Below are 72,089 nucleotides of genomic sequence, written 5' to 3'. Positions count from 1 at the left end.
TTTTCCGTTTCGTAATACCCACTCACTGGAAGGGGGTATTTACATTACGAATAATCGTCACCTAGTTACATAGTTCACTACAATTCAAACGATAAATTAAATATATCCAAACACTCAATATTTTCCCCTATTAAGATAAACACAAAATTTGCGATTGAAAATCAGAAGCACTAATTGTACGATCCAAAATCACACTTTCGAGTCGATTGAGAATACAAATTCTTTTTAGAATGAAATCTGTCAACTTTGTTTCCCGATAATATTATCTTCTCTCTATGAAATTACAAGTTTTGATTCTCAAAATTATTAACCCATTAGTTTATCATATGATCAGTTTATGATTAGAATTTTGAAAACCGTCCTATCAACTACACAGTGAGCGTATGGTCCAACAGTAGTATCTTTCCAATAACACAAGGTGTATAGTTCGAATTTGTCTCAAACTTGCATAAAAATGACCAATCTCAATCTACGGTTTGAATAGATATGTGTTGTGTGCTATTTACGTCGACAGATATAAGCAGTATATAACACTGATCGAAGTTGGAATGCCTAACAGCAGAAGATTGAGATGATCAAATAGGAGAGAACAGAAACAGAGCGATTGGCATAAAAATGAAGGAACAACAAAGTCTGAGACAGTTAATGGACATTTTGCAAATGAAGTATTGGACGTATGTTATTGACATTTTACGAAATAACTCTGTAATTTTATGTTCAAATATACTTGATCGTTCCCACTTGTCCTCTCCTTCACTACAGATACCTGTCTAAAATCCATCCATGTAGGTGACTGCTTACCAGATTATGTATCTTCATTAAACAATGGACATATTTCACTATTTGAAGTTAGTTAAGGAATCATTGTAAATTAGATGATGAACATTTTAGTAAAGTCTAATAATAAATAATAGTACAATTCAGGATGGTCTTTTAGACTTGTAAAGTAGAATTTATCCTCCATTGCACAAACTATCGGCTATCTGGATACAGTAGCTCTGTGGATAACACTTCAAATGTATGAAGCAAGAGATACTGGATTTGAATACCAGTACTAATATCAATGCTAGGATGTTAGTATATTCCCCTGACGAGTTTCAAATAAGAAGAATCAAGTGTCCTACATTCTTATATTAGGCATTAGTGAACTATACCTAAAAACTTTTGACCTAATGACATAATCATAGCATCCCTGTCAAGATACATATCAAAAGAGATTGATCAATTATACTGATGAATGTCAACAACAGGATAAATCAAACACAATTCATTAACTATCAAGTTATAAATACAATGAACAACCTATATAACTTGTCTCTTATTCTAGCTAATCAAAAGATAGTTGATAATGAACAGTTACACACTAACAAAGTTTATATACATCCATATTAGTTTCGATGTACACTGTTTACATTGTGTTAATTATCCTCTATAATATATTCTCTCTCTATATATATATTTAAAGAGGGGATATAAAAAATGAGGAAACTTGTGACAGATGTTTCAATTAACCAAATTTAAATTATAATTAGATATGTTTCAATTAGATTTCATTTCTACTTCCTTATCTATTTTCATTATTATAACAAAGAGAGAGAGAGAGACCGGGAGAGACGGAGACGGAAACAGAGAATGAGAGAGAAAGAGAGAAAGAGAGAGGGGGAGGAACAATTCAGTTACATGAATTAAAAATGTTACCCATTAAAAACCAACAACAAAAACAGAAGAAACCTCAGATTCATGAAATATCATATTTCGATATATTATAATTAAATGTGACATTTATTGTTAAAATAAAGATTTAGGTGTTAGAGTTAGATGAAAATGAACAATTTCACTGTAAATGAATTATAATATCAACAGGCTACCTATCATAGATGACATAATGTCATTAATCAATCTAACATGATACACTACTAACTCAATATGAGTTAGTGAGTTAATATATAAGATAATGATGAGATAAGTAAAAACAAAAATGAAACATCATTCAAAATAAAAAAAATGACCCTTAATGTGGTTTCGTCACTGTTGAGTGATTGCAATGACTGTAATGCATATAGTTAACAGAGTTCATTATTATGCAATTTTATGTATAATGATCAGTATGGAATTGTAGAGATTGTCAGTTTTAGGTTGTTTAGTTTTAATAGAGATCATGTTAGACTACTATTGAAAACCTGTAAACAATGGAAGACCGTTTCGTCCTGGTGTAGGACTCCTCGGCGGTGCACAGTGCGAAACGGGAGGTTTCGGGTTCGAATCTCACGTCTATTACTAGGATGAAACGGTCGTCCAATGCTTTCAGGTTTTCAATGGTTATTTAACATTGACCAGTTCATGATTTCAACTAAACGTTGTAGAAATTGTACAATTTAAATAAAGGTCATGAACCAATCAAAATTAGATAAGCATTGAAAAACCTGAAAGCATTTTATGGCTGCTTCATTTGGATACTAAACTGTTCAACATTGTGTATCCATGACCTCACCATGTGGACTCGAAATCAGAATCTTCCATTCCCTGAGTACATACTTAGCCTCCAGAACAATGTACCACTATCCAGTAGTGTAAACATCTAACTTTAATCAATCCACTACATTGCAATAAATTTTAAGCAAAGATGGATGGTGGCTAGCAATCGAATCCAGGATGCATGTTTCGACCTACTTAGTACTCGTTACCTAAATGTACCTGTACCCAAGAGTTGTTATTCACCCTGAAACTCAAACCCAGTACAATTCGCTTCAAACTCCACCGCATTATCTGCTTAGTTACTGAATCCTGATAACCATTGGCTCGTGCAACCCATCTTTGCTTATGATGCTTGTGAATTAAAGCAATGTCGAGGCAATCCATGCAGAATATACAAATGCCAATAAGAGACTGATCAATTTCAGTCCTAATCATTAATGGAAATATCCAAATAAACAATACAGCATGAATAAACATTTTAAAAAAAAGTGTTAATGATGAATCCATGTTAGAATTAATTGCATACAATTGAATGCTCTAACAGATAAAGCTTTCTATTCTATAGTAACTGCCTGTTTTCTTATTACATTATCTTATATCTATTGATAGATATCTATATATATTCAATATACATAGGTCCTGGGTTCGAATCTCGCGAGTGCGGGATCGTGGATGCGCACTGTCACTAAGGAGTCCCACAATAGGACGAAACAGCCATCTAGTGTTTCCAGATTTTCTACGGTGGTCTAACTTCAATTGACTCATGATTTCAAGTATATATAACAATATACATATTGTTCAAAATGAAATATGACTAAGTATATACTTGTTTATTAGCGTTTGTATTTTATTGAGAGGTAAATATATATCACCGACAATAATACTAATAACAACAATGACATATTGACAATAGAATGTTCAAACATCAATGTTTGTTCTAAAAAAACAACTTACATGTTTTCACTTTTGTTTTTATCATTGAAATGAAAGTACATTCAAAATTTACATGATGATCTGATTATATAGGTGAATGTCAATGTAACTGAATGGTAATTGTTTCCACTTCATTTTTTTGCTTTTTTTATTTTTTTAATTTTTTTTGTTTTTTTTGTTGTTTAATGAAGAAAATAGTTTCTTTCAAAAAAAAAATAAAAAAAATAATAACAGAAGAATAAAAAGTACTATAGATGATCAAGTTTAACCTTGAAATGAACTTGTCAAACGAGTTATAAAATTGTTTGATGCTTTTTCTCATTTAATCTGATGAACATTTCTGGGTAACGTTTTAAACAAAGCTACCGCTAGATAGAATGTGATTCATAACTGACAAACTTAATACCATCTATCTTCATTGTAAATAAGTAAGTTAGTTTGTTAAGATAGAAGGAAGTAAGGGAGGGAGAGAAGGAGAGTAGGAGGGAGGGTGGGTGGATGATGCTCTTTTGCCATTGTTATTAAAATTCACTTTGTGTAGATTATAACAGATACCATCAATATACATAAGTCTTTACATAAGCAGTTGATTTTGTCGACCTTATGAATTACAATGCTTTTATGACTGTATCATTATTAGTAAGAGTTTGAATTGTATTGTAACTCACTAGATAACGCATTGGCATTCAAAGCAAAAGGTAATGATATCACCAATACCTCCCAAATAGGATCAATGTTGCGATGAAATCAAAGACGTATATTTACTTTTATTTGTAACTTATCATTTGGATGTACCAGCATTATCTATATTTTAATAATTGAATTCGTGAGTCTATGTAAGCTAGACCATCATTGAAAACCTGGAAGCATTGGACAACCGTTTCGTTCTAGTCCCATATGCGGAATCGTGGATGAGGATTGCTAAGGAGTCCCATACTGGGACGAAACAGTCGTCTAGTGCTTCCCAGTTTTCAGTGGTTGTCTAGCTGAGATTGACTTATGAATTCAACTATTAAAATAATTAATAGTGACAAACATTTTTGTGGTCTCTGAAATTTCTATTTGTAAATTGATAAGTCAGAATTCATTTAGTATTTTTTGTTTGTATCTTCTCATTGATGTTTAGGACTGCAACTGGTCAGTCTCTTATTGGTCATATGTGCATACTGTGAGCATTGCCTCGATATAGCCTTAATTTACAAGCGCTATAAACAAAGATGAACAATGGATAGCAGTGGGATCCAGTTTGGAGCGCGTTTCGTCCTATTTGGTACTCGTCAGCTGGATGTACTTGCATTTCAGAGTTGATGTTCACTCCACAACTCGAACCCAATACCTTTCTCTTCAAACGCCATCGCGTTATCCAATCAGCTACTGGATTCCACTGCTAGCCACTGTCCACCTTTGCTTACTAAGTCATAATGTTTAATATTGTGAAGCTTGAGGTAATCACTTATCTGCATGACACGAGATGATTTTCGTGTGAACTGAGTGAACTATTAGATTTCATTTCAATATCATAATAATATTGTGCTTGTCATGTGACATGATGATAAAATGTGATGAAAACTGTTGTTATGCATAATTTAGATTGACTGACTATTGATTAGTGACGAATATCACATTTGTCTAGTCTTTAATGCTTACCGAACTCTACTGACAAGTAGTTTAGATAAATCAACATTATATAAACTACCCTTGAATATTAAGTGGTTAGTGGTAACTAGAATGATTGTCAGCCAATCTTTAGTTTCGTATTAGCTGATACTTATCAATCATCAATCAACGTTGGTACTTTAATCCTAAAGGTTTTCAATCACTACCCGAACAACTTAGGCGATACTAATAATAATGTTTTAAACTGGTGAATTTAAATGACACAGGATCAAATCTCTTAAAAAGAATTAGTAGTCTTGACTTTTGAGGCATATCTTACCGAGAAGTGAAGAATAATCCTATATCCAACAGTTCTTTTCAACTACCATCAACTATATAACTCTAAAAAAATTCATTTACCTCTACAAGCTAACTAAATTATTTCACTTGGTATTGTTTAATTGAATCTTCCCATTGATGTTCAGAACTACAATTGATCAGTCTCTTATTGACATATATGCATTCTATACTAATTGCCTTGATGGGCAGAAATGAATAGTGGTTAAAAGTGGAATCCAGGACTGACGTTTCGTCCTAGTTGGGGCTCGTCACATGAATGTACCTGTACCCAAGAGTTGATGTTCACCCTGAGACTCGAACCTAGTGTAGTGAACAATACACCGGTTGGGGGACATTCGAATGCATTTAAGCACAAATTACAGACTATCTCGCTAAATTTTGATAACCATACAGTGAACAGTTAATTTGCAAAATAACAACCAACAGTCTCAATTTTCACTGTTCCTTCTCTAAATGTCAATCCATCTTCTCTAATTTCATTGTTCATGCATTTTCCTACTAATTGCGCTTCATTTCGGTTCTTTCCTTATCGGTCTTCTGCCAAAATACATTCTATGTCTGACCATCACCATATACTACTTATATGAATATAAGTAGACCACACTACATTAGTACCGTTTGCTTCAACCGCCACCGCGTTATCTACTTAGCTACTAAGTCCTGCTAGTTACTATCCATATTGACTTATAAGAGACTGATCAATTGCAGTCCTAAACATCAATGGGAAGATCCAAACAAACAATACCAAGTGAATTCAAACTTCACCATATTTCACAACCAAGTGGCTATCACGACTCAGTAGCTAAATCGATAACGTGATAGTGTTTGAAGCAAACGGTACTGATTTCAAATTCAACAGTGAACATCAACTTTGTGATACAGATACATTCAATTGACGAGTCTTAAATAAGACGAAACATGCATCCTTCATTTGATTGTTAGGCACTATCCATCTTTTCTTAGAATAATTAAATTATTATCTAGATTTAAAAGATTATACTAATGAGATATATGCATCTTTGTTTTTCTATTCAAGGATTACAAACAAATCTTATTGGTAAACATTTAAATATACAAAATAAATATCTAATATTTACTAAATAATTTGTGATACTACTTATTAACAGATGCTTAATCCATCTTTAGGGAGAAAAAATAAAGAAATAGTTTGATGAACAATTCAATTGTACATCTACACGAATTGCATGCATTTGAATAGGTTATACTGTAGTGAATTAGTTCTTTTCGTCTCCATCATATGTATATACAGATGTATATAAATGGTATTTAACTAATTATATGCATTCGAAATGGATAATAGTGTCATGATCTTAAGTAAGGATTAATATGCCCTTAGGGGGTTATTTTAGCTTTGTTTTAAATAGACAAAACTTAAACTTTTTGTTTTGTATAGGTGTATGTGTATGTATGTATGTGTTTGTGGACAACTCCATTAATTGTTAGCATTAAAACAAATCACAGATATAATCTTCAATATTGAACATAATGGGAATGAAGTGAAAAAAAGTGGACAGTTGAATTCATGAGTCGATCTCGGCTAGACCTTGATTGAAAACTTGGAATCCTACAACACCAAACGCTAGACTCGAACCTAGAACCTTCGGTGTCTATGTCGAGTGTGAGAGAGTTATCTACCGAAGACAATGGATAAAGAGTTGTGAAAGATTATGGATCGATTGAAGTTAGAAAGTAACACTGTCGGATGGTAGCTCAGTGGTCTAGATGTTAAGCGTTCGTGGATGAGACCGAAGATTCTGGGTTTCAAGTGCGGCGTGTGGTATCGTGAATGCTCACTGCTTAGAAGTCCCACACAAAGAAGAAATAACTGTTCAGTGTTTTCAGGTCATCAGTGATGGTCTAGTTGAGGTCGATTCATGAATTCAAGTATTAAAAATTACTACAATCTCCATAAATTCTCATTCTGTAGAAAAAAGATTGAACTGATGGATTTATTGAAATAAATATTATACATTCAATTCGATAAGTTTTCTTCACTTTATAAGCTTATTTTTAACAGTCAGTTAGAATAACATAGTTCTGTGCATGTTTTATACAAAATTATGACTAAATGATAATATTGAGGTAACTAGCTTAAGTTGAGTAATTAGTAATGGACAGTGATCAATTAGAGTTGGTAACAGCAGTAACAACTGAGCTGGTATTCAGTGTTCAATATTTCTAACTTTAGCTAATTCATGATATTCAGCAATCAATATCATTTGCGACTGGTGATAGTTGCTTCACTTGTGATGCATTTGAACTTCAGTGGTCAAAGATTCTCATTAGAACTCCCCGAGACTACTTTTGGAATGCGTTTTGTAAACATATGACAATTTTTTAATCTAGGAGATTGTACAAGTTATTGAACAGTGATATGATAACACAACCATTCTTTATCAACGATGATACTTAACTCAACTTAGACATTATGTAATCACTTGTCTTTAAATGCAACATAGATTCGAAAATCTATAGTAAGAAGTCTGAACTAATGAAGTTCAACCATGTGGAGAATGAAATTACATGAATTAAAATATAAACAAACTTTACTTCATCTAAAGTTTTAAGCATTTACCATAGCTTAGTCAAGATATCATACAATAGTTTTAATCATTCTAGGCATTCATTATAACCGATTTCATATGATTAATATAATTCCTGTCATAAGCAAAGATGGATAGTGGCTAGCAGTAGGACTCGTCAGCTGGATGTACCTGAATCTCAGAGTTGATGTTCACTTTGGGACTCGAACCCAGTACCTTTCGCTTCAAACGCCATTGCGTTATCAATTACAGTCCTAAACACCAACGGGAAGATTCAAACAAGCAATACCAAGTGATTTTATAATTCCTATCGGCTTAGCACATTTCACAATCATATTGAGTACTCATTATAATGGGGTTTTATTTGTTAAATCATATGAATTACAAATTAATATTTTGTATGGGAAATACACCTAAAAGATTCACTACTTTAATACTGATGAAATTATTGGTTAACTTTAAGTTAAAGGTAATTCTTTCCAACTTTGTTCTCCTTTAAAAGACAATTTATATTTTAATTGTCAGTAATGGGGTTCTAGAGATTATTGTGTTTCATTGAAATTATGAACCGATCTATGTTAGACCACTGTTGAAAACCTGAAAGCACTGGATGGCTATTTCATTATTTTATGGGGTTACTAAGCAGCAAGCGGTGTGAGACAGTTATCCACTGAGGAAAGTGGTAGATGGTCATAGAATGTTGTGGATTAATTGAAGCACGAAACTAAAGGTCATGGGTTTGAGTCCCACACAAGGAAGAAGTGACCATTCAATACTTCTAGGTTTATGTTATTTCCCTGGTTCACATTTTTATGTATATTTACATTTTAAATAACAATGTTAAAATATATCCTCCCCATCCCTCTTCCAAAAGCATGTAAAATTCATTGACTATGTGATAATTAATAACTTAGAAGCCCACAGTTTTTTCCATTTTTCCCACAACAAGATCATGACAACCACCTTGTTGTATATTGATCAAACAACAAAACAGGAAAAGAAAAATTTACCTTTGAAATGATAAACAATCCTGTTTTTGTTTTTTTACTTGTTTTCATGTATACATATATTACTATTACTATACAGTACTGTTTTCTTCATTCAAATTTACCGCTATCCATTTATCAATTCAATGCATTTCTTCTATCTTACTTCTAATGTTTATTGTAAGTAGTATATTAATGAACTAGTCATTTTTAATGTATAAGCCATTAACTGGTTTAGTTTTTATTTATGAATATGATTCATTTATCAATATTCTATTTCTTTATTCTTTGTTTAACTAAGCCAATTAATAAAATAAATATAAAAGTAGTTTACATATGTTGTTAACCATTGAATTCCAATGAAAATGATTCGTCCTAATGTTGTACCATTCAACAGTTATGTACTATCTCTGTTGTTTTGTTGTTCTCGTACAAAACATGATAGATGATGATGTTATTTGATGAACCTATTTGAATTGAAACATTGACTAACCTTTTAATATATGCCTAATATGTTCATTTTTGTATTGGTTGTTTCAAATCTTCCCATTGATGTTTAGGACTTCAATTGATCAGTCTGTTATTGGCATATGTGGTGTATGTTGGGTGAAATGCCTTGATATTGCATTAAGTCACTAGCATTATAAATAGAGATAGATGGTGGCTAGTAGTGAAATCCAGGATGAGTGCGTCGTCCTACTTGGTAACTGATAGCGGGATGTTCCTGCATATATGTCAATAAGAGACTGATTCAATGTCGACCTAAACGTCAGTCGGTAGATCCAAACAACCAATACAAAGACGAATTAAAACTTCACCCTGTTGCACAAGCTACTAGCTATCTGGACCCAGTAGCTAAGTGGATAACGCAAGGTCATTCACTAACAGAATAGTTCGTTAGTAAGAATTCATAATTTAAAACTGAACTGATTTTTGTATGAATCTTAATAGGAGTGTTAGTCGACCCAAGATTCCAGATGTGTCTTCTTGACGAGTACTGGTTGGTATAAAATTTAAGCTCAAGATTTCCTGCTCACCACTTTCGACTGCTTAACGTTCACAGTTACTTTATTTTCTCCGATTCTCCAGTTGATACCATTTCATGATGAAAAATCTATTCTTACTTGCTTACTTACTTATGTCTCTTACTCGTGAAGAAAGAAAGGCTGCCCATCAGCAGTCTCTATTGAACTCTGTCTTGGACAATTTTTTCCAGTTGGTTGCGGTTACTGTTCATCCTTCTGATGTTTGCTCCCAATTCCCAACTCATTGTGTTCCTCCGTCTTTCTATTTTCATTTTACCTCCAGGATTTCAAGTTAGCGCTTGTTTGGTGATGAAGTTTGGCGATCTCCATAAAGTGTATGCCCTGTCCACCTCTTAATTTCCCCTTCAGATGGGAGTTGAATTGTTCTCTCGCAAAGTAGATCGTTACTGATGATATCCAACCAACGGGCATTTTGTGTAAACAATTGTTTATAAATACTTGCACTCTTTTGATGATGGTTGTAGTAGTTCTCGAAGTTTCAGCTTTATACAGTAGAACTGTCTTGACGCTCGTATTGAAGATTGTGACTTTGATATTGGTTGACAATTGTTTTAAATTCCATATGTTCTTCAACTGTAGGAATACTGTCCTTACTTCGCCAATCCTTGATTCCAACTAAACTAATCTTTTATATAGTTGAGATCATGAATCAATTGAAGCTAGACCATCATGGAAAACCTGGAAACACTGGACAGCCGTTTCGCCCCATTATGGGACTCCTCAGTGGCGGTGTGTATCCACGATCCCGCACTCACGAGATTCGAATCCGGGACCTACCAGTCTCGCGCCAGAGCACTTAACCGATAGACCACTGAGCCGGCATCCAGTCATCTGAAATATTCTATTATTCTAAGTTATAATTTCATTAGATTCCTTGTAATTCTTGAATATTTTAAGTGTTACATCAATGAAGAAGATGATAGTGTACATATCATTTATTTTATTATATAGAAACATGTGCTTCTTGGTAGAAATAATCCAAAGAATTCTGATTTATTTAACAGCTGTTACATGATTATTCAATTTACCAGGATGTTTATCATAGTTACAATGAAAATTTATTGAAAAACAAAACAATAAAAAGGGGGTGATCTTGATAAGTCACTTGTGTTTTATGGATATTATCATAAATACATAATCTGTTTATCGTTTGTCAAAAGCTTTTTTTTATATATATAGGATTTGTACTTTACATATCCATTGAAATGAAGTGTGTAGATGACCTTGTGACCTTGAAATGTCATTCCCTGTCACGTGTTTTCTATCCACATATAAAAGAAGATAATAGTACAATTTTGTTATGCTAACATTATATGGGTTACCTTGAATGATTTGCTTTAAATACAGTAACTTGATATTTCTACTACAATGTATTGTGATGTAAATAGCACAGTTGTTTAATGATTAAAGCTAATAACAAAGATCATATCTAGATTGAAAATATGCTTAAAGTTATTACTGGTTACGAATATTTTCGAAACATAGTTTTATAAGCAAAGATAGATGATGGATGAGAGTGGAATCTAAGATGCAGTTTTCATTCGATTTGGGACTCGTCAATCGGATGTACTTGAATCCCAGAGTTGATATCCACTTCGGGACTTAAGACAATATCGAGGTAATCCACACAGTATACACATATACCAATAAGAGATTGATCAATTGCAGTCCTAAACATAAATGGGAAGATTCAAGTAAACAATACCAAGTGCATTTAAACATAGTTTTCCCTAGTAATTTATGTGTGTGTTTTGCTGTTGTTGATAGTTAAGATTAAAAATGAATAATCTATACAGCGACACGTGCATCCTGTATAGATTTCAACTAAGAGTGACTAACTACGATTCTGAATATGAACAAAGAGAAAATACAAAACTCTTACTAATAATTTCATATCTATTGAACAAGTTAATAACTAGCTGGTACTTTTAATTCACTTACCATTGTTTGTTTGTATCTTCCCATCGATGTTTAGGACTGCAAATGGACAGTCTCTTATTGGCCATATGTGGATACTGTGCGTATTGCCCCGATAAAGCCTTAATTCACAAGCATTATAAGCACAGATGGATAGTGGCTATCAATGGAATCCAGGACACACGTCTCGTCCTGTTTGGAACTCGTCAGCTGGATGTATCTCCACCTTAGGGTTGATGTTCACTTTGGGACTCGAACCTAATACCTTTCGCCTCAAACATCATCGTGTTGTCCACTTACCTTCTGTGTCCTGATATCCATCTTTGCTTATAATGTTTGTGAATTAAGGCAATATCAAGGCAATACTCATAGCATGAACATATGCTAATAAGAGACTGTTCAATTGCAGTCCTAAACATCAATGGGAAGATTCAAGCAAACAATACTAAGTGAATTTAAACTTCACCTCATTACACAAGCAAGTGGCTATCGGTCCCAAATAGGAAGAAACGCGTGCCCTGAATTCCACTGCTATCCACTATCCATATTTGCTTATAGGTGATACTTTGTTCAATTCTTAATGTTTGAATCAACACATAGATACATATTCACAACCTAATCAAAGACTCAGTTTATGATGTTTAAGTTTCATGACGAATGATCTTCAGATTACTAATTTTTAATTTACTGATGTACAATTTTAAATTTTGTCACATTTTATAGATGATCAACGGGAAAAATATCAACTTTCAGATATGTATTACAAATATACGTATGTAAAAGCTAATCAGAAACTTTCCGGCTTACTGGTCTAGAGGTTAGGCATTCGCGCGCAAGACCGACAGGTCCTGTGTTTCAATCTCGTGAGGCGGAATCGTGGACACGCACTGCTGGGAAGCCCCATACTAGGACGAGAAGACTTTCCAGTGCTTCCAGGTTTTCCATAATGGTCTATCTTTAATTAACTCATGAATTCAACTATAAAATTACTTTCCTAACTGTTTATTATATTTTCTTTTCTGTAAATGAAAAAAATATTGTTTTTTTGTTTCCTAAAAGGGTAGAGCAGCCCACATATTTCATTATTCAACAGAATAACTACTCATTATATTTCAAAATACAAGTAATTGAATACAAATAGAGAATAACCATTATGATTGATAAAAGTCACGTTTTACTATTATAAGCAGAGAATATAAATGAGAAATATTCTTTCCCCCCCTTTTTTAAAAAATCATTCTGTTATATATGTTTATCTATGCCTAAAATCTTGTTTAACGAAGACAGGAAAAAAACAACCCCTAAATGTTTTTTCCTTTAAAAAAACATTGTAAAGTACATGTAACCATCATTTTATGATGAATGAAATCTTTAGGACTTAAAAGAAACTCTATACTTACTTACTTACTTACTTACTTACGCCTGTTATACCACGTCATGGAGGAGCATAGGCCGCTCGCTAGCATTCTCCATCCAACTCTGTCCTGGGAAATCCTTTCCAGTTCTTTCTAGTTTACATTCATCCTTTACATATCTGCTTCTATTTCCCGATATAATGTGTTCTTTGGCCTTCCTCTTTTCAGCTTCACTTCCGGATTCCAAGTTAGGGGTTGCCTTGTGATGTAGTTTGGTGATTTCCTTAGTATGTTGTGTCCTATCCACTTCCAACGTCTTTTCCTAATTTCATCTTCAGCTGGAAGCTGGTTTGTCCTTTCCCATAGTAGGTTTTTGCTGGTAGTACCCGGACAGTGAATAATGAGTATTTTGCGTAAACAACTGTTTATGAATACTTGCACCTTCTTGACGATGGATGTAGTAGTTCTCCACGTTTCAGCTCCGTACACTAGGACTGTCTTGACGTTCGTATCGAAGATTCGCACTTTGAAGTTAGTTGACAGTTCTTTTGAGTTCCATATGTTCTTCAGTTGTAGGAATGCTGTCCTTGCTTTACCAATCCTCGCCTTTACATCTGCATCCGATCCTCCTTGTTTATCAATGATGCTTCTCGGTTACGTGGATGACTCTACATCTTCCAGAGTTTTGCAATCATGTGCGATTGGCTTGGCGTTCTCCGTGTTGTATTTGAGAATCTTGATATTTCCTTTGTGTATGTTGAGGCCTATTGATGCAGAGGCTGCTGCTACATTTTCTGTCTTCGCCTGTAAAAAGAAACTTTGTAGAGTAAAGAAAATATGATAAATTATTGTATTTAGTGATGTATTAAAGTATTGATTGTATTTGAGTAATTATAAAAACACTGAAGCATCAAACAGTTGTTTCGTTATATTACAAGACTTCTCAGGATTGTGTTTTCATGATCTCATCAAAGATGTAAACTAGGGCTTTAAGTCTTCCTGGTGCACGTTGAACCTTCCTTTAACTCCGACATGGTTGAACTCCAGTGGACATGTCTGTTCACTAAAACTCCAAGAACTATCTATTAAAATTAGTCAGCAATTAGTCGATCAGTCATAGTCAATATAGAAGCTATATGAAATGTTAATGAATTAAGCTGTCACATTTTAGATGAGTAGGCTGAGGAAATCAACAATACACTTAAGAGTGTGAGCATGAAAAATATGGTTCAAAGTACATGAAGTAAATCAAAGAAGAATAAAAATAGAATGGCACAACCAAAGATTTATGGAGAGACAGAAAAAAGTACAAACCTGCTCCAAAATGACCAATTTCGAACACTATCACTCAATGCTTCCAGTCACATGTTACGACTAAATTACGGTTCCTGAAGTAAGTCTCATGTTTAGAGAGAAAGAGAAAAATTAACCTCGTACATTTCTGCCTTGTTACGCATTCCACCCAGTAGAAGTGATTTTCAGCATCTTCGCCGAACAGAAATATATAATCTGCGTATTTTAAGCTGATAAAATAATGAATGATCAAGAGGTTGAACAAATAAAGTCATAGCTCTGGAAAAATTTCTGTAACCAAATTAAGTAAAATTGGAGATTCAATATTACCGATGAATAAAACAAAGGTTAAAAATCTTTCTTGGAATTGTGCCTATTATTTATGCATTTTGGTTACCTAACAAACATGTTTAATGGCTAGCAGTGGAATCCAGAATGTAGGTTCGTCCCTGTTGGGACTCATCAGTTGCATGTACCTATATCCGAGTGCTCTTGCTCATTCTGGAACATAAATCCAGTGCATTTTGTCCCCAGTACTTCTTGAAAATGCTTGTGACTGATGATTGTACCAAGAGAATCGTCTCAGGATTCACATATGTCAAAAAAGACTGACCAGTTGAAGACTTTAACACTCACAAAGGAAAGATTCAAACCCTTACAACTGAATTGTCATTTTTACACTGAAAATACTGAGCTATTCGAGAATGTTCGACTCTAGAAAAAAAATCTCGCCATAAAATTACACAACGTTATTATGCCTAATTATTTCGTTTTCAACTAAAGATATTTTTAATCTTTTCATGAGTCTGTACGGCCAGTGAAATGTCACTGAACCCTAGCCAAATCATCCGACAGTCGGGTCACTAAATATCGAACAGATCATCGATCCCCATCAAGGTCAAGGACAATCAACGCGATTTTTTCAATTTTTTTTAGATGCTTACAATAACCACAACAATCTAAGGGTAGTTGTAATTCGAAGGAGGGTATATTTACAAGAAGAAAGATTTAAACCCTGAAAAATAAACTGTAGATTCATAGTGACATTTTTAAATTATTATTATTACTATGATTGTCACTAATAGCCGCCAAATGTCCAGGTATGACTGAAGTCGGGGAGAGACCTATCTACCTCTCCAAATGCTGTCATATGGTCACGTATATATAGCCACCGACAGGAAACTCCTAGTCACTCTCTTCCAGTGGTTGGGGTGTTGTTTAAAAATTTGAGAGGACTAAAACGGAATGTCCAGCCTTAAACTGAGTTCGTGAGTATGGATGATTCACGTAGGAGAGTTAGAAAATTCAGATTTCAAAACAATGGTTTCCTTAAGCTCCAAGATCATGAGGAAACAAATGATGTATTGACCTATTCTTGATCACCAGCTATAATGAAACTGCATTTCCTAAAATTGCTCTCTGCCTTATAAATTAGATCTCTAGGTCAAAGGCTTGAGTAGTGGCCCTCTAAGAAATCTACCTGTTTCGGTTTGAACACTCGGACAGTGTCCCATCCGACGCATAGATTTAATGATTTGTGTTGTCCGTATATATATTTTAGTACCGCTTTGTACCAATGGTTATGTGTTTAAATTACTAAATTATCAGTAGTATTGTGTTGTGTGCTACTGATATCCACAGACATAAGTAGTATGTATCACCAGTTGAAAGTGGAATGTATGGTAGCAGAGAGTTGAGAAAATGGAAAAGAAAAGAACGAGAACATAAGGTGATTGGTTTGGGAACAAAGGAAGTCTGAGACAACTGATGGATATTTTGCAAATGAGGTATTTACTATATGGTTCCCAAATTTTATTAAGAGATTCTATAATTTTTATATCGAAGTACATGTGGTTGTCCCCACTTGCGTTTTCGTTCACTACAGTATGGTTTTCGGACATGATATTGATTCGTGTTATCCCTTATTCTATTGATTATATAACTTATATTTATTTCTAATAATCAGTTACCTAAAAATTCCATCATTATTGCCAACTTTTCTTTATCTCATAAATCATCGTTTCTGGGGATTATAAACAAGCATGACTAGCAGATTATATTATTGATTTAAGAAAAACTGGATTCATCTTCATCTTTTCTATTTCTCCTCTCCTTAAAGGGAAGCATATATCAGATCAGTTCGAGTGAAATATTCTCAACTACAATAAATGAGTTGTGATTGAGATCATATAATGATCAATGTTAGACTACCCATTGAAAACGTGGAAACACTGGATGGCTGTTTTGCCTTAATATAGGAATTCTCATGTACATACAACTGCTGAGGAGTCATGTACTTCTTCTTCATTCTTCCAAATTGGTTGATATTCCAATTACTTTCTGATCTCTCCTTTCTTCGCTTTATTTCTTCTGGTAGGCATTCTACTTTTGATTTCTGCTACATACTAATTATGTCTGTTCGCATAAGTAGTGCACATCAGAGTAGGAGTAAAACTGGAATTTATGTAATTTTGAAGATGTTTTCATCACTGATTGATACTAGCTAGAAAATCTCTGACTTTATTGGGTAAGTGACTTGTCTTATTATGTGATCCCCTATAAATGGAAACTCACAATATCTCACCAGTTAGAACCTAAAGACTATATGTTGCTTAAAGTATGAAGCATTTAAATCATTGAGTTGGAATAAAACGATTCTCATTCTTAACAGTTTCATTGCATACAATCACTTGTGTTATATCTAGAGCCTTGAATCTTGCTATGCCGCGCACTACTAGACTACTTGAACGATCGAACCCGTGACGTCGTAAGAGAGAAGACAGTAGTCTAGTAAGGAGAAATTCTATTCCCCAAACAGTGTCAAGTATAAATAAATAATATATTTGTAATATCCCAATGAGTAGAAAAATTAGATTTTCTGACGTTTCGTGACTCAGTGTAAGCCACTTCCTCAAAGAAAATATAGTACAAAAATCTCATGTATTTATAGTTTTTGGTTGAAAGTAAATCATCATTTCGAACAGCCAATAGGCACATAGAAGGTGCTTCTTATTTATCTAATAGGGAAGCTACACATCGACATTCTGGAACGTTCCCCTAGTGGTGATTGGATGGACTGTCTTCGTCTCTTTCTGGGCTTCTTGAGGCTTCCTTAAGTTTGCCAACGAGCCATCCTTACAACTTGTAGTTGAAATTTTTATGAATAAACATTAGATGTAACAGGGGTGATAACATATCGCCCTTTCCTAAATGTTCAGTTTGATTTTCATTTTCTCAACTCTTAGTTCTAAAATATCATGACTATGAAATATTTCCAAAGTTTAACAGAAGGATTTTACTCAAAAAAAACAAGGTTTATTTAAATAATTTTAGTAAAGAGGATTTTGGAGATTATCGACTGATTGTTTGTATTTTTATATTATGGACTGAGGTCAGTTAATCTGTCACTCAAGACTGAACAAATCCTTCAACTTAGTTAGATGACTCCTTACAAACGTTCATCCATGACCTCAGTAGAGCCTAAAACTGGGTAGTTTGAGTTTGATAATCTGACTCCATGTATAATGATGATTTTCATATATGACTGTTTTTTTTAAAAGTTATGTCAAAGTTACTGTTTTCCGTGTTTCTCAATCAACTAACCAGTTGCTCTGCTTAATTTTTGTTTCTTTTTTAGACTACTAACAAAGTAGTATATATTATTTTCTTTCATTTTAAAACCATGACGATCATTAAACTCATTCGGTATTGTTTACTCGAATCTTCCCATTGAGGAATGCAATTGATCAGTATCTTATTGGCATATGTGCATACTGAGCGTATTACCTCGATTCGGGGAGATTCAAGCAAGCAATACCAAGTGAATTTAAACTTCACCCCATTGCATAACCAAGTGACTATCAGGACTCAATAGCTAAGTGGATAACGTGATAGTGTTTGAATGTTTGAATGTTCTTCAAAAAGACTGACTTTTAAAGGGACAACTTTGAACTGACAATATACGAAATTCCACTGAACAGGAAGAGAAAATTGGCATTATTTATTCTCGATTCTTAGACGAGTCTGTATATAGTATAGGGTTGACAAAGGATTAGTTAAAATAAGAAAAACACATTAAAAATGAGTTTCCATCCAGATTCAATGGAAATAACTTGAAATTAAAAGATCAAAAAAGAATAACAACAACAGCGCGAAAGAAGATGTCGTACATAAGCATTAAATACTAAGGGGATATAAAAACAGACATCTTGATAAAATGGTTTCTAAGATCTTCGAGAAATAAACTTCACTCAACTTAGCTCCAAAATATATTCTCCAGTGCGTATACATTCCATGGATTCATTGAGAATTCAATGGCGTTCTCATTACTTCAGTACATGTCTTAATCTAACTCCAGGTCTGACATTCAAATATCGAATCGACAATTAAGAATTTTCGTAACTAATTTAACAGTTCTGATGTATCAATAATCTTTGTAACAAATAGCTTATTCTCGGTGGTTTCTATTCGATTTTGATTTTATGGAAATGGAGGCTTAGTGAAATATTTTAAATTCAATTGTGTTTTCTCACTACAACGGTTAGCATAAAGATTTTTTAATAATTTTGGATGTGTTCATAGCTTAAATCACAGACCCATCTTGGGTAGACCACCACTGAACACGTGTAAGCAATTGGCGGCTGCTCTACCCTGTTATTGGGACTCCTCAGTAGGATGAATCTACGACCCCTTACGGAGGTCAAGCATAAGACCTTCAACCTCGCGTATGAACACTTGACCTCTAGACCATTGAGCTACCATGCAGAAAACATGAAACAGTTATTCACCGCAGCTAATAGATGAATACTGCTTAATATTTGAAAATTGAACTAGTAGATTCCAGTTCAGTAGTTTAAACATAAAACACTCGTTCTACAACTTGAAGGTTGTAAATCCAATCACTGGAGAGATAATTTCTATGCTGTCCTAAAGAACCCCACAATAAAACATAAAAACAGTTACTATTTTTGCCCTATTATTCAACAGAACTTGAAATGAAATAATCAGTGTTTAAATAAAACCTTTAATTATAATAATAATTGAAATCATGAGTCAATTGAAGCTAGACCATCATGGAAAACTTGAAAGCACTGGATGACTGTTTTGTCCTATTATGGGACTCCTTCTTGGCAGTACGCATCCACGATCCCGCCTCACGAGATTCGAACCCAGGACGTATCATTCTCAGTAGTCTAAAGGTTAAGCGCTCGCGCATTGCTGAGGAGTCTCACAATAGAACGAAACAGTCGTCCAGTGCTTCCAGATTTTCCATGATAATCTACCTTCAATTAATTCATGATCTCTATTATTAAAATTACTATAATATCCACAGAAAACCCCTTCTGATAATAATAATAATAATAACAATAATAATGTTATAAATCAATTTTTTATATCTTTTCTATCATCAAAATAAAAAAAACAACAACAAAACAAATGAAAAGAAAACAACAGTATAAGAACAACAAGATGTTCCATTGAATGAGTTCCTTGAATTATTGATTATTTTAAGGATCATTATTATTATTATTATTATTATTCCAATTTGGATCAATTAATAATGGTTTATTTAAATTCATAACTGTTATACATAATAATAATTTTTCATTAGTTAATTGTAATTCAATTATATTATCAATATAACATATATTACTTATAAGGCATATAGTTAAATCATTAATATCTAATTGCCATATTGTTATTTGTGTACGTTTTATATAACCACTAATAGATATAATTTTATTCCCATAAGTTGATATATTTAATAAAGGGGGGTAATTTAATGTAAATTTTAAATATTGACTACCTTGTAAATAAATTGAATTCATTTGTTTACATGGACACCAACATATAAGACCATAATTAAGTCTTGCACCAATAATAATACAATTATAATTACTTATAGTTAATTGTATTAAGTTGGATTGATTTAATAAACGTTTACGAATCCATGGTAGATTATATTCTTCTTTAATTAATTGATTATTATGAAAGTGAATTAATGACCATATTGTTAAACATGTACATTGTTCTTCATGACTATATTCTGTATGAACTAACCAATAACCATCATATGATATAGTTGATATTGATAAATTTGGTGGATCAAATCGTCTAGGACGTTCCGGTTGTGGTTCTTCTTGGTGTTGTTGTATACTTTGTAAAGGATGACGATTCATCATTGCATAATTTTCATCTAAATAACCAACATGTTTTAATTTACTCATAAGAAATACACAAACACATTCCATACTATAACTAACTATTAAGATACTTTGATTACCACTAATTAAAAACTTTTCAATGGTACTATTCTTTAGATAAGAGTTGGATTTCTGTTGAATGCTTGGGTCGTACTTTATATTCAATAATGAATTCTCTTTATATTCAGGATATATTGAAAAATCTGGTTTTAATCTCCATATCACTTGTCCATTTAATAAATTATAGGCTACAAAATGGGATCTAGTTTCATTTAAACCAAGTAAATAAGAAGTAGTATCTGGATCACTTGAATAAATAATTTTATATTCAGTTAAATGATTTGGGATAATAAAGACATCAGTTAAATGTCTTATATGATTAAGATGAAATTCATTAGTGGGATTATAATCTATTTCATAGATACCCATTCTTTGATAAACTTCCCTAGATAAATGAAGTAAAAAGATAAAACAAATTTTTAAATATAGAATTATTTATTAGAAAAATTAAATTGTAAGCTTACTTACTTACGAACTTATGCCTGTTACACCACGTCGTGGAGGAGCATAGGCCCCCGAATGCCCTGGTACGGCTGAGAGTGGGGAGAGTTCGTTCTCCCTCTCCAAATGCTCTCACATGGCCACACGTATATAGCCTCTGTCAGGGAAGTCCTACTCACTGCCTCCTCGTGGCGGGGATGTTGTTTACAAAATTGAGAGGACGAGGAGCGAATGTCCGACCTCTTTGACCAGGTTGGTGGGCATGGAAAGCTCACCTAGGGGAGTTAGAAAACCCTAATTCCAAACCAATGGTGAACATGAACCCCAGTATCCTGAGGGAACAAATGGCGTATGAACCAATTGTTGGTCACTGACTACCAATGGGCTGCATCTCCTCACGATGCTCCACTGTCTTGTGGATCAGACCTTCAGGTCAAAGGCTCGGGGTGTGGCTTTTTAAGAAAACCACCTGTTTCGGTTTGGGCACCTGTGCAGTATCACAGCCCTCACACAAATCAAATGAGATTTGTGTGGCACATATATATCTGGTGCCCCTTTGTACCAACATTTATGTGTTTAAATAAATAAAATAAATAAATATAGGCCGCACACTAGCATTCCTCATTCAACCCTGTCTTGGGCAATCCTTTCCAGTTCATTCCAGTTAACATTCATTCTTTTCATATGTGCTTCTGCTTCCCGGTGTAATGTGTTCTTTAACCTTCATATATTCCTCTTTCCTTCCGAATTCCAAGTTAGGGATTGCCTGGTGATACAGTTTGGTGATTTCTTTAATGTATGTCCAATCTACTTCCAACGTCTTTTTCTAATTTCCTCTTCAGCTGGAAGTTGATTTGTCCTCTCCCATAAAATGGTGTTGCTGATAGTATCCGGCCAGTGAATGTTGAAATTGTAAGCAGACATATCCTAGTATCCTAGTGTCCTTATAAATTATGTCAATTAAAGGGAAGATTTATTTTGTACAGTTTGTTTGAACGATCTCATTGATGTTTAAGACTGTAATTGAGTCCCAGATTGAACATTATCTCTCGGATGTAGGTACATCTAGCTGATGAAACGTGTGTCTTGGATTTCACCACTGATAATTATCCATCTTAGCTTATAAAATTAAGATATTCGATATAAAACATGAAGAAAATAATTCAAAAAGATAATTTGGATCGAGGTCTAAAACAAGTAACGTTCGAAAGTTGGTGGCAAAATACAAGTTTTTCCATGGTTGTAAATATTCGTTTACCAGCAAATGGCAACTGACACGAGACTCCGAGAGTCTATTTGTAACACATTCATTCCATTTTTTGAATTTAGAAGTAAATTCATATACTACTATTAAATGAAATACTTATTTTCGTTCTTTTAAATCGAAAGAATTTAGATAATATATAATATAAATTTGAAAACCATTGGTAGTCAGGGAACATAGTGAACCAATGTTTTGTACAAGGTTAAGTCTTTTCTATAATGACAACATACAATTTTGATAGACTGATATCATGTCCCTTAAATCACTATATATGAGAAATTATGAACAAAACACTTTATTATAGGAACGTGATTGTGATCTTAAACAAGATCTCAACTAACTGGTCGTTGTCTCGGTCGGAATGAGAAAGGTACATAAACTGTTGATTTGCATATCTGTTAATTTGGTTTATCAATCGGTGCTTATAAATCCCCTTTCAATCTTTTTATTTATGTAGCTAGTCGAGCAAGAGTATACACAACTCTAATTATCTGAATTGTATGTTATTGGAGTGTAATAATTCACAAACGTAACCTAATATCGAGTATCCGGTCTCGATATGGTGATGATAAATTAAAATCATTACATTTGAAACTTGAGTTCAACATTATATGATATTTTAGTAGCCCGAGATCTGACTCCATTTATATAGTATGAATGATTGTTATCGAAATATACATCTTGGCTGACTTCGTTTATAGTTATCGATTTAACTCGTATTATTTAATGACGAAATTAAACAAGTCAAATACGACAATGAATATTTCAATACGTATATTTTGTACACCGATTGATCTGGACAGACAATCGGAATGACGAAGTGAAGGATGCAAAGATAATAGTCAATTTAAGGTAGATCACAATGGAAAACCTGTGAGCACTGGACGGCCATTTCGTCCTGTTGTGGGACTCCTCAGCAATGCGCATCAACGATCCCGCCCCATAAGATTCGAGCCCAGGACCTATCAGTTTCGTGAGCGAGCGCTTAACCTCTAGACCACTGAGCCGGTCGACATCTAACGGTGTTAATGTCTAACTTCAACCAATCCAGAAGATTGAGCGACACATCCACCTAAGTCTTTAGCGGGTTACTATCTCACAACAGACTTAGTTGAACTTGCGCACGAGACTGGTAGGTCCTGGGTTCGAATCTCGTGAGGCAGGATCGTGATTCCTTTTTTTCCATGGTGATCTAGGTTCGATCGACTCATGATCTCAACTATTCAAACAATATTAATAATAATCATCAGATCAATTTATAAACTTACTTGCATTCTTCAACAATAATAGAATATTCTAATTTTTCTAATGTAATTAATATCTTTCCATTAAATATAAATTGATCTTTATTTATATTCCAATTATTATTATTATCATTATATGGTTTAACATGTAAATATTTAATTAACCAATCATTATTGATTAAATACATTATCCCTATTAATATATTATTATTAATAGGATCATAATTAATATAACTAATATAATCATTATTATTATGATCATGGATCATATAAATTGAACTAATCATTTTATATTGATTATTAATTAATTGTTGTTTTTGATTATTATTGATTAATAATTGATTATTGATTTTTTCTTTATTTTTTATTATATTTAATAAATTACAATTATATATACGATAATTATTTTCTTCTAAAATAGGTTTTATCATACTTATTTGATTGATATTTTTTATTGATATTTTTAATGGTATAATCATTGTACAATGATCATGAATGATATATGATAATAATTGTTTCATATTGATTTTATTAGTTATTGATTTATTGAGATCCCATATTGTTATCAATTCGATACTACTTATATCTTCATTATAATTATAATTATTAGTAGTATAATTTTGTATTATTGTTATAAATTGTTCATTATTTACATCATAATACATAAATAATTTAGGTAATGATATCCATGTTGTTAAAACATTAAAATTATTTAAATATGGTTCCATAAATGAAAATGTATTATCATTTATTGATTCAATACGTTTTATAAAATTACCTGATTGTTTATCAAATAAATCAATACAATCAATAATTTTATCATTTAAAGTAATCATTGATGGTGATCGATTAGGTATAATAATTATTGATTGAGTTAATTGACTATAGATACCTATTATACGTGTACCCTGATTTGGACATAATAAATAGGTTTGTTGAATTGATTGTTTATCATCTAAATGATAATGATTAAATAGTATATTTATATGAAACATAATCGCTTTTGAATCACCTTTATAACCAGTTATAATATAAAGTTTATTATCATATATATAACTACTTATAAGTAGTTCAGTATTTGATTTCATTGTATTTGGTAAACTAATTGAACGTAATGACTTTTGTTTTGGATCATTCAAGAATTGTGGATCTTTGATGTGTTGTGGTTTATCAATTAAATTGATTGGTCCAATTAAATGTTTCAATGTATTATCTTTCCATAACCATATTGATAATTTATATATACCTTGTTGTAATTGTATAATATAACTTATATTACTACTACTATTATTATTATTATTATCAGTAGTATTATCCATATCAACTACATTTATAGTAGAATTCTCTTTAATTTTATATAATTCTATATTAGATTGTTCTTCTGTTAATAAGTAGTATGGTTGGTCATCGTCATCATCATCAGCATCATCATCATTAGGGGATCCATTTAATTTTAATGGCCATATATAGATATTTTGACTTGGTATTTCAATACCTAATAATGCATTATCATTTATACCAATCCATATTAATTCATTAATTATTTGTATTGTATTATTATTTATTATATAATTTATTAATTTATAATTATAATTAATATTCCATATTTCTAATATAGTTATATAATGAATTAAATCATATGTTGATATAGCTAAATATTGTTTTGTATTAGAATAAGCTATAGCATTGATTTGTATTGTTTTACGTGAACATGTTAATGCAATTGCTGATGCTGATGAGGAAGATGACGACGTCGACGATGACGATGACAACGTCGATGATGATAATGATGTCATACTATTAGAATTATATGTTAAATTATTGATAATTTGTTCATATGTACATAAATATGTAGGTATATTAAAATTAATTAAAGATGGTATTTGTATATTATTCTTTATATTATATTGTTCTATATTATGAATAAGACATTTTATCGATGTCTCAATCATACTACTTTTATTTAATTCATCAGTAGTTTGTTCATTCAATGGTTCAATATGATGATGATGATATTCTTTTAATGTATGAATAATTATATTATTTAATAAATATGGATTATAATTTAATTCATATCTATATTGTATTAATATACTTAATATTAAATGAATATCTGGATATTCATATAAATAATCAAAAAATCTATTAATCAATAAATCATTGATTAATTGATCATTATTATTATTGATTTTATTATTGATTTTATTGGATATTGGATATTGATTATATAGTAAACACAACACAAATTCATCTAAACAATTTTGTATGATTAATGAATAATTATCAGTAAATAATAATAATTGTAATTTATAATTTAACCAAATAAAATTAAAAAAACAAAAATTTTTTAATTTTTTTATATTATTTAATTTACTTAAATGATATGGGACTTCATATAACCATCTCCAATGGATATGTAATTCATTACTACTACTACTACTACTACTACTAGTAGTAGTAGTAGTAGCAGTGGTAGTAGTATCAGTAGTATTGGTAGTAGTAGTATATTTATGTTGATTATAAAATACATTTAATTGTATAGTATGATATTCTAATTGAGTTCGATGATTATTTATATAATAATGCTCTATCCAATATCGAAATAATTGTTGATTCATATTATATAATATATAACAACCATATGGAGGTGATCTTGTGATCATAATGATATTTAATGATAATAAAAATTCATTAAAAAATCGATATAACCAATTATAAGTAATCAATACACGATCAATTTTATCATTAATTAATATATTATAATGAATATCTTGTAATGAAAATCGTTTTTGTTTAATGATTATATTTTGTTTATTTAAATGATGGGAAGTCGTCGTAGAAGACGTCGACGAAGTACAATGATTCATTGGTAATTTTAACCAAAATAAATTGATTAAATCTTCATTAGTTAAACCTAGTCTTGATAAAAATAAATTACTAATGATAAATTGAACACGTTTGATACCATAAAATTTTTCGGTATATTTTAATAAAATATTATATAATTCATAATTATTATAATCTTTTATATCATTCATAACAGTCTTTAAATTGTGCTTTTCATATCTATATAATTGAATAATGATCTTTAATTGTAATGGTTGAAACAACTTATTCACTGTTTTAATCATTGATAATACTGTATCATAATGATTTATGAATTGAATTTGGGATAACCATACTTTAATACATTTATTCATATCATTAAAATCTAATTCGTTTAACAAAATTTGACGATAAGTATTTGTGCTACTTATTTGTTTTGCAGTAGTATGATGTTTATCACTAAAAATGAAGTGGTTAATATTATTTTGAAAAATTTTATTAAAATATGCTATTTCATCTGGATTATTTATAGTTGATATAATAAAAATTACTGGACAATTTAATATTGGTTTATATTTTATCCAACTGAATGGAATCCATGAAATTGGAAAATTTTCTTTACGTTGTTTACATTCTGAATGAAAAGGAGAAATAAATAGAGAAACATCAAGGAACAAAGTTGTGTGTAATAATTAGTATTGAAGAAATTTATAAATTCTCTTTGTACATATTTCTTCTTATAAGACGGATTATTTAAGAAGATTTAAAATATAACAACTTCATTCTTGGGTTGGAATCTCGCGAGGTGGGATCGTGGATGCGCACTGCCACTGAGGTGCCCCCATAATTGGATGAAACGACGGTTCAGTGCTTTCAGGTTTTCCATGGTGGTCTAGTTACAATGAACTCATGATTTCAACTATGAAAAATATTCCATTTTAAACTAACACAGCTTGAATTAGAACAATGAATTCTGTCGTTTACGTTCAATAGTGAATGTCAGTGACAACAATAAAATTATGCATTAGAAATTCTCTATGATCAATTTTTTCACTGTGTTAGTTAAATAAATATTACAAATACTGTGGATTTATCACAATCTGATATCCGTTTTCTAGTTGTTGTGTTCTAGTTGCTGTGTTTTTATCATGAACTGGTCACAGGTAAACAATAATTAAAAACTAGCAAATAGTGGATAACTGTTTTGTCCTAGTATAAGGCTCTTCAACTGTTCACATACACAAGTCAACCAGTGATTGAAGCCAGAATCGTCAGATTGCGCTGTAAATATTTAGTTTTTGAAAGAATATCTCAATATCCTATGGTTTATTTTAGTGAATTCATGTATAACTTGAAGAAATGATCCCTGGAGGTCTGATGCAAAACCATAACTAGTGTACTTCAAATATGTCATATATGAGGAAACTATCTACTAATAGCATTGAAAAATTATTCTACAGTATCACAAAATGATTAGAGTGAAAAATACAAACTATTGGATTTTGACTTTGTGGTTTACAAGTTATATGCTGACTGAAAGATCAAGTCATCTTGAGTTCCACTCCTAGTATATTCTTTGTTAAATAATCCCATAACAGAGTGAAGCGACTATCCAGTTCTTTGTGGTTTTCAGTGATTATCTAACTCTTATCAATAAAGTTTGACATTATATATATACTTACTAATTGATCTAATATTATTTATCAGTTTAGAGAGATGATCATTTGATGAATTTTTAAAATTGTACTTTTAAAACTAATAGTTAGTTATTGAGAGAGTTATTTAATTTACCTGAAATACTTGAAATAGGGTAGAGTTATCTTAACGGTTAACAAACTCGTCTCTCTGTCATAAGGTCATAATCTTATAAACAGTCCCGAATCCTTATATGTCTAGTAGTTCTGCGACGTTCGAGTCTTCAATCAAGAGCTTCTTAGTTCAATTATATCAAAATAAGATATTGGGAATCACTACTTATAATAATGTATAATAACTTATAACAGCGTAAAGAAGCAGAGTGAAACGAATAAAAGAGTTCAAAACCTCATTGTCAAAGCAAATTCAAATACAAAATAAACAAAATTTATGTGAACAGTGCTTCTTCTAATAGGTATAGACAATAACGAGTATAGACACCATGTGTAATCAAACTGTAGGATATCAACTGTTAAGTAGAAAACAATATTCTTACAAAGCAAAAATGACAAGGTTCTATCCAAAATAGAGACCAAGTGAACTTAATTTGCTGCAAAGGTGAACACTCAAATTATAAAATAGTATTTACGCAAGAATAATCCAAGAATAATACAACTAGTTGTCAGCTATAATTAACATTTTTAACAATCAGGAAATGAAGTTTCTATCCCTTTTTCATAGATCTAATCAATGAAATGAAATAGGAATAATCAGGAATTCGGTCACGCAATATAGCAACTGCTAGAATATAGGGTCATGTAGAACAAAGCTAGCAAGATTAACCAAAAAAGTAAATCTAATCGAAGAAGAGATTAGAACCAAAAGATCTGAAATAACCTAGTATCTATATATGTATAGTATTTTACACCCAGTTCCCATGTAGAATGTTTGTTATCATGTATGTGGATACTGAGTCGCATACAATTCAAATAGGATACTTTGGTTCATTTCCTCATATTATATCGGGTCGAAAGACAGCCTTGCTGGGTTAAATTAAAAAAACTATTTTTCTTTCACCACTTATTCTGTACGAAAGTCGTAGACTTTAGAAGAAAATGTTGTCATAGAAATAATGAATAACCAGTTTGTCCAAAAGCTCACTTTTAAAGGGAGTAGGCTTTAAAGATATTGTACAGAATGACGATGAAAACTCCTCACTTAAATTATTTAACTGAAAGAATTCTACACGGTTGCATTCATTAGTCGATCTTAGCTACATCACCATTCAAAACGTGAAGGAACTGGAAGGCCGTTTCGTTTTAGAATGGTTTGCGCAAGATCATGGATCGATGGAAGTTAGACATTAACACCATTGGATAGCGACTCAGGGGTCTAGAGATTAAGCTTTCGTGTGTAATACGGAAAGTTCTGGGTTCGGGCTCTGTTTGCGAAATCGTGGACGCGCACTGCTGAGAAGTCCCATAACTAGGATGAAACGGCCTTCCAGGTTTTTAATGATAGTCAAACTTAGATCGACTTATGAATTCAACTGTGACAACTACAAATTTGATATAAGAATGTTAAAGGACCTAGAATTTTTAATACCGATGTGACAAATAAACAAAAACCTAATAATCAAATCTATTCATCATACTAAATTCAAGAATATAACAAACAATATTACATAAACCATAATGCTAATTTTTTATACCTTCTATGTTTTCAATTCCATCCAGAATAATTATTAATGGTTGCTGGGATGATTGTTCATATGTAGCTTCAACGATAGCTGTATGCAAAGCTGTACGTAGTCCATCATAAGTCTGAAAGTAAAGTGTAGCAGTAATGACAAATCAGATTTCCTTTTAAATCTCTTTATGATAAAATTGCTTTCTTTTTTCTCGATTGATTTAATGATTTAGTCGACCAAACCATCGAGATCATCGAATAGAACTCTGTCTTAAATCATCCATCTATGCTACAAATCTTCCTTATCATTTTAAAAATTAGATTATTTCTGATAAATTTTGTTAATTAAACGCTATACTCGGTTTCTAAGCTAGTCTCGTAACCTCCAAGCTAAATCTACACAGTAATTTGAACGCGAGAGAAAAGGCGTAAACTATGCGAGAAGCACTGTACTCCAAAAGGTTCATTTATGTACAGACAATATAGAGTTTTTAGAAGTCATTAGGTTTTCCTGAAAACTCTGGAATGCTACTAAACATAATGGCAGTATAGTAATCAGCCAATCAGGAACTGTACATGTGAATTTTCACTTCTGTGATGTTTCTGACAAAACGTCTCGTGAACTCTGATTGGATAAAATACTTCATAATGTTTCCTAAGCTTATCATGTCTATTGCGAGAAACTTTCTGGGTCATCCCAATAGTTCCACTACTTACAAAACACAGTATAACGCACACTTTTCCAACACCTATAGAAAGTGATATACTTTGTTTACTGGTGCAGTATTTGTATGTATGTATGTATATGTAACTTTACACTTTCGTGATGTTTCTGACAAAACTTCTAGTGAATGCTGATTGGATAAAATATTTCCTGAACCTTTCTTATCTTTTGTGAGAAGTTTTCTGGACTACCCCAACAATGTCGTGAGGACTTTGATTTGAAAGTGTTATCCAAATATTGAAATGTTAATGTTGTCAAATTAAGACAATGATAATAATACATTCTATACATAAAAATGAATGGATACTATCAATCTATGCATTTAAAATCATTTCCTATTTCATAAAACATACATCAGGTATACTTGAATTATTCATTCGTGTTGATAGTTCAATACATAGATAACTTAATAAATTGAGTAAATTTAATGACATTGTAGAAGATCCAATCATTCTATAGATTACACGTGGACTGAAATATCAAAAGAAGGAAAACAACAGCAACAACACATAATTAAACATGTAACTAGATGAAATATAAACTCATTGAATAGTCAGAAGGGGTTTTGTGAAGATTTCAGTATTTTCATTAGTTGAAAGCATGAGTCAATTGATGCTAGACCACCATGGAAAACCGGGAACCATTGGACAGCCGTTTCGTCCTATTGTGGGATACCGGCTCAGTGGTCTAGAGGTTAAGTGTTCTGGTTCGAGACTGGTGGGTCCTGGGTTCGAATCTCGCGAGGCGAGGTCGTGGATGAGCACTGCCGAGGAGGAGTCCCATAATAGGACGAAACGGCCATCCAGTGCTTCCAGGTTTTCCATGGTGGTCTACCTTCAATTGAATCATGCTTTCAACTATGAAAATCATTGAATAGTATCAATGTTTCATTAAAACTTGGTTAAAATGAAAAACATAATTGTATACTGCAGGGTATTTGATAATTTAGCACTATAGTGTCAATGTTAGTATAAATTTGGAATCATATCCGGAATAATAATAATTAATGTTATATCCCGGGGAGAATTATGTATGGCAACTTTTGAGAACTATTTATGAACAAATATTATATGTATATTCTTAATGTGTAACTATTCGGTATCTAGATTATGTCTATGTATACTCCTATTACTACAACCTTTATTTACCCATAGACTATTATGATATGATTTACTGTTCTTGAGTTATGCCTAGTCGGTTAATTACAGTCTCTCATATTCATAGCCACTTTTGGATAAATCTTGTATAAATGTTGTTTTCTATTTTGTGGTATGATGTGGTCTGTTTGGTTTGTATATAAATCCAATGTGTTTGAAATACATGATTCATATTGTGGAGACTGAGATTGGTGTTTTGGACTGAGCAGGCAGGGCTATGTAGGGATAAGGACTGATAAGGACTGTAGAATGCTCGTACGGGCTTTTTTTTGGGAGTCATTGGTCCGTTCGATAAATCATTGTTCTACAATTGTCGGTATCGTTCAGTGGTATACTGATAGGGGCGCAAGGATACAAGTCATAACAATTAATACAAGAAGAGAGAATATTCTTAAGATATTATCTACTGAGAAAATTAATGGAGACAGAAATTCAGTTGACTATTACACCTTTGTGTTGATGGGACATTTCAAAATTTAACATCATATATGGATTATTTCATTTTATGAGTCTCCTGCAAATCACTAACCGATCAAGGTTAGAAAACCGCTGAAAACTTGTAAGCACTGGACGGCTATTTTGTTCTAGTATGAGGCTCTTTAGAGAATCGAATCCAAAGCCTTCAGTTTCAACCATGAACACTTAATCACTAAGCCGACATCTGATGGTGAATAAGATTAACATAGATTAATGCAAAATATTGTTTTATCACCTTCCATTATCGTCGGTGAATAAATGTTTCACACCTAATTAGGTTGGACTCCACCGGTCACAGCTTCTCAATAGGACTTCTAGATAGATCCTCAGATGAGGGATCGTGAATGTGTTCTACACAAGAATCCAATGCTTGAACAAAACAGCCGTCCAATATTTCCAGTTTTTCAGTTGTTATCTAATTTAGATTGCTTCATAATCTTAAAAGATTCAACAATCTCCATACCACTACAAAAAGTGATTTAAAGCAAGGCAACTAGGATTCTATTTGAATACTCTTTTTAATATATAAAGTGATAAATTCGACCATATATTAAGCTAAACAAACAAATGATTAAACTTTTTAATCACTCATGTGGTAGTTCAAAGTAATCAAGCGAACTGATTCATGGATTATTGAATAAAAACATGGAAGCAAGACAAAATACTCATGGATGTAAGCTAATTACTCATTGCTTTACACTTCACTTTATCATGCTTTAATAATTCATACCTTAGTTGTAAACACAATATAATTAGTAACGAATCAGTCATATACTTATCCTCATGAAATATGAGTTGTCACAATGATACAAGGAGAACGGTTATTAATGGACTGCTGCGGTTATATATATACTCAACCTTCGTCTTACAACTCATTCCTGATCATCTGTAATGATCTACTGATGGAGATCATAGTTAAAATGTCTTCTATAGATCCCAAAAGCGTTTATCCAGTTTGAGACCATGATGATAGGCAAAAGGGAGAAACAGTGAAAGTTATATGGAGCCAATATTCTTAGTAAGTTTATTATTTTTTAACCTCTACAATATGGTAACGATAGTTTCTAAACAGATAATTTCAGTTATATAACTGTTCATTGCTCATTGATGAATTTCGAGTAAGATAATATGTGAGTCTTCGATTTATGATGTCAATCTGAAAGGGATGAAGGAATCAATCAAAAATGGAATCGTTACCGCTTAGTATCTATTTGAGTAATCAGAATTTCAGTTAAAGCCACTTATATTTTTTAATACATATATATAGGATAAACAAAATATGGTTAGCAACGGAACGCAGGACACTCGTTTCGTTTTATTTGAGACTCATCAGCCAGATGTACCTACCTCCAAGAGTTAATATTTATCCCGGGACTAGAACCGATTTCGTTTTCACTTCGAACGCCAATGAATAATACACTTATCTATAGAGGTCATTTGGTTACTTATTTATAAAATGAGTATTAATTGTCATTTAATTTGTAATAGTTTAGTTTATCCCATTGTTAATATTTCAACTGAGAGTTGATCAGCTTAGGTTCGAATACAGAAGTGGAAATCCAACATTAAACCTAGGTTCATCCCATCGATGAACCTTAAATAGAACGTAACACGTGTTCTAGGTTCCACTGACAGCTATATTCTATCCGTTTTATGTAAACGTGTATTATGATGGTTATATTAATGCAGTCTGCACAAGATGTATATATATATATACCAATTATTATAATATAATCATAGATTCATCATTTTTTGATAGAGTTTTGTTCTCTGAGCCGGATGGTTTGGTCGTGGAGCTTTCATCGTCCTTCTGAACGACATCATCAACATAAACTTCGGGTAGAAGTGAATGTTCGAATTTTTTCCATATATGGAACACTTCACTTGTACCCGAAGTTTATGCTCATGATGTCGTTCAGAAGACCGATGAAAGCTCCACGACAAAACTATCCAGCTAAGAGAACGAAACTTCATCAAAATCATCCATCTAAGCTACATATCTTCTTCATCATCTCATATATATCTATACCAATACATTGTCAAATGAATAACTTACTTTACAATAGATGTATTAACTTTCATTGATTCTGCTAATAATCGTTTAGCTAAACTTGCTAATAGAACAGATTTACCACTACCAGATTCTCCTTTAATTTGAATAAACTTAAAATAATTTCGATTAGTTCCATTATTCTCTTGACAATTTATTGTATGTTTTATAATTGAATTATATAATTCCATTAGTAGTTCTTCTCTTGCAATATACATTGATGATCTTTTAAGAAATTTAAAGAAAAATGAATGAATGAAACAGTTATAAAGATTAGAAGGGGAGAGTTTTGTGGAGATTTTAATAATTTTATATAGTTGAAATCATGAGTCCATTGAAGCTAGACCATCATGGAAAACCTGAAAGTACTGGATGACCGTTTCATTCTATTGTGGGATTCCCCAGTGACAGTGCAAATCCACGATCCCGCCTTACGAGATTCGAATCCAGTGTTTTTTACAGGTTTTCCATAGTAGTCTAACTTCAATTAACTCATGATTTTAACTATATAAAGTTAAAAAGATAATTTGATAGGAGAATCATTAACAAGACTAGAATTTATGAACAAACCAATCAGATTTAAGATAAATACGTCTTGGATTTTGGAGCGAAATTCAATCACTTATTTGTCCAAATAACGTTTTGGCATTTCAGCTGATGTCAGTTCATGATAAAAACTCCAAAATGTAATTCCTAATCCATATCATCAACTGTAAATCATAATGCTTGTTCTTCGTATTGCTTTATAACCCTCATTTAACTCCAGTAAGTAGGTGGATATTGTAAAGGTCACTAAGGTGTCACTCAAAGGTCGTCCATAAATTATAGTCACACCGAATCCTTAATGTCGCTAAATCCATATTTTAAAAAAATTCATGTTTAAGATTCGTCACAAATTTCCAAATTGTCACTTATCACTTGTCACCATGTCATGTATCTGATTCAGCTATTCATGAATCAAAACGATTCCTTTACACGCTTACTTCAAACAAAAAAAACTGAACCTGTTATATCTAGAAATAATATTTTTCTTGCTATACCACGTACTACTTGAGCACTCGAATGTTTGAATCCACCGAGTTGCAAGTCAGATGACAGAAGACTAATAGGAAGGAATCTTATTCCCAATGGTGTCAAGTATGGTACAAAACACTCAGTTATTTATATTTTTAGTAAAAATGAAATCATCATTACAGTCATCCAATCCATATGTAGTGGTTTTTATCATTTGTCTAGTAAGGAAGCTACACGTCAAGATCCGGGAATGTTCTTTCAAAAAATCATTAAACGGAATGTCTTTGACTCTTTTCGAGCTCCTTAGATCTTCCTTCAGTTTACCGAGGATAGTCCCTGCTGAACCGAATACTGATTAATTGATGTGCTTTGTAAAGTCTATGCATGGAATAACGAACAATTTACACATTAAACATTGCCATTTTTATTTCAGCGGCATTCATCAACGTACAGTTAAAAATACTGTCAATTTTCGACGTTTTTCATTGAGCTTATCAATCAACCGATGTTAAACCACCATTAAAAACCGGGAAGCACTGGATGATGGTTTTGCCTTGATAGGGGACTCGTCAGCAGTGCGCATGCACTCGAACTCGCGCGTGAACTCTTAACATTTAGAACACTGGGCCGGTATCCAATAGTGTTAATGTCTTATTGCAACCAATCCACGAAATTGAGAGACCATCTTTCATTGTACCGAGGTATTTACATGTCTCTACCTGACCTTTTCATAGTCTTCAGAATAATTCAAAATAAGAGTATACGACAAATTCAGTAACATTTATCTTTGATGAAGTTACATTGCATAATACAGTCCAAATCAACTATGTGAGACTTCAGAGTTAACTATATTATGTAATCACTGTTTGAACGTGTACACTATCGTTGTCAATTTCCATTTAAACTTTTGGTTCACTGGGGTTAAGTTAATGTTTAGATTGTGATCTCGATGTTCCGACATATCATTTTAATCGGTTTCTTTATAAATACTTTATACAAAATAAAACAATTTTTAAATTCAATAATATGACACTTGCAAGAATGATGATTTGTATACAGTAGCATTTGGAACTATTTCAGAAAGTTATCCATGAATGATAAGAATACACTGGTTATATTATCAAGTAGATCAGTATTCTTCATTCTTTCTTATTCTCATTAAAATGATTGTTTGAATCTTCCCATTGATGATTTGGACTATAATTGATCAGCCTCCTATTAGTATATGTGCATCCTGAGTGGATTGCCTCGATTCTACATTATATCACAAGCATTATAAAGAAAGATGGATAGTGGCTAGCAGTGGAATCCAGGACAAGCGTTTCGTCCTGCTCGGCATTCGTCAAGTGGATGTACTTGCATCATAGAGTTATTGTTTACTCCAGTACTCGAACTCAGTATTGTTCTCTTCGAACGCCATCACGTTGTACACTTAGCTACTGAGTTCTGATAATCATCAGCTTGTGCGATAGGGTGAAGTTTTAATTCATTTTTTGTATTATTTATTTGAATCTTCCTATTGATATTTAAGACTGAAAGTCAGTGGTATCAGGACTGAGTAGCTAAGTGAATAACGTAGAGGCATTTGAAGTGAACGGTACTGATTTTAAATCCTGGAGTAGAAATCCATCCAAGGATCCAAATACATTCATCTGCCAAGTACTGAACAGGATGAAACACACGTCCTGGATTCCACTGCTGGTCACCATCTATCTTTGCTTATGAATGTATATATTTTGTAGCATTTAACTAAATCACTTACAATCTTTCCATCATTTCTAAATGAGCTGATATTTCATATTCTAAACACCAATGATATAAATAATTCACTTGTTTATTGATTCTATTTTCCATTTCATTTGTATAACGTCTATTCATTTCTTCAATTAAACTTTGACTAAATTTATTTCGTATATTACGGCATAGATCATCTAGATAAATAGCATGTTCTTGATAATTGATTGGATCTAAATAAGATTGTGTACAATGAATTTGATCATTTAATGTAATCAAAGCAGATTTTTCTAATTCATAATGAGATTGATTATTAGCTGGTACCTAATAAGGTTAATAAAATAGAATAAAGGTTAACAAGCAAAAGGAATATGTTGAAATTGAATTCTGTAAACTAGGCGGTTAAAGTTGTTATATCCTAGCAAAGATATAAGTAAGGGTAACTTCCGGAACCTATTAATGGATGATTATTCTATATATATATATATATATATATATATATATATATATATATATATATATATATATATATATATATTCGGTGAGACTAAACTATACTGACAACCTTTGAACGAATCTTAAATGACCTTGAGAAATATTAGCCAATCAGAATACAGTTGGTATACAGTAAAAATATATTATACTAAAGTCAAAAATTAAAGGGGATACTGTTCTTTTACATGACTCAAAAACTTATTAAGGTTAGATATAGATTCAGAAGTTCTAAAATCATAGTGCATCCGGTACAAGAACTCATCCATGTTGCTCCATAGTAGTCGGCCTCTGGAGCCATGATAAGGTCTCAAAAATTCTTTTAGCCTCGACCACATAGCTTCAATGTTGTTGGTATGTTGGTATGATTTAGGGTTAGAGTTAAGGTTTAGGGTTATGGTTTAGGGTTAAGGATGAGACTATAAATTATGGACGACCTTTGAGCGACGCTAGAGTGACTCTGAGAGTGTCAACATAATAACTAAGACTAAATGAGTGTTATAAACCTGTGTGAAGAATTCAAATTATGATTAAAAGTTCATGGTTAAGGTTAGGAATTATACTTAGGGTTTTCATCACGAACTGACATCAGCTATAATGCTAAAACTATATTTATACAAATGGATAATTGAATTTCGCGCCAAAATCTTATGATCACTTCTCTTGTAGACGCTGAATTATCACGTCTTCTCTAAAATTCGTTGTCAACCGATCGTACGTAAGCATCAGGTACCGAACTTAGCGCCGTGACCTTGAAAACCCGCGAAAGCTTCTGATTGGCTTGTCAGTATAGTTTAGTCTCGCCATATATTCTTATTGTTTTACTATTGAGTAACTAGATTGTGTATATCTATATTCATCTTATTATAAGCTTCATTTTGACCTATGAATTATTATTATACGAATTACTGTCCCTAAATTATATTCAGTTTATTGATTATGGTATCCCACATTTCACAGCCACATTTGGCTTGATCTTGTACAAATATTATTTTCTATTTTATGGTGTGATGCTGTCTGTCTGTCTGGTATATAAACCAAGTATACTTGAAATAAATGATTCGCATAGTTTCGTATAGCAGAAGCTGCAATTGGTGTTCTGGACTCAAGTGGAAGGGCTAGACGGACAAGGAACGAATAAGGACGCTAGACTGCTCATACCAGTTGGACATCATTGATTTTGGCACAGTATTAAGATTAGAAAAGTCGTATTTCGATTGATGGATAATTCACGTGATAAAAGCCGGACATAAAAATCAATAACGAATTGTCATACGTCTATTTTTTTATAAAGTCATAACAAATTGGCGACGGCCTTTGTAAAGTCACAACAAAAGTGTAAAGCTTTTATTGTCTTACTAGATAATATTATCATCCAGATATAAGTGAACTATGAAAATAAAAGTCTATAAAAACTTATCAACTTCAAAGTTGATAGAATGATCTACTAGTTTAGTGTGTGTTACTGATGTCGACAGATATAAGTAGTATGTATCACCACTTGGAAGTAACATGTCTGGCGTCAGAAGGTTAAGAAGATTGAAGAAAAGAGAACGAGAACAGAGAATGATTGTTGTGGAAACGATAGAACAATGAAATCTGATACGATTGATTGATATTTTGCAAATGAAGTATTTATTGTATGGTTCACAGATATTACTAAGATATTCTATAATTTTGTGTTCAAATACATTCGATTGTCTCCATTTGTGTTCTCGTTCAATAAACTAGTTATATGTGGGGGAAATTTTTGATAGCTTACTTCTATATAAGGTTTTTGTTAATGACTTTGTTTTGAACAGTGTTGCATCCCGTGGAGAATTATGAATGGTAACTTTGAGAACTATGTATGGACCGATATGATATGTATATTTCCTATTGTATAATTGTTAAGTAACTAAACTATTCATATTCGTGTCCCTCTTATGATAAGCTTTATTTTGACCTATAGACTATTACTACACGATTTACCATTCTTGAGTTATCCTTAGTCCCTTAATTACTGTTCCCCCTATTCACAGCCACATTTGGCCAAATCTTGTACAAGTGTTATTTTCTATTTTATTGGTACGTTTTGTCAGTCTTTTTGGTACATAAACCCAGTTTGTTTGTGAATAATGATTCATATTGTAGAGGCTGTTATTGGTGTTCTGGATTTAACTGGCTGGGCTAGGCTAGGCAGAAAGCAAGACTGATAAGTGCTCAAGACTGTCCATACGGCTTTTGTGTATCATTAATCCGAACAATAATTTCACTGCTCTCCAATTAGCGGTCTTATCACCCATATCAAACAGGACACGTACGCACTCAATCGATATAACAAACAGACAATTGATAGCTTTACAATTCATTCATCCAGATTAAAGAATTAAGTTTCAATAAATTGGGATATTTAACTATAGTTGTCAGTAGGATGATCAAAGCGAACAGGTAGCGTAGTTCAACTAAATATGTAACCTGAGCACATCAACATTTAAAGATTCGAAACAAGTTGTCTATATTAAGGATCAAATTTCATATATTTGACCGATGAATTGAAACGAGAGCAGTAAATAAAAACCAACACTACGTGGGAGCTTATTTGTTAGTTTATTAGACGAAGTTTGTGGAGATTGTAAAACTTGTTTAGTCTTCATCACAGAATTAACTCAGTTAAACAACTTCTGGGAACCAAAAAGTATTGGACAGTCGTTTCATCTAGGAATGAAACTCATTAACAGTGTGTAATCACAGCCCTACTAGGAATAGAAAGAGGGTCTTCAGACATTGAAGTAAACGATTATACTCCCAACCATAAAGCTAGTATCAACTGGTCTACATTTTTAATTTCAATCAATTATAAATATTGCCCGACCTTAACCCATTGATTAAAATTAGGAATGTAAACCTTTGGATTCTAAGTTGGCGATTTGTAGGTCGAGCCTTTACTGTGATACCTGAGAGCTCTGGGTTCGATTCTCTATAAATGTATGACTGAATACTCTTGAAAAGTCTCACCCACACTAGGACAAATCAACGGACAAGTTCTTCATAGCTTACAGTAGTTCCCTAACTGATATCATTCTATAATGTAATCATTTACACAAACTTCTAAACGTTTTTCGAGGGTCAGTTAAATTACTTTTATGAAATCAATTAACTTTTTTCGCCTTTTTTTAAAAACTAACTACCCCTATCTAGATGTTGTCTCCGACGTATTACTGACATCCAGTAGCAACATCATGTTAGTAACACTAAAGTTATTTATTAAGCTGAAGTGGAAAAGATTATCCAGAACAGAGTTCGATGGGGAATCTTGGCGGGTAACCTAAACTCCTCCGAGAGTAGTAACAGGTGTAAGTAAGTAAGTAAATAAGTAAGCCCCTATCTAGTTCATCATTATATACGTGTACACACGTCATATGGATTTTATATCACAAAAACGAAAGCTGCAATGTATGATTTACTTTTAATCTTGCCCAATTCACAAGTAATTTTGCTCTGGCTAATGATTCATCGAAAGCACTTGAAAGAAATTCATTTTTTATTGAACTGGAAGAACTAGAATTCATTGTGTTTACATTTGTTCTCGTGGTTGACCATGAAGCCAATGATAATGATCGGGATCTCCAACTAGTTATAGAAGGATCATTAATATTAGTAGATTTTTTTGATGGAATTTTATTATCTTGATGATAACGTATATGAACAAAACAGTCTGAATTTAATTCATTATTTTGTAGAACCAATTCTATCTGCCTTTCAACTTCTATCCATTTCATTATAAGAAATATGATAAAGATAAAGAACAAATTATTAAGGTTAGAAAGCACTCTATTTAAATATATTGAAGTAGTTGAATTCATGAATCGATCTAAGCTAGAAACCATTGAAAACCTGGAAGCGCTGGACGACCGTTTCGTCCTAATATGGGATTCGTCAGCAGTGTGCATCCACGATCTCCCATATGAGATTCGAACCAAAAACCGCCGGTTTCGTGTACAAACACTTAACCTCTAGACCTTTGGAGGTGTATCCAATGGTGTTAATGTATTACTTTAATCAACCCATGTTCTTGCGCAACGGTTTATCCGCTGCCTCAAGTAGATAACTTGTAGTGCGAAATCTGACTCCATTTAGATCATATCAATGGTTGATTGTCAGAATGTAAATACTGTCTATCCTCGTATGTAATACATCACTTAATTCGCGTTGGTGAATAATGGAGTTAAATAAGTCAAATACGAGAATGTATTTTGAATACATGTATTTTGAACACTCATTGATCTGGACAGGAAATCAGAGTGATGAAGCAAATAGAAGAGAGCGAAGCAAAAATGACACGCATTGGAGATGGCGGGTAAGCCAACTCACTTTTATCAAGCTTTAATCAATACTTATAGTCAGACAAGAATAAGTTATAGACATGTGATGAATAAGAGAAAAAGTGTACACACAACTACGTTCATATAAAAAATAGTCAGCGTTAGTAAGTGAATAATTAACAAGGTGAAAACGTGATTCAAGATGGATAGGTAAATTGGCTTGTCCAGAAGCTAGAATAAGGTATACGGGATTAACATAACAACCGATACTACAAACTGTCTCCACCCGACACCGATTGAACTCCAATGGTCATAGCTTCTCACTAGAACTGAAGGAAATCATATTGAACCTAGTCACTAGTAAGTACTTGATTGTTATCGGAATGGGAATTGGTGGAGATTGTAGTAATTTTAATAACTGAATTCATCAGTCGATCTAAGACGAGGAGTCACATACTGGGACGAAACAGTTGTCCAGTGATTCCAAGCTTTTAGTGGTGCTCTAGCATAAATCAACTGATGAATTTAACTATTTAGTTGATAATGATATAATTTACTTGTGTCCAGCTGTTATGATGACCTTTAATTAGTTATTATGATGACCAACATTCTTTACTGATCTCCACCGGCAATTGATTGGTTGTTCTTGCTATCGATTCTATATTTTTTGTTGTATACCAAAGTCATATTTGTTACTATATACTCAGAGTTATTATATTACAATTTAGGAATTTTTCAATATTAAGCTTTCACATTTGTTCCTAACTTCTCACTGTCTTCACTCTAGTAGATGATTATTGTTGAAGTTCGTGCGTTAATCGTTGGGTCCATCTAATTCTTATAGATACCGTTTCATATTAGGATAATCTCTCCTTCATTCGTAACTCAGGGTTACTGTAGGTTAGCTTAAAACAGAAAAGTGACATAGATCGACACAATGAAGCTATCATGTTCCATTGAGCATTAAATCTTATTAATTTCTACTTAGTCGCCTATAGATATCGTGATATCTTCTCCTGTCAATACTGTGTTGATTCATAGTTGAGTCATTATTGAGGAATTCTGCTTAAAATGCCATACTATCAAATAAAGTAACCTATTTTCTTACAATATTTAAGGTAGAACAATTTAAAGTCAACTTTACCATTGATTTCATTCTATCAAGTAGCTTTTGATCTAAATTATGATAGTTTTAAAGTTCTGTGTAGTTAACAAGTTGACCTTCCTTTAGAATGAGTTAAAGTATTTAGTACTTATTCATTTTGGCTTACTACAATTGTATACATTTAAATGGTCTTTTGTTATATCCCAATGACAATTATGAATGGTAACTTTTGAGAACTACTTATGGACCAATATGATATGTATATTTCCTATTGTATAATTGTCAAGTAGCTAAAGGATGAATAACAACTGGAAAGAACTGGAAAGGAAAGTTCAGGACAGAGTTGGATGGAGAATGTTGGTGAGCAGCCTATGCTCCTCGACGAGGGGTAACAAGCGTAAGTAAGTAAGTAAGTAAGTAAGTAGCTAAACTATGCATATTCATGTTCCTCATATTTAAAGCTTTATTCTGACCCATAGACTATAATGATATGTTTTACTGTTTTTGAGTTATGCCCAGTCGGTTAATTACAGTGTCTCATATTCACAGCCACTTCGGTATAAATCTTGTACAAATGTTATTTTCTATTTTGTGGTATGATGTGGTCTGTTTGGTTTGTATATATATAGCAACCATCCTACAATCAATTTCGATTCTAGTCAATTTTGGTTAAGCCCTTTTTATAACTTACTTAACAGACATCATCATTTGGATAGTAACAATTTGCATATTCTTTGCACTGCTATACCACTAGAGCACATGACACTCTATCCAAAATCTTGACTGCTTAAATATCATTCGATGACTCATACTCCTCCCCATAAGTGTACGCACGCAAATATTATTATCAGCCTTTGTTTTGCTTTGCTGTGCCCTTATTAAATTTGACTATAAATTGCCTATGTAATCACTTGCTATTCACCTTGTTCGTTTCCTTCGCTTGTTCGCCTATTCACTCGCTCTCTCGCTTGCCGCTCGCTCGCTCGTTGATATTCGCTCAGGTGTTGTTAGCTTTTTGACCTGAGTTATTCGACAATAAACTGTAGTCGCTGCTATCCTTCGTCTTCTGATTTTACGCACCGTTAAGTTTAGAATTATAACGGTTATCGAAGTAAACGATTAACGAATCGCGGCACTACATATAAACTCAGTATGTTTGAGATACATGTTTCATATCGTAGAGGCTGGGATTGGTGTTCTGGACTCAACAGGCAGGGCCAAGTGGGAATAAAGACCAATAAGGACTGTAGACTGCTCGTACGGGTTATATGAATCGTTGGCCCCATCGATAAATCATTTTTCTTTAATTGGTGGTATCGTCACGTGGTATACTGATAAGGGCACAAGGCTACAAGCTATAACATCTTTAACATACTTTAAAGTTTTGCATAGAATTGACTTACAATGTGTTCTTTATCAAATTATCTCTCAGTTTAAACTATTCTCATTACTCATCGAAAACATTAGAATAATAAAACAGAATGTACAAAACTTACCTGACTGGAAATTATACTTTTCTTTTACATAAGATGATCTATCAGTCATATCAGTTTGTCTATTTGAATTAGGAATAGAATCAGTATTCGACTGACTTCTTTCAGTATTTGGTGTAGGTATTTCCATATCTGATAAACGATATGATGTAGCTGATGAACTAATTATTTGACTTTGATCAGAGAAACGCATAAGTAAACATCGTATTCGATGTGAATCATTTAGCCAAGATTTCAACTCCGCTTGACGTATATTTTGATCATCGAAACATGTAATCCCTGGGAGAACTTGACTTAATTAAGAAAATTGATAATAATAAGACTTACAATTGAATCTAGATAAGGAATACTTACTTTAACAAAGGTAAGACTAGAGATTTTTATGAATATATTAGAAATGAACGTTAATTTACCTTAGACGAATATCTGAACTATATTCCTTCCTGGGGTCTATCCTTCAGTAGTTCAATACAACTCAGGTCAAGAACATGTGGTTAGCCTGACCAGAATGTATATATATTTTCACACCAGAACCTGACAACAAGCCGACACAATCCAATAATAATCACAGTAATAATAAGGGTAAGGGAATATATAACTCATCTGGTACCTGTCAGACAATCTACTAGTCTCAATAAGCAAGCAGCCAATCATTATTATTCTCACCTACACATCACACCTACAGAACTAGTATAAAAAGCCTAAATCTAAATGAAATAGAATCTAGTGATGTTGTTCACAATGACATCGCCATCAAAATACAGAACTTAACTGAGAACTGAATTATTTGTGGTATGTTCACAACATCTTGACTAGATCTAACAACTAATTCAAGATTTTTAAAAGTTGGTTGATGACAATTACGTAAAATTAAAATAAACATACCTAACTGGTTGTAAATATGAAATATCCGGATGAGAATCTGAAGTTGGACAGTACCATTTATCTAAAATATCTGGATTAAGTGTTCGTATAATTTCACTTTTCTGACGTATTGAATCTTCAATTTGTGTCATTTGTATTGGTGTAACATTAGAAAATTTCAAAGTATTCCGTCTATTGGGTATTGCATCACTTACTGGTGACATATTAGACTAAAATGATTAAAATACAAGAGATCAGTAGATATGTTAGCGTTCAGTAAAAAAAACGATCATACATGTTTATAATTTTTTTGACATTCCACCATACTACTTACTGATATTCGAAGGATTATGTTGTCAATATAGAGGATTTGCGGAGATTATAGTATTTTCACAATTGAAATCAAGAGTCAGTATCATCCAGGCCACCGTTGGAAGCCTGGAAACACCTGATGGCCGTTGTGTTCTAGTATGAGAATCATCAGCAGTGCGCATCCACGATCCTGTATGAATGCTTGAATGTGTACGTCTGAAGAGTCACATACTAGGACGAAACGGCCATTCAATGCTTCCAGGTTTCTGATACTAGCTCAGATTAGATTGACTCGTGGTTTCAATTGCGAATAAGATGATGTTATTATCAATCATTTTTGATTGAGTGAATTTTGTTATCACTCTCTATTGTATAGAGTTGTTACTCCTAAACAAATACGAATCCCTGACATCTAATCCATTTCATTATTACTGATCCATCCGTCCATCATTTTTAGTAGTTTGCCTTCATTACATCTGTTGTTCATTTACATATTATTTACTTAAAACAGCCTCCGTATTTAGGTACATCATAGCACTTCGTTCAACGTTTAATATCTCTCTTTGCTGATTTAAAATAGATCCGTACCTTAACCGAATTCATCAAATCCTAGGTCTTCTCTTTAAAATCTTCGGAAAAGTTCTATAACCACAGTCAAAATCATATGTTTCTTGGAAGTTAAAATGTCAACCCGAACGAGTTTAGAGAGAAAATATTGAACGATGATAACTAAACTGAGTCATATGTCGATTTCCGAAGTCAATTCTTTAATTGATAGTGCTTTTATCATTACCAATAATGATTTATTGTAAAATATATGAATATTGAATTAGTTTGATACGATGAACCTTATATGATTAAGGCTATATATCTTTCTCATGTACCTACAATATTTACATTTAAAAACCAATCATATCTGATATTTTGCTATCATTTAAATGAACTATTGAAATTACTATAATATCCACAAAACCCCTTTTGATATTAATTAACATATGTTCACTAGCGACTGACTTCATGAAGTATTTCCTGGAGTTCTAGTGAAAAGCAGTGACCAATGGAGTTCAACCGGGTCTGTTTTGAGATAGTAACTCACTGAAGACATTGATGGATGCGTCGGTTGAAGTTGGACATTAACACCGTTGGATGCCGACCAATTCAGTGGTCTGGAGGTTAAGCGCTTGCGCGCAAAACTGATAGTTCCTCGGTTCGGATCTCACGAGGCGGGATCGTGGATGCGCACTGCCACTGAGGAGTCCCACAATAGGACGAAACAGCCGTCCATTGCTTCCAGGTTTTCCATAGTGGTCTAGCTTCAATTGATTCATGATCTCAACTATTGAAATATTTTTTGTCACAAAATAAGAATCAATGTCCAATGTATAAATTCTTAGTTTAGTAATACAAACAACAATTCATTTCAATTATCAATATAAATACTTACTTGTTTCATTGTTACCTCTTCAGATAATGATCCTAATGATGTTTGTGAACCTAAATATTTAGAAAGACGACGTTGAAGACGTGGACTATCAAATCCAGGTAATTTTTCTGATAACATAGTTATTTCAGATTTTATATCTTCTATTTCTTCTAATGCATTATTTTTAATTTGTTTTATTAAATTATTAGGAAGATATTGAGGTAATTGAACAATTGGACCAACTGAACGATTAGATAGTAAGATCTATATAGTTTGATAGAGAATAAGGAAAATGTGCATTACAATTTAATTCATTTAAATGAATGTTAAGATAAATGTTCGAGATCGTGGATGCGCACTGCTGAGGAGTCCCATAATAGGACGAAACGGTCATCCAGTGCTTCCAGGATTTCGATGGTGGTCTAGCTTCAATTGACTCGTGATTTCAACTGTGAAAAATGTTCATTGGCAATTTTGGATAGTAACTAAGGTATGTTGTCAGTTCCTAGAAGTGATGCGGTTATTAATCAGAATGTTTAAAAGAATCATGATCGTTACATGATCCGATGATCCTTAGCTTGATCCAGAGAGTAAAAATAACTATACACTGTTGAGAAATTCCAAAGTATAATGAAGTAATTACCCATTGGTGGATATGTCGCTCAATTTCGTGGTTCGATTGAAGTTAGATATCAACACCGTTGGATGCAGGCCAGCTCAATGGTCTAGTCGTTAAGAGATTGAGCACGAAACTGATAGGTCCTGGGTTCGAATCTCATATGGTGGATGTGCACTTCTGAGGAGTCCCACATTAGGACGAAACGGCTGTCCAGTGCTTCCACGTTTTCAATGGTGGTCTAGCTTTAATTGAATCATGATCTCAACCATTGAAATATTTTTGTCACAAATAAGAATCAATGTCCAATTTATAAATTCTTACCTTAGTATATAAACATTTTTGTCAATTTTGGATAGTAACTAAGACATTTTGTCAGTCACTAGAAATGATAAGATGTAATGTTGAGATATTCCAAAGTATAATGAAACAATTACCCAATACCAATGGTTTCCAATGATTCTCTAAGTAATATCTAATCGGAAGGGGTTTTGTGGATATTATAGTAGTTTTAATAGTTGAAATCATGAGTCAATTGAAGTTAGACCACCATAAAAAACTTGGAAGCACTGGACATCCGTTTCGTTCTATTGTGGGACTCCTCAGCTTCGATTGATTTATGATCCCAACTATTAAATTTACTATAATATCCACAAAACCTCTTGAAGCTAGTCACTAGTGAGCATATATTGATTAATATCAAAGGGAGTTTTGTGGATATTATAGTAATTTTAATAGTTAGGTTCATAAATCAATTGAGGCTTAGGAATCCCACAATAGGAAGAAACATCTGTTCAGTGTTTCCAGGTTTTCCATGATGATCTAGCTTCAATTGATGCATGATCTTAACTATTGAAGTTAATGTCTAATCACTAGGAAAACCCATTTATGATTAATCAACTTGAATATTTTGATAAATATCTCAATAATCACTTGGCAAATGCATAAGGTTATGCATTTCATTTTGAACTGCTTCTATGATTGAATATATTTCAGAGATTGTTTAGTCTATTCTGATACAGAATCTTTACACACTGTAATAAAGTGAAAATAAATGTTTGAGTGGAATAAATTGTTTGAATGATCAGATAAAGTTTCATGTAGGCAAAACAGAAAGGTTCCTTGGTGGTCTAGCTTCAATTGACTCATGCTTTCAACTATAAAAAATACTACAATCTTCACAAAAACCCCTTCTGACTATAATCATATGCTCAATAGTGACTGACTTCAAGAGATAATTCCTGGAGTTCTAGTGAGAAGCAGTGACCAGTGGAGTTCAAGCCACGTCTGTTGTGAGATAGTAACTCACTGAAGACAATGGTGAATTTGTCGCTCAATTTCGTGGAATGGTTGAAGTTAGACATTAACACCGTTGGAATCCAACCACCTCAGTGGTCTAGAGGTTAAGCATTCACGCGCGAGGCCGAAAGGTCCTGGGTTAGAATCTCGAGAGGTGGGATCGTGGATGCGCACTATTGAGGAGTCCCACAGTAGGATAAGACGACCATCCAGTGCTTTCGGGTTTTCCATGGTGGTTTAGCTTCAATTGACTCATGTTTTCAACTATGACAATCTAAAGTTATAATTAAAGATAGTATTATCTACGTATCTTTCTTCAATTGTCCTTTACATGATTTAGGATTCTTTCATTTCTGTTGTTAGAACAATTTCTCTCTGTTTCCCTTACTGTTCTCTTCCCAATCTTCTGCTGGTAGACATTCCACATCCGATTGGGACTATGTAGCAGCTCAAATACAATTGAGTTTTTTTTACATCTAATTTGGTTAAGCCCTTTTGTTAACTTATTTAACAGACAGTCATTCGTACAGCAACAACCTATCTATACTGTTGTGTATTTATTATGTACGCTTGAGCACTGCTTACTGCCTACGCATGTATTCATTCAGCTAGCCTGACTATTAATCACTTAAATGATTTGATGATTCATGCTTTTCCATTTGTATATATATGCACATCTTAATCCTGTTCACTGTACTGTACTCGCTTACTCACTGATTCGATCGACTGATCTCTCGCTCATTCGACTCTTACGCTCACTCGCCTGCTTTACGGCACTACTCTTTCATGCTTGCTTAATGTGCCTGTAATTTTGGATATCTGTGTGTGGTCCAATAATAAATGTAATCAACACTTTGTATTCGCCTTCTGATTTATACACTGTTAGGACGTTATCGAGTAACGGATATCAGGACGAACAATATACGAAGTTTAGGGATAATATCGAATATCGACCACCACAGCTACATACTACTTACATCCATCAGCATAATATTGAAACAACTGTGGTTTTTCTCTTTACTCTTAACAAGAGATTTTGAGGATATGACCATAGATATTTAAAAAAAAGCTTGATTCAATACTATCGAAATATGTATTGTAGTGTGTGCTACTGATATCGACAGATATAAGTAGTATGTATCACCAACTGAAAGGGCGATTTCTACAGGCAGAAGGTTAAGAAGATCAAAGAAAAAAAACGAGAAAAGTGAATAAAAATGTTTCTCATTTATTTTGTTCTAGTAAGTTCATAGAACATTATGAAACAGTCAATTTTTCAATTTCAGAACAATCTTCAATAGATTTCATTGATTTAGTAATTAAGTCTGTATTTTTCTGAATGGGAACATTCAGTACCTTGATGAAGGGTAATTTTTTGAAAATTTCGTAGGTTTTTGAACTAATATGAACTAATAGCTACTGAAAAAAAGTCATTGACATCTAGATGGCACCGAGCGCTTGTTACCCCTCAACCGAAAACTCCTCACTAGCTTCTATTAACAGGTTAGTATTCTGGACCTTCCAATGTTACAAAAAAACACGACAAGATTAAGTTCATGATTTCATATTCAACCATGCGATATCACTCAGCGACTTAAGTCAGAAACAATGTGAATTCCTGGTGATCGACTTAGTAGTTTAGCAGTATCACGCTCAATATTGAAAGGACCCACTGGCCGAGTGCATAACGTGATGGCGTTTGAAGCAAAAGGTACCGGGTTCGAGTCCCAGAGATACATGTACATCCAGCTGACGAGTCCCAACTAGGACAAAACGAGCGTCAAACTGGATTCCACTGCTAGCCACTATACATTTTTGCTTACCATGCTTGTGAATTAAGGCTATATCGAGGCAATACGCACAGTATGTACATATGCCAATTAGAGACTGACCAGTTGCAGTCCTAACACACCAATGAGAAGATTCAAACAAACAATACTAAGTGAATGTAGTTAGAACTGTTGAAACATTTACTTACCAGACAATTTAGAAAATTCTTTTGTTTCATTCTTCTAGATAAATGTTCTTTTAATTCATAATCATCTATTGAATCACATGATGTATTCATTATTGGTGTCATCAATTGATTACGTGGTTCAATATCTGTATCCATATTATCATCAATGATATTAAGTGTAAATCCACGTTCATTACAAATTCTTTGTAAATATGGCCAAACATACATTCTTAAATTAGTGAGTTCAATCCTCATATCTATAAGTATACAATGATTACAATGTAATTATTGTTGATTAGTTCCAATTAGCAAGAAACTTAAGATTTATCATCGACTATCTTTCAGCTACCTAATGCCAAAAATTTGTCATATTGAAGCTCTGTACCTTCTTCTTGTTAACTTATTTGTATGGTTCTAGCAGTACTGTTAGACTTTTAAAACTTTCCAGTTTTTCCTAATTCTCCTGATATGTTTAATTTAATTTGAATTATTTTCAACTTTTATTCTAGAGAATCTCATTTCGTCTTGTTTTCATCCATTATTTTATAGTAATGGACATCCACAATCCAACATAAAACTGGAAGCATAAAGTAAAATACTCTTTGACTGACATCAATTCGACTGTAACAAAGCTGTCCTTCATTTGTAATCTTCACGTTTACGTCTGCCTCGGATCCTCCTTGTTCACGGATGTTGCTGTTTCGGTACGTAAAAGATTTCACACCTTCCAGCGTTTCATCATCAAATGTGATTAGTTTGATGTTCTCCATGTTTTATTTGAGGATAATGGTTTTCCCTTTGTGTATCTTGAGACCTACTGATGCAGAGGCTGGTGCTACACTTGTTGTTTTCATTTGCATTTGTCCGTGTGTATAGGATAGGAGGGCTAGGTCATCTGTGAAGTGCAAATCTTCTGATTCTGAGCTGTCCATTGTATTCCGTGCATCCCTTAAGATGTCGAGGTTTTCATAATCCAGTCGACCACCAGAAGAAAGAGGAAGGGGGAAATTAGACAGACTTGTCTGACTCCGGTTCTTTCTAGGAATTCATCTGTCAGTTGTCCTTCATGCACGACTTTGCACTGTAGTCTGTCGTATGATTGTACATATTGAATTGATAAAAATTAGAACAAATTAGTTATATTCCTATTTCATGAGAGTTTAGTTGTCTTCATTTTCATTTCCATTATTCAAGAGATTTTTAGAAATCTTCATAATCCAAGGTTTACCGCCTCCTTGTTGTTTTGTATTTTACTATCTTCATGTTATTCTCATATCACCTCTGTTTGATTGTTTTTTTTTTAATAGAACAAGTAATACAACGTTAAGTTTGATAGTTAAATAGAGTAAAAGTCTGTATATGATGATTGGTAATGAAGTACATAACGATTAATTATAACTAGTAGTTATAATATGTCTATCAATATTATAACAAAACTGAATTCATTTATAGATATTTACCTGTTGGATCTGCTATGACATAAATATAAAGTTGTCTATCTGGAAATGGTTGAGGTTTAGGATGATCTTTAATACATGAAATTTGTTTTCTAATTGATCGATTAGTATGTAAAATCAATTCAGTTTGATCTTGTCTTTTATTGAATTGTGTTTTGAATAGTAACTGAAAAAAAAGCATGACATATAAGTCTAAATCTACTTTGAGGGAATAAGGTTATCAGATATGTTTCTTTTAGTAAGATATATATCATATAAATGTTATGTAGTTGAATGCAGTCAACAGTAAACCATGTACACTTTTCAAAAAAGATTTATCTGAAATTTAAGAGATCTGATTCTTCCTGGATAATTTTAATCGATGTCATCCAGCTTCATGATACGAGATGTTACTTACTTACTTTACTTTACTTACTTATCTACTTACTTACATACTTACTTACATACTTACTTACTTATTTACATACATACGCCTGTTACTCCCAATTTAGCATAGGCCGCCGACCGGCATTCTCCAACCCACTCTGTCCTGGGCATTCCTTTCTAGTTCTATCCAGTTCTTGTTCATTCTTCTCATGTCTGTCTCCATTTCTCGACGTAATGTGTTCTTTGGTCTTCCTCTTTTCCCTTGGCATTCAGGATTGCATGTGAGGGCTTGCCTTGTGACGCAGTTGAGTGATTTCCTCAATGTGTATCCTATCCACTTCTAGTGCTTCTTCCTGATTTCTTCCTCCGGTTGAATCTGGTTTGTTCTCTCCCAGAGTACGTTGTTGCTGATAGTGTCTGACCAACGGATCCGAAGTATCTTGCGTAGACAACTGTTAATAGACATCTGTATCTTCCGGATGATGACTTTCGTAGTTCTCCACGTCTCCGCTTCATACAGTAGAACTATCTTGACATTTGTATTAAAAATTGTGATCTTCGTGTTGGTTGACAATTGTTTTGAGTTCCAGATGTTGTTCAGTTGTAAATATGCTGCTCTTGCTTTGTCGATCCTCGTCCTCACATCTGCATCGGATCCACCGTGTTCATCAATGATGCTGTTCAGCTATGTAAAGGTTTCCACATTCTCCAAAGCTTCTCCGTCAAGTGTAATTCGACTGGTGCATGCTGTATTTTATCGGACAGTCTTGCTTTTCCCTTTGTTTATATTGAGACCTACTGCAGCTGAGGCTACTACTACACTGATCGTCTTCTCCTGAATTTGTTGCTGCGTGTGTGATAGAAGAGCCAGTACATCTGCGAAGTCTGATACGAGATGTTAACATGAAGTAATTCCATGAGCCGCTAATTCTCTGTAGGTCTGATGGATTGATAATTATTAGACTAGGAAGTATTAGATTCCTCAGGATTTCAGCTGTAAATTGTTGAAAAATGCAAACTTACATGTAACCTAGATTCAGTATTATTCATAAACCAACTTTAATCTTCTGACACCTTAGTATAGTAGACACATTTGACGAGTTACTTAGATCATTGATCTCATTGTAACTTGATCGACAGGATCGGATCAGTATGAAAAAGATTAGACAAATAGAACACTGATCATTATTCACCATTAGATTAATTGTAAACATTTTGTTTTTTATAGGCAAAGATGGATAGTGGCTAGCAATGGAAACCAGGACGCGCGTTTCGTCCTGTTTAGGACTCGTCAGCTGGATGTACCTGCATCTCAGAGTTGGTGTTCACTCTGAGACTCGAACCCAGTACCTTTCGCTTTAAATGCCATAGCATTATCCACTTGGCTACGGAATCCTGAGAGCCACTTGTCCTAACAATGTATGATTTAATTTTATGATCGCATCAAATAGTTAGCTTTACACTATTTGTAATAATTACAATAAAAATGTGTGTTTTTTTAATTCAGAGAGACGAATTGATAGTAATTTATTATAAAATGGTTGATATTTATGTAGTTTCAACAGTTGAAATCGTCAGTTGATGTAAACTAGACCACAATTAAAAACCTGGAAGCACTAAACAGCCATTTCGTCCTAGTATGGGACGCATCAGCAGAGAGCATCCACGATACCACATGTGGGAGCCGAACCTAGGACCTTCGGTCTTACACGCGAACAATTAACCTCTAGAACATTGAGCCGGCATCCAACGGCGTTACTGTCTAAGTTCAGTCGACGCATGATCTTGTACAACTCTTCATTCATTGTCTATTGTGGATAACTGTCTCACACTCGGCACGACGCCGAAGGTCTTGGGTTCGAGTCTTGCGTGTGGTGTTGTGGATGTGCACTGATGAGAAGTTCCATACTATGACAAAACGACCGTCCAGTGATTCTAGGTTTTCAATGGTGGTCAAGATTAGATCGACTTATGAATCCAATTATTGAAATTACTACAATCTCCACAAACTCTCATTCTGAGAATTGAATTTACTGTGAATAAAACTGGATTACATTATTAAAGGAGGTTGTATAAATTATTGTACATAGAGTTTGATCACATGAACTGGTCTTAGTTGGATGACCACTGAAGACTAGGATACATTAGACATTATTTCCAATCCTATTTGAGACTTATTAGAAGTGATCTTCCACAATAAAGCCTTCAGGTTTCTCAGTTAGCATATACACTTTTGATTACTCACCTAGCATCTAAAATTTTAGGGTTATAACTTCAGTTAATTTATGGAACTACACAACTGTACTTGATTGTCATTGGTAATATTTATCTCATACCTTATGAAGTTGGACTCAATTGATCACGATTTCTGAGAATCGTCTCTCCAAGTTAGTAACTGGTCAGTTCAGTATAAATGTTAGTTTAGAGAATTATAAAGACTGTAAGACTTACAGTTTTTTACCACTAAATAGTTGTCCAATAAATCCTGATTTTTAACGATCGTCTAACTAAAATTAGTTCGGAATTAAAATCCTAAAATTGAACTCGTCGAACTTTGTAAAGTCAACACGAATCACCTTAATATTCCAATTTCCTGATATTTATGCATAAGTATATGAATGTCTCCACCTCATGTAGAGCTTCTCCGTCAAGTGATATTGGGTTAATGACTTCTGTATTGTATTTGGAAATCTTGATTTTTTTCTTGTGTTCGGTAAGGTCTATTGTTGCAGAGGCTGCTAATACATTTGTTGTCTGGACCTGAATTTGTTGCTGTATATGGGACGAAAGAGCTAGGTTGTGTGCGAAGTCTGAATCGTCCAGCTGCATCAGAACTGTCCATTGTATTTCGAGCTTCCCTTGAGAAGTGGAGATCTTCATAATCCAGTCAACCACCAGAAGGGAGAGAAAGGGAGAGAGTAAGCAACCTTGTCTGACTCCTATCTTCACTTGGAATGATTCTGTCAGATGTCCCTCATGTACAACTCTGCACTGTAGTTCATAGTATGAATTCCAGATGATGCTGACAGTCTTCCCGGGTACACCAGAGCATCAATGAAGATTTCATAAAGCTCTCCTATCCAAGCTGTCAAATGCCTTCTCATGGTCAAGGAAGTTGATGTACATTGATGAATTCCATTCAACTGATTGCTCGATGATAAATATTGTCGCGATTCAATTGGTGCACAACTGATCTTTACGGAATTCGACTTGTTGATCTCAAAACTGAATCTTTCATCCGGTTCAACAACATTTTGTCGACAACGTTTCCTGCTACCAATAGTAGTATGATGCCTCTTTAGTTTTCACATTTCTTCAGATCTACTTTCTTTGCTATCCTGATAAGATATCCTTCTTTCCAGTCTATCAACACTTGTTCCTCCTCCTTAATATTCCTGGATAGAACGTGATTCATCTTTACAGTTATTTCTATGTCTGATCTAAGTTATATACATATACATATATCAGCATGCATTTTACAATCAATGAAATGTTAATAAAACTCACATTTTTGTCACCTTCCTCATCCTCTACTTTCACTGTTTCCTGAGATTTGATTCCACCGAATTCGGTATATCTATCAAACACCTTACTTTCTTCTTCTACTTCAATAGTGAGTTCTTCAGATTCTTTCACAGTTTTCTGATTTGGAAAAAAAACAATTAAAAAGGATTTCCTTTCTGCATAAAGCTTTGATTGGCTGGTAACAATGACATACTTAATTTATCTATTTACTATGTCATCAAAATATTTATCATTATTAGTGTTAACAGTTTGTGGAGATTGTTCAAAAATGTAGTTTATATAACAAAGACTGATCTTAGTTAAACAATCAATAAAACCTACATGGTACTCGACAACTATTCCATCCTTGTTTGAAACTATTCAGCATGCTAGGACAAAACAGAGCCTTATTATTTCCTTGTTTTCAATTGTTACCTGACTAAAATCTACTCTTGATTTGAATCACCTAGTTGATATTGAGGACTGCACTGATCAGTCTCATTTGGTAAATGCACATCCTGTTCTTGTGAATTCCCACAAGATGCACATATCCTAAAAGAGGCTGGTCAATCCCAGCCCTAAACATCAGTGGGAAGATTCAAATAACCAATACAAGTGAATTAAAATTCACTTCATTGGAGAAACCAGTAGCCATCTGGACTCATTAGCTTAGTTGACAATGTGATGATGTTTGGAGTAAACGGCATTGGATTCCAGTCCCTGAATAAATATTAAGTCTGGGATGAGGATACATTCAACTGATGAGTCCTAAACAGGACGTAACTAGCGTCCTGGATTCCACACTAACCACTATTCATCTTTACTATTGATTTCATTACGATTAATGTTTATCCGGTAAATAAGGTCGGAAATATTTTTATCATGATATGTAACCTTTCTTGTTTCCAGATCTTGGTCAAAGATTTATTATGATCAATGAATCATATCTACTGTTAGAAACAAATTGTTTTTTTGATTTTCCAATAAATTTATACTACTTGTCAGTAGTAAAGATTGGTTTCAACATTTATCCGTTGCGAAAGCTGTGTTTGAAAAACGTTTTTCAAACGGAAATGTGGAAGTCATTCAGAAGGACGATGAAAGCTCCACGACTAAACCATCCAGCTCAAAGAACGAACCAACATCAAAATCACCCACCTGAGCTACAAATCTTCTCCACCATCTCAGAGGTCATTCACTTGGGATATAAATATGCCAAAAAATAGTGATTATTTAAAGTTATTAAATATTTAAAAGCGGGACTGTATTTTAAACGATGTAAACAAAGGTAATAAGATAAGTAATTTATAATCGACCACTGTAAAGTGGTTTAGCTTGATGTAGATTGGTTGAAGTTAGATATTAACACCGTTGGATACCGGCTCAGTGGTCTGTGGGTTAAGAGTTCGCCAGCGAGACCGAAGGTCCTGGGTTTGAATCCCACAAGCGGGATCATGAGTATGCACTACTGAGGAGTCCCATACTAGGACGAAATGGCCGTCCAGTACTTCCAGGTTTTCCATGGTAGTCTAGCTTTAATCGATTCATGATTTCAATTATTAATGTTCTTCGCTATACTTACATACCTCGTAATATTTTACTACAATTTGAACTAGTTATATATGACTCTTTGAATATTTAAATAATAGTTATTGACGAATGCTTTAGTGGCTAGATATCTGACTTCAGTTATATCTCATGATGATTGCTATTGAAATATACATGCCTCCAACCCTCATATATCATTACGGACTTAAATTGCGCTAGTAAATGACGGGATTGAATAAGCCAAATAAGAGAATGGAGTTCAAGTACGTACACTCGTTGAAACGAAAGAAACTAAGAGGAGAAAGCGAAGTAAGGCGAAACGAACTGGTGAGCAGTGGAGAAAGCGAGTGAGCCAACTTGATGCAATCAAGGGTGAGTTGATATTTATATCCAAACAAAAATAAATCACTGATACGCAATGAATAAAGCAAGTGAATAACATACGTACGATCATACAAAAACAGTCAGGTTTAATAAGAAAACAATCAACAAAGACAAAATGTGGCTTAAGATGAATTAATAAATTGGTCTGTCCAGAAGTTAGAATAAACCTATATAGGCTTAACATAGTACCAGTCACTACAATACATTCCAAGTACAATTTTCCTATATATTTTCAATGCATAATGAAAACAACGTGAAAATCTTTTAAAATCATTAAGTTAGTTAACATACAATATGAATACTAAACTTCGGGTAGAAGTGAAGTGTTCGAATTTCTCCACATGTGGTTCACAGCTTATCCTGTACACCTGGATGTTGATTGGTGTACAGGACAAAATGTGAATTGCATGTGAAAAAATTGGAACACTTCACTTCTATCCAAAGTTTGTGCTGATAACGTCGTTCAGAAGAACGATGAAAGCTCCACGACCAAACCATCCAGCTCAGAAAACAAAACTTCATCAAAATCATTCACCTGAGCTACAAATCTTCTCCACCATTCATCATCTGTGAATTATGTTATTGTTTTGTTCAAAAAATAGAGGTGTCAAGTAGATTTAAGAGAGCATATTATGTATGAGACAAATATCATCAGTGATAATGATTGTATAGTCACACAACATCATGAATTCAATAAATATGTAAATATAAACCAATAGACATCAGCTCAATGATTTGAAGATAAAGCACTCATCGAGAAACTTGAATGCTCTGTATTCTGTCACTGACTGTATTGTAGGTACTTACAGAAACAGAATTTTTCTTGCTAGAATGAAACAGTTGCTTAGTACATCCTAATTCTTAAGTGGTTTTCTTAATAGTGTCAATTCATAATGTTAAGCAACAAATGACTAATTATTTCAATATTTAATAGTCATATATGAAGGTACCACAAGTATTTGGAGTTTGAAAACACCTTAATCAGTAACACTTTCTACTATAAATTGTACCCACCTAGTGAGATCAAAAGTCAGAATCAAGGGGGTTCGAAAATATATTTGATAGACTATCAATATATCGAGAAGTGACTGATCTCGACTGACCAGTGGTTGCAGGAAAAGTTGAGTACAGCATACTCACTTATGATTTAGTGCTGGTGGGTGACCGAGCATCTTCAGCTAGGTGAGTCCATATAAAACTAATATGATCAGCATCAAATGTCGAAGACTTGCAGAACTATTGATTTTTCAGGGATTTATTTACCATTACATATATGCAGTTTAAGTGAAACGTTCTCAAAAACATTCATTGAAACCAGTTCTTTATATGAACTCTCAGAAGTTTTCAAAGAATATTGTTGGGGTGATCCTGAAAATTTCTCGTAATAGTCAAGATAGGCTCAGGAAACATTAAGAAGCGTTTTATCCTATCAGCGTTTGACTATAAGTTTTGCTAGAAACAACAAGAAAATGAAGCGTAACATGTAGAGTTTCTGATTGTCTGATTACTACACTGCTACTATGCTTAGTAGTATTCAGGAAAACTAAAGGATTTCTAAAATACTATAAAAACCCTATATTTTCTGTACACAAACGAACCTTTGGAGTAAAGTGCTTCTCGCATAGTTTGCGCTTTTTCTCTCGTGTTCAAGTCGCTGTGTAGATTTAGCTTGGGGGTTACGGGATTAGCCTAGGATCCCGAATATAGCGCTCAATTAACAAGACATATTTGGGAAAAAAACGATAATAGAATCGTTTTATTTTAATAAACAGAAAACAATTAACACATTCAATAGAAATCTTCTTACTTCACTTGAATAACTAGGTCTTGTTTTACGAGATTGTTGTGATACAGATTGTGAATCATATTTTCCACTAGTTTCAGATATCTGTTTATGATTTTATGAAAATAGATAGAGAGAGAACAATTAGATAACAATATCATAAATATAGAAATCTATGTATAAATTAGGATGAATTAGAGTTAAATGTATTAGAAGGGGATTTTGTGGAGATTACAGTAATTTTATATAGTTGAAATCATGAGTCAATTGAAGCTAGACCACCTGGAAGCGCTGGATGACCATTTCGTTCTATTGTGGGATTCCTCAATGGCAGTGTGCATCCACGATCCCGCCTCGCCGGATTTGAACCCAGGACCTATCGGCCTCTCACGTTAATACTTAACCTCTAGACTACTGAGCTGGTTGGCATCCAACGGTGTTAATGTCTAACTTCAACCGATCCACGAAATTGAGCTACACATTCACCATTGCTTTCAATGAGTTACTATCTCACAACAGACTTTGTTATACTCCACTGGTTACTGCTTCTCACTAGAACTCCAAGGGATACCTCATGGAGCCAGTCACTAGTGAGCATATGTTGATTAATATCCGAAGGGGTTTTGTGGAGATTTTAGTAATTTTATATAGTTGAAATCATGAGTCAATGAATAATTATCAGTATGGGAATTTGTGAACATTGTAGTATTTTCATAGTTGAATCCAATACCAGGATCAAATAACCACTCAGTGCTTACATGTTTTCAATGATGGTCTGACATTGACAGGTTTATTATCCCAATTAAATGTATATAACAAGTATTTGCCTTTAATCGGTTTATCCATAATTCATATACAGTGAGAATCTAAAAATTATGGGATAGGTTCCATCCAAGATGTCTGGAAGAATAGAGGTTGATAGTCTTAGACTAAATCGAAATAATTAACTAATAATTCTTATGTTTCAATATTTCCTCTCAGATATTATCAGTTTTAAACATAAACTATCCACAGATATTTTACAGAATAGATGGGTTATGGTCAGTGGTGGAATGCAGAAAGTGTGTTTTCACCTATTTAGTGTTCGTCAAATAAATTGACATAAGTTCTGTTGTTTATATTCTCATAGAGACTCGAATCCACTACCTTTCACTTCAACCATCAACGTGCTATCAGTTGAATTACTGAGTCAGTAACTTATTCAGTAGGCATGATGTTTATATGATTATTATTAATACATGGAATTATTTCGTTGACGAAATTTAGGACTGGATTGTCATATTAGTATCCATACTGGGGTGCTGTTATATCCACTTCAAGGGACCGAAACAGGATAAAATATATGTCCTATATCCCACTGCTATCCATTTATTTTACATCTTCAGACTGTCATTACTTGACAACTCATATTAGTTTACATTTAAATGAAATATACACAGAAGTTCATTAGTGCTGTGGTGTATGCTACTTATGTTTGTCGACGTAAGTAGGATGTGGAAAACCTGTCAGCAGAAGACTATGTAGGTCAACTTGAAGAAAACAGAAACGGAAATAGAAAAAAATTGTGACTTGGAAGAATCATATAGAATGTGAAGGACAAATGATGGAATTTTGTAATTTGTTCTCATTCGAATGTTCATTCACAACAGTACAAATTAACATCAGCTGAAGATTCGATAAGAAACCAAAGAGCATTAAACAACAGTATTTCAACTTGGTTTCAAATTTATCATTTGTGTGTAATCGTAAGGTCAGATGAGATTGAAAACTATTGACAAGTATCATTCTATAGTGAAATAGCTATCTCGCTCTATCAAGTTTTTAAATGGTATACCTAAGTGATATCAATCTATGAATAAAACCATCTAATTATCGAAACTTTTAAAAATTAACTGTATTTGATACAATGATCTTTAACAAGTGACACTAAACTAAATCATGACTATAAGTTCACACATAGTTTATAAGCTATTAGCTAACTATGCATCTAGAATGATTGAATTCTGTCTGTCATTAGAATCAAGGCCAGACATTTCATCCTATCAACACTTAGATTTAGATGCATTCGGCTGACGTTTTGAATTTCACATGTTGCCACAATCTACCTACCATAAGTAACCAGTGAGATCATAGCTCTATGTCGTTGCAATTCAAATTAGGACTTTTAGGAAGACCATAATTAATGAACGACCTTTCAGCAACACTAAAATGACCTTGAAAACGTCCACCTACTAACTAGGACTAAATGATGATTATAAACTAGTGTGAGGAATTAGAATGATGATTTACAGTTGATCATTAAGGTTACAAATTAGATTCAATGTTTTTATTACAAATCGACATCAGCTATAATGCCAAAATGGTAATAAGCCGAATGAATGAATGAATTTCCCGCTAAAATTCAAGACCTGTTATCTCAAATCTGATTGGTTCGTCCATAAATTATAGTCTCGTTGGTCTTTTATATAGTAACAAAGTTTGATTGAAATTTCGTTCTGAATGTTAGCAACACCGATAACTCAGATCCCTTAATAATAATGATGATGATGTACTTATTTATGTTTTGTAAGCAAATTGTATAGTTTTATTTTTCTTTTACCTCTGATGAACGTCTTAATGTTGGTTGATGCATTGTTATGGATGGATTTGATTGCTCTGCTAAATCAGTTATTCGTTTCCAATGATCACCATGATCCTAAAATAGAAAATTCACAAAAACACAAGTAAATTGAGCATTAAATATATTGGTTTAGGGAATCTGAAGAGGCTGTAGAATTTTCATAGTTTAAATCATGAAATGATCTCAGCTAGACCATCAAAAACCTGGAAGCATTAGATCACTATTTCATGCCATGTTTATCTAGTAGTCAACGTTACAAGTACATCCAGTAAATAAGTATCGAATAGCACAAAAAATAAGACTCAGCAATTCCTATAAACTAACTCCAGTTACTGAACATCTCAACATAATGGACACGATGTCGAGCCACATAGACTAGTGGCCATGTTATAGAAGAGAAATGGGATGCTGACCACTAATCAATGAACCATCAATTATAAATATCTTACTCCCAAAGGAGCTTATACATATTCTGAATAGCTCACTGATAGCATTTCATACTGTAAACCTTAGTAATGCAAATTCAAATACTACAGTGATCATTGATTGCTCCGAGATATCAAGTACGCATAGCTGACGAATATCAGACAGTACTTGTATTTCGCTTCTCAGCTCTCTGAGCTAAGATCATGTGTGTTGTTTTCAATTACTTCCAACCTATAAACAGTGTTGAATGCATTCAACTGAATAAAAACCCAAGATCTATCAAAACGTTACTGGATTCAAGTGGACTGAAAATTGGGAAAGTTTGTGAACACAGGTGTATGGAATGAAGTAGAGTATACAGATAATGAATATGGTGTGTTTCAGGTTATTCTAGCACCAAGTAATCTATCTATAATATCTCACAGTCAAATTTAAAATCTCTTATTTGATTGTTTAAAGAGATTTATTTAAATGGTAGACTGTTCTAATCATGGATGGAAATTAAGTCACAAAGCATTTGAAACCAATAACCACTGGAGAGCTAATTCATTCCAACATAGGACTTGTGGCCAATGCAAACAAAGAACAGTCAGAAATCGAACCCAAGATTTTCAGATGTCGTGACATTTTGGTGTAGTATTGAGATCTTCCCTCCGAGTTCATATTCATTCCAGCTATCACAGAGCTTTATCTCAACAAATTGTTAAGAAAAAGATTGAAATAAAAGTTTACTGTATTCTTAATTTATAATTCCAAGGAGAGCTATGTATATACTGTGAATAAATTTGGGGATAGAATGGAGTTAGTCAAATAAACAGATCAGTTTCTTCATGAATTAGGTTCAGCATGGAAACCATCCAAGGTTTTGAACTGACGAGATATTTCCCTATAAATCTGAATTCTAAAACAGAATGACACAACTGCCTACTATTCCCTAGTTTTCAATGATTTGCCAGTCATACTAATTCCAATCTCAACCAACATTCATGATAAACACCAAACATATAAATAGAACTATATTTGGTAACAATAAAATGACGAATGAATAGCTGGTTGAACAGTGAAAACTAGATCTGATGTACTGAAAAACTGAAATTTTCACGATACAAAAAGAAAGATAAAAACTGACAAGGGATGAAGATTTCATTCACCCTTTAAGACACTACAATAATCTGGTAAACAAGTCTGCTTATTTTTATACACACTTTATAGGGATTTAGTAGTTAGTCAACGAATACCATATATACATCTGACATAAAGGAAGTACGAAACAAAAAATATTCCTAAACATAGGTCACATTGAATTAATACAAAAGAATACTGGATTTTATAATGGATATGTATCAGAAGGGGTTTTGTGGAGATTTAGTATTTTTCATAGATGAAAGCATGAGTCAATTCCATGGTGGTCTAGCTTCAATTGACTCATGCTTTCATCTATGAAGGTTATGTATCAATTTGAGTAAAGATAGAACTGTTATGTCTAGTCCTATATCATGCCCACATGGGCTATTCTGGCTTTCGAACAAACTAATTAATGTATACTTCTTGAGTCATATTTTGACCTTGTCAATTACTCACCTATAACCTCGATTGTTTTTATTTCAGCGTATATGTGTGTACCGCTTACTCTATTCATCATGTCTTTAGATTGGTTATGAATAATGTGTCAGGCGAAATCAAGATGATTATCAGAAGGGGTTTTGTGAAGATTCCAGTAATTCTATAGTTTAAATCATGAGTCAATTGAAGCTAGACCACCATGGAAGCACTGGACGGCCGTTTCGTCTTATTGTGGGACTCCTCAGCAGTGGCATTAACACCGTCGGATGCCGGCTCAGTGGTCTAGTGGTTAGGCGATCGCACGCGAGATTGGTAGGTCCTGGGTTCGAACCTCACGAGGCGGGATCGTGGATGCTCACTGCTCAAGAGCACCACAATAGGATGAATCGGCCGTCCCGTGCTCCCAGGTTTTCCACGTTGATCTAGCTTCAATTGACTCATGATTTTAACCATATAAAATCAAGATGAGTTGAAAAGCTTGTCTTCTCGTTTTCGTGCATCTCACTTTAATGTCTATCTGAATAAACGAATGAATGAATAAGTTCTTTCTGTTCAATTCGTATTTGACTTCTTACGACCCATCAATTGCTCAAATAACGATGGCCTAGTTTTAGTATATAGAACTTAAATGAAGGTTTATATTCATTCGTACACGCATGCCCAACCAACGACTGCCCCGACGTGCAATGTTTTATAGTGTAGGAGTAGGTTGGAAGAAAGCTAGGTGCAGCCAGACCAAAACGTGGCACAAATCCATGAAGTCACTGACAATTGGAATGAGCCATGTTGGTAGGTGTAGACTACCTGGTTGGGATTCGCCAGATGATAACAACCGATGGTTAGAGACCTTGAATGATATGGTTCAAAATCGTTTGCAATGGTGAAGGTGCATCCACTCTTTGTGTTCTACCAAATTCTAATCTTCTTAATTCCTCATGTCCCTATACTTTTTCTCTTTTCAAATTTATTTCACTACATCATACTCCCTGAATAACATCTTCAAACTTTAATCTTTAGGATTACTGCTTATACTCTTACTACTCCTACCACTATGGGATTTGAATCGACAACTGCATTTCTGTGCTAATGTGGTATGGCAACTCGAACTGATGTACGTACGTACGAAGTTCTACGTTGTGACTGACTGATTCATCCGTACATCCAAACTAGAGTCAGATATTCGACCTCTAAACTGATGAATAATAAGTCGGAATCAGATCAACAGACTATTAAAGAATGAATGGTTTTACTGAATAAATATTACACTCTAACATATATTTCTAATGATAATCCCACTTACTTGAATATTAATCGGTAATGAATTGATACGATTGATTGTTTTACCCAATTCACTTGTTTTAAATAATGATTGACGTTTTTTATTCTGAGAAGATTTATCTTGTGAATTGGATAGTTTCATGAGTTCCTCATAAATTTTTTATGATCTGCTATCCTTCGAAATGGATTTGCTGAAGTCTAGTTGTACTTTTAAAAAATGAAGATCTAGTTATGAATTGGATTGATCATTAAAGAGATCGATTGCTTACATCTTCTAATTGTTATATTGACAATAATCAAACTGGATTTGATCATTTGCCTTTTTGATATGCTAAGAAGAAAACAATACGAATAACCAATCATATATAGTGGTGATCAGTTTTTTTTAATAACCAGATCATGTGGTTCGTAAGAATAGTAACCATAGTGATTAGTTTGTTTATATATAGGGTATTATTGAGGACAGGTTTATATTGAATGAAAATGACAATGATAATGATAATAATAATAATTTCTAATCTTAACTAGTGTATTGCGAAGTGTTATGAATATAGAGGTATTCATTAATATTGCAAAAGCTAAACAAACCATCCTGGTTACACCATTATAGATGTATTGATGACGATAATTTCAAGTTTAAATATGCTTAAAGAATGCGATTCTTTTACAATTGGTGTTTCAGAGTAAACGAAAACTCTATGGTTCAGGTATAAATGGCTGACAAATCCCAGGTGAGAAGAAACGCGCGTTCCGGATTTCACTGCTAGCCATATTCTATATAAACTTGTGAAGAAAGTTTGGATTGATATCAATTGAATAATTCTGAATAAATACTTGTTATATTGACTGAGTGTGTGCCCAGTTTATATATGACGTGATATGACCACCAATGGGAGAGCAGTGATTGATCGATCGGATCAATAATACACAAAAGCCGTACGAACAGTCTTGAGCATTTATCAGTCTTGCTATCTGCCTAGCCCAACCAGTTAAGTTCAGAACACCAATAACAGTCTCTGCAATATGAATCATTATTCTCAAACACAATGGGTTTATATACCAAACAAACTGACCACATCGTACCATAAAATAGAAAATAACACTTGTACAAGATTTGGCCAAATGTGGCTGTGAATAGGAGGGACAGTAATTAATGGACTAGGGATAACTCTAGAATGGTAAATCGTATAATAATATTCTATAGATCAAAATGAAGCTTATAATAAAAGGAACATGAATGTGAATAGTTAAGTTACTTAACAATTATACAATAGGAAATATACATATCATATTGGTCCATAAATAGTTCTCAAAGTTACCATTCATAATTCTCCACGGGATATAACAATACTATAAGCTGTAGAGATTGTTAAATTTTGAATTTTCCAAATCATCGAAAACCTGAAATTGTTGAAGAGTTATTTTGTCATAGTATAAGATGCCTAAACGGTGAACATCTAAGACGTCACCTGGACCATCAGGTTTTTGGCAAATGCTCTATGTGTCCAGTATTTAACAGACAACCATTGTCTTGTACTTCACACTAGGATAAAATAGCTCTCCGATGCCTCCTGGTTTTCAGTGGTTACCGAACTTAAATTAGTCCTTGATATGTAGATTCAAATTCATTTGTCGTTACAAATACTATTATAACGGTCAACATGTTCTTAATAATCAGGGATAACTCTCTGAATTCTCATAAGAAGCCATGACCAATGAAAAGCATAACCCTTGAGTTTGAGACATATCACCAATAACAAAGCTTATTTGTTTGTAAGTTAACTGTTCACCGTGAAGCTTGAAGGTCGTTTGAAGGAATCTTTGAGGATCAGGGCTTTTCGCTGCTAAGAAATTCAATGCTGAAATAAAACATGCATCCAGCATTATCTGTTTTATAATCACTGGCGATCTAAAGTCAGCTGATGATGTCAAGCTACTGAATAAGACATCTGATTTTTGAAGTAATTACTACTTATATGCTGAAATTTTCTTTGTAAGTATAATTTATATAAACCATTCTTTAAACGACTAGGAATAACTCATACTATTATTACTATTATAATTATATGAGGTTTTATAAGTAAAGATGGATAGTGGCTAGCAAAAGGGACTCGTCAGCCGGATATACCTACATCCGATTTGATGTCCACTCCGAAGCTCGAACCCGGTACCGTTCGCCCCCAACGCACCACGTTATCCATTTAGCTACTGAGTACTGATATCCACTAAATTGTGATTGTAATGCTTGTGATTTAAGGCAACATCGAGGTAATCAGCATAGGATGAATATATACCAATAAGAGACTAATCGTTTGCAGTCCTAAACATTAATGGGAAGATTCAAACAAACAATCCAAAATGAACTTATGTCTGGTTTTTTTATACATTAACAGAAGATAATCAGCTATATTTATATATCCTCACTTTACTACAATCTATGTTTAAAACAATAGTTTATCAACACTTCGAAATATGAACCGATCAGCTCAATATGATCACAATCAATATAACACTATGTATTTCATTCTTCCTCAAGTAAATTTCGATATCTTCAATAATGATCATTTTTATCACTGTCTAAATTAAACGTTGATGAATATTATTGAGAACAATAACGAAAGATTTGCCATTTAACCAACAGTTGTAAGAATACAACACTAATCTGAGTATAAATTTCGAATGAGATAAAGTTTATCAGTAAGATTTTCAGTATGGGGTTGTGAAAATTATTATGTTTTTGATTGAGATCATGAACCAATTGATACTAGACCATCATTAAAGACATGGAAGCACTAGACGGTCGTTTCTTTCTATTGTCCAAACATTGGACACTGAAATTAATTACCTATAAATTATCTGTCATTGCTTACTATCTTATTTTGTTAACTTATTCCGTCGGTCTGAACTTTTAAGTTCATATTTCGTGAGTTGGTCTAGGTTAAACATTAACGCCGTTGGACGCCGGCTTAGTCATCTAGAGGTTAAGTGTTTGCGTGCAAGACCAGAGGTTCTGGTTTCGGATCTCGCGAGCTGGGTCATGAATGCGCACTGCTTAGTAGTCCCACAATAGGAGGGAACGACCTTCTAGTAATTCCAGGTTTTTTATGGTGGTCTAACATCAATCGGTTCATGATCTCAATCAAAAATAGTAAGATTTTGTTATCACAAATAAAATGAACTAATCCATCTTTAATAGGATAAGATGTTTTGTGTTCTTATCAATTAAATTGGACAAAATTAGTTACTGATTAATTATGAATTTTGTGCCAAAAAGAATATATCCAAAACATTTTCTGTCTTTTGAGAACATATCTGAAACAGAACTAATTAAGAAAGAGTTAAGCTAAATTAGAATAGATGGAGATATGTACAATCTACATAGTTCATATATACTGTGGTGTAGGTTGCTTATGTTCACATAAGTAGTATATGAGAATGGATTTCAGCAGAAAATCGATAAAGAAAGAACATAAACGAAACACAATTGGTATGAAAATGCATGGACAATAATAATCGGAAACTATGGACTGATATTTGCAGAAGGAACGTTCAAGATTGAGACAGTTGATTGATAGTTTGCAAATTATTATCGGAAGGGGTTTTGTAGAGATTTCAGTATTTTCATAATTGAAATCATGAGTCAATTGAAGCTAGACCACCAGGGAAAACCTGGAAGCACTGGACGGCGCGAGACTGGTAGGACCTGGGTTCGAATCTCGCGAGTGCGTGACCGTGGATGCGCATTGCTGAGGAGTCCCATAATAGGACGAAACGGCCGTCCAGTGCTTCCAGGTTTTCCATGGTGGTCTAGCTTCAATTGACTCATGCTTTCAGTTTGCAAATTAACCATTTAGTGTATGGTTATCAGATTTTAGTGAGATAAATTCGATTGTCCCCACTGATCTTCTTGTTCACTATAATATTATTTGAATTACCTTATATCTTTTTCTTGTCAAAAGAGTAATGAACAGTATAATGACAAGTTGGATTATGTTAAACAAAAACTAAGTTCATTAGTATTGAATATAACACTTTAAAAGATTGGATTTGGAAGGTCAACTATTCACTAACTCTATACTACACCAGTATGTTTAGTCTTAAAATATAAACTAAAATCATCTAAACTTTACCCATAACATACTATTATAGAACAACATTAAAGATGACGTTTGTAAATAGGATTAGAAGAGAAAAAAGCAACGGGTACGTTTTGTATTGGATTGTAATGATGCCAATGATTCTTTTCATCTTTTAAAAAGACATTAATCTTGGCAAACTTGTTTATTTGAAGTAACCGCAGAACAGGGAGAAAAAGATGAAAAAAAAAAACAAAAAACAAACAAAGGAATGTAAACAATAACATGTTAGAATAATAGAAAAGTCGGAAAAAAAAGTTGTGTACAAACTTATGTAAAGAGATCAAGTTCAAATAAATGATGAAACATTTGACAATATGTTTAGTATTGTTTGTTTGAATCTTCCCGTCGATGTTTAGGACTGCAACTGGTCAGTCTCTAATTTGTTTATGTATATAATGTACGTATTGCCTCGATATAGCCTTAATTCACAAGCATTGTAAGCAAAAATGGATAGTGGCTAGCAGTGGAATCCAGTTTGACGCGCGTTTCGTCCTATTTGGGACTCGTCAGCTGGATGTACCTGCATTTCAGAGTTGATGTTGACAATATAATTAGAAATTTTAAAATAGTAAAAACTGGATATATGGATATAACATACATGATTATTGTGATCTACTTTGTGGCATATTAATTCTTTACATTACCTAATCAAAACATCTTTATGACATTCAAGATGAAACAGTTTGATACAACTTTTGTTATTCATCGAAAAAAATCTATAAATTACAGCACTATCATTCGTAGGAATTATACCAAGAGTTCTTTTTGATCGATCAGCCAATATATATATGGTTTCTATCAGTATAGCGATTTGTGGAGATTGTAGTATTTTCACAATTAAAATCATTAGTCTATATAAGTTAAGCCACTATTGAAAAGCTAGAAGCATCGAAAGGCCGTTTCGCTGTGGTATGGGACTCGTCAGCTGTATGCATTTAAATATTCAAACAGAATCTTGGATACATAGTGCCGACTAGTCTCATACCAGGAAACAGCGGTCGTCACTTGCTTTCACCTTTTCAGTGGTAGTTCAACTTACACCGACTCGTCATTTCAAGTGTGAAAATACTACAATCTCCACAAATCCCCATACTGATATCAATTATCAGTTCACTAGTGATTAGCTTGAAGATGTAACTCATGGAATTCTAGTGAGAAGCCACGACCGATGGAGTCCCATTCATATTGGGTATGGGACAGTAATCCACCTCAAATAATGGATAAAGGGTTGCTCAATATCATATATAGTTTTAACCAAAGATATATTCTGATAAAGACCCCTTCGATGTATAGCATAATTGCATTTTTAACAAAAGTTTACAATTACTTCCACATATAAAAAGTTGATTGGGTACGCGGAATAAACAATGAATTATCATTGGAAATAATATTATAGTAACTATAACAGGCATAATAAGCAAAGATGGATAGTAGTTAGCAGTGGAATCCAGAAAGCGCGTTTCGTCCTATTTGGGACTCGTCAGCTAGATGTACCTGCATCTCAAAGTTGATATTCACCCTGGGACTCGAACCCTATACCTTTCTCTTCAAACGCCATCGCGTCATCCACATAGCTACTGAGTCCCGAAACGCGCGTCCTGGATTCCACTTCTAGTCACTATCCATCTTTTCTTACCATGCTTGTGAATTAAGGCTATATCGAGACAATCCGCACAGTATGCACATATACCAATTAGAGACTGATCAGTTGCAGTTCTAAACATCAATGGGAAAATTCGAACAAACAATACTAAGTGAATTTATAACAAGTATAGTTGAAAACAGTCAATGATTTCGAAAATTTTTACAACATTTCGTGAAAGAAGACCATTCAACAAAGACAAATTTTCATTTCAACGATCTCATTCAGTCGTATTCATGATTGATTTTGTTTACTAAAATAATATTCCATAGTAAACCAGAATGGTGTTAACTATTTAAAAATCTTGAAATGGTATGTTGTCAAGACGTGAAAATCAGATATTGAAATATTCGTTATATAATAATCAACTGATGAAGATAATTATCCATTTAATAGCTATCAAAGATAGAATAGTTAAAAGTTGTCTTAATTGCTAATTAATAGTTATGAAAATATTTATATATAGCTGAA

The 72,089-nt window shown here is 33.3% G+C and overlaps 1 protein-coding gene and 1 non-coding gene across 2 annotated transcripts; both read right to left on the bottom strand.

Moving 5' to 3' along the window:
* Positions 1 to 18,521: 18,521 nt before the first annotated feature.
* Smp_159200 (hypothetical protein) lies at positions 18,522 to 65,979 on the bottom strand (the record flags this gene model as incomplete). The annotated part of the gene is made up of 17 exons (XM_018797746.1): positions 18,522 to 18,548; positions 20,108 to 21,173; positions 23,762 to 23,814; positions 24,391 to 24,983; positions 29,910 to 30,021; positions 30,965 to 31,082; positions 34,302 to 34,520; positions 37,072 to 37,367; positions 40,982 to 41,283; positions 44,441 to 44,730; positions 45,323 to 45,531; positions 50,930 to 51,165; positions 52,369 to 52,531; positions 56,239 to 56,373; positions 59,975 to 60,055; positions 62,550 to 62,645; positions 65,860 to 65,979. The coding sequence occupies 17 exons, from the start codon at positions 65,977 to 65,979 to the stop codon at positions 18,522 to 18,524; spliced, it is 4,116 nt and encodes a 1,371-aa protein (XP_018652757.1).
* Smp_tRNA_01878_Pseudo_TTA.1.1 lies at positions 54,055 to 54,126 on the bottom strand. Its single transcript has one exon. It is a non-coding gene (tRNA).
* Positions 65,980 to 72,089: the final 6,110 nt, after the last annotated feature.

Source organism: Schistosoma mansoni, chromosome 5 (genome assembly GCF_000237925.1).
Source record: "Schistosoma mansoni strain Puerto Rico chromosome 5, complete genome".
Lineage (NCBI taxonomy): Eukaryota > Metazoa > Platyhelminthes > Trematoda > Strigeidida > Schistosomatidae > Schistosoma > Schistosoma mansoni.
The sequence above is the reverse complement of the archived record's forward strand: the minus strand, read 5'-3'. Positions and strand labels throughout refer to the sequence as shown.